General features: G+C 38.9%; 4 protein-coding genes and 1 long non-coding RNA gene across 5 annotated transcripts; 3 read left to right on the top strand and 2 right to left on the bottom strand.

Moving 5' to 3' along the window:
- Positions 1 to 14,966: 14,966 nt before the first annotated feature.
- Positions 14,967 to 22,237, bottom strand: LOC124382243 (phosphatidylcholine transfer protein). Its single transcript, XM_046844434.1, has 6 exons — positions 22,091 to 22,237; positions 20,042 to 20,159; positions 17,775 to 17,854; positions 17,501 to 17,672; positions 16,864 to 16,931; positions 14,967 to 16,791 (listed from the first exon to the last, which is right to left on the bottom strand). The coding sequence occupies exons 1-6, from the start codon at positions 22,217 to 22,219 to the stop codon at positions 16,714 to 16,716; spliced, it is 645 nt and encodes a 214-aa protein (XP_046700390.1). The 5' UTR covers positions 22,220 to 22,237; the 3' UTR covers positions 14,967 to 16,713.
- Positions 22,238 to 24,534: 2,297 nt separating this feature from the next.
- tmem100a (transmembrane protein 100a) lies at positions 24,535 to 29,398 on the top strand. Its single transcript, XM_046844454.1, has 2 exons — positions 24,535 to 24,761; positions 26,386 to 29,398. The coding sequence occupies exon 2, from the start codon at positions 26,420 to 26,422 to the stop codon at positions 26,819 to 26,821; it is 402 nt and encodes a 133-aa protein (XP_046700410.1). The 5' UTR covers positions 24,535 to 24,761; positions 26,386 to 26,419; the 3' UTR covers positions 26,822 to 29,398.
- An 11,618-nt stretch (positions 29,399 to 41,016) lies between these two features.
- On the top strand, positions 41,017 to 46,413 carry LOC124381854. Its single transcript, XR_006924931.1, has 2 exons — positions 41,017 to 42,290; positions 42,952 to 46,413. It is a non-coding gene; the product is annotated as an uncharacterized LOC124381854 (long non-coding RNA).
- A 3,633-nt stretch (positions 46,414 to 50,046) lies between these two features.
- mmd (monocyte to macrophage differentiation-associated) lies at positions 50,047 to 58,158 on the top strand. Its single transcript, XM_046844330.1, has 7 exons — positions 50,047 to 50,561; positions 51,955 to 52,036; positions 52,383 to 52,543; positions 52,866 to 52,940; positions 53,072 to 53,173; positions 53,252 to 53,321; positions 54,419 to 58,158. Exons 1-7 carry the CDS (start codon positions 50,536 to 50,538, stop codon positions 54,629 to 54,631), a joined length of 729 nt encoding a protein of 242 aa, XP_046700286.1. The 5' UTR covers positions 50,047 to 50,535; the 3' UTR covers positions 54,632 to 58,158.
- A 3,242-nt stretch (positions 58,159 to 61,400) lies between these two features.
- Positions 61,401 to 70,174, bottom strand: hlfa (HLF transcription factor, PAR bZIP family member a). The gene is made up of 4 exons (XM_046844134.1): positions 69,757 to 70,174; positions 67,730 to 68,071; positions 62,412 to 62,626; positions 61,401 to 62,326 (listed from the first exon to the last, which is right to left on the bottom strand). Exons 1-4 carry the CDS (start codon positions 69,863 to 69,865, stop codon positions 62,111 to 62,113), a joined length of 882 nt encoding a protein of 293 aa, XP_046700090.1. The 5' UTR covers positions 69,866 to 70,174; the 3' UTR covers positions 61,401 to 62,110.
- Positions 70,175 to 72,089: the final 1,915 nt, after the last annotated feature.

Genomic DNA, 72,089 nt, shown 5'->3' with positions numbered 1-72,089 from the left:
TAAAGAGATGATGAGGCTCGTGACTTTTCCTCTGGTTGATGAGATCTCTATACATTGTACAATGTTTCTCATGCAGTAGATATAGAGGTTATAAATGTAGTCAGACATTGTGTCACACATTTCCTTCATTCTGGTGGATTCAAAGCTTTAGAATGTTTTGGTCTGTGCAGTAGAAAATCCCATTTTTTGTTGCTATAGAACTGTGTGTTAAACACCCTGTGAAGTGAGCTGGCTGCTGGTGTGGTGTGGCACACACACACACACACACACACACACACACACACACACACACACACACACACTCTCTGGGTTACAGACACAGTACCTGGCTTTTCCATAAACCCGCACAGACAGACTGCATAAACCCACATGCACAAGTATGCCCATACTATAAACTTTAACTTTCGCTCTCTCACTTACACTCTCACTTACACTCTCTCTCTCTCTCTCTCTCTCTCTCTCTCTCTCTCTCACACACACATACACACATACACACTGAGCATTTGCTGCTTCGGCAAGGAGAAAACGCATGATCAGAGACAGACAACCACAAAGACACAAACTCTGACTTTTCCATAAACCTGCACACAAATCCCACACACACACACGTACAAATGTCAGAAACCAGAGCATAATCACACACTTGCAAACACACACCCACCGTAAAGACACTAGCTCAGACGCTACCATAAAATCTGCACAAAATACCCCCCCCCTCAACACACACACACACACACACACACATACACACACATACACAGCCATAAAGATACAAGCTTTGACTGTTCCATAAACCTGCACGCAGCCAGAGACATGGTTTGCCTCTCACACAGACGCATAATCTTCCTGAACTATAAACACAGACTCTCCAACACACACACACACACACACACACAGAATGCCTGCTAATTCTGTACCTGATAAGACTTGAGCCTTTCTGATTCCTTAACAATATTAACCACGATCTGTATCAGCTGGCTGTCGATGAAAAAATACAATTAAAACAAATCTAATGGTTCCCACTACAAATACCATTAAAAACCATCTACTGTTCACCAATTAAACCATTACCAAATGGTTTCCATTGCATAGTGTGTTTGTTGACATCATTAAATCATTCTCATCATACCAGAGGAGCCAGTGTAGAATTTGAATGGAATCTGGATGTTTATTGACATCTAATAGTTTCTAATGTTTTCCAGTCTACAGGTTGATCTACAGGTAACCAAAAGTCTATTGGTTTCCACCAAACATAGAATAGACATAATAGAAGGCACAAAATTATCAGTAAAAATCCACAGCATTACATCATTACAGTTTCTATCTAAGCCAATACAATACTTATTACAACCATTAATCCTGTGAGAATGTCTGTTGTTTTTATCAGCAGGGAAATGATATATTCTGCATTATCTTGTTTGTTATAATGATTGTTTTTTGAGAGCTTGTTTACAATAACACTAGTTTCTGTATTAGCTTGTTCACTTTAACGCTAGTTTCTGCATTAGCTAGTTTACTGTAATGCTAGTTTCTCTATTTGTTTATTTACTAACTTCTCTATTTGTTTGTTTACTACATTTGCTCATTTTTTTGTTAGCTTGGTTACTATAATGTTCATTTTTGCATTAGATAATTACTATAATGCTAGATTCTCTGTTATGTAGCTTACTTTAATGCTAGTTAAGCAGTGTCCTGTAATCCTAGTTCCTGAAGTATCCTGTTTTTGCCTCATAAGTGGCAATTTTAATGTCTTAATGACTCCATGTTTTAATTCACATGTCAAATGTGCCAAGATGGGAAATGACGTGAGTTTATAACGTTGTCTGCTCAGTAATTAAATCTCCTGCATTAGCTTGTGCTAAATATTGTCAGTTCCTGTTTTAGCCTTGACTTTTTTGTTTTTCTGCAGTCATTGTATGGAGTGTGTATGAGAATAACACGGGGGGGCAGTGGAAGTGAGTCGTAAGGATCATTAACCTGTGCTGAATCATATTAATGAAAGTGCTCTGGACCAATGAATGGCAAAAGAGATAAAAGAGGGATAGAGTTAAATATGTAGGCTAAAAATCAAAACCTTGAAGAGAACATGGTAAACATACAATTTTATTTTGTGTTTTTTGTGTCTTGTTGTTGATATTCGAACGTCTGTATCCAATCAGAAGCCGGTGCTCAACCACTCCCTTGCCTCCACGAATACTAATAAAAAAATAATAACCGTGATCAAATATCGCAAAGTAGAAATTAACAGTGGCATGTGGACCTTCAGTTTGCTCTGCTTTCTCTCTGCATCTGTAGCTCGTTGCATGAGGACAGTGTGCAGTGTGTTAGCCATGGAGACGGCGCATCATGCCGACTCACACTCGATACACACACTCCACTAATGCTCCCAGCAGAAGCACAACATTCTGAAGTGACTCTGTGCCACACATCAGATCTGCTTAAAAGCAAAGCTGCTCAGGAGGGCTTGAGCTGCCAGAAAGCTTCAGCGCACATTAGCTGATGAAAGCCAGAGCTTTTAAAAATAGTTTTTGGCATTAATGTGATGTGAATTTAAAAATCATTTATACCAGTTATTTGTGTATAAACCAGAATTAAATAATTTACTTTTCCAAAAATAAACACATAGACAAAGCTGACTGTGAAGAAACTGTAATTGTATAAAGACACTGAGTGATGAGCATACACTTAGCATACACTTAGAATCAATATTTCAGTATCTTTTTTGAATGAAACATGTATAAACATGCATGCGATCGTGTCCCTTTCTTCATTTCGGACCTGCATGATTCACCCTGATGCCATACCTCTGGATGAAGATCTTTTCAATTGGAGACCACTCAGTGTAGCTGAGGGTGGTTCCACATAATCAGTCTAAAGATATACGATGTTACTTTGGAAAGTTAAACTCAAGAACCATGAAGTTGGATTTGTACTCTAATTAATATAAACAGTTCACTACATTGGCTTTGGACTACAATCACCAGTTTTATGGTTCTTGAGTCTCCTTTAGCGGACCTCGACAATGATGGAACTGTAATGAATGGACATTCAGTGTCACAGAGATGTGTTCCTCTCAAGGTTTCTTCCTCATGCCATCCCATAGAGTTTTTCCTTGCCACTGTTGCCAGTGGGTTGTTCATTAGAGATAACCCTATAGGAACTGATTCATATATTTTAAATGTATATTTTTTTGTAATCTATTTATTTCTGGAAAGCTGCTGTGGGACAATGTTCATTGTTAAAAGAGCTGTACAAATAACATTTTATTGAATTGATTTGAATTGAATTCAAACTTCCAGGGCACTAACATGCTAATATTCCTTACAACAGCTATCAACTGTTATTATTATTATTATTATTGTTATTATTATAATTATTATTATTACTATTATTATTATTCACCTGTAGAAAGTAGATAAAGATGCGTTGAGTCTTAAAGAGTGATCAGTATTGGGTAGTATACTGTAAATTGTTAATATTTTGCAAATTAGTGTACATAATTTAGCGAAACAAAACAATTTACACTATTGTAATGTATAAACTTTACAGTATACAGCATGTGTATGTGGCAATGGGCACATGCATGAACGTTAGTTTGCGAGTGGAGGGCGGAGCTGGAGGCACCGGCTTGTCTGGCAACACCAATAAAAAGAAGAGGAAAATTGGGCTTTGAAACAATAAATAAACAGAAAAATGTAAATATTTTTACAATCGTCATCGTAAGTCGAGCCATCGTAACATAGGGACTATGAGAAATGTATAATTAATCAGACTGAACCTGGTTTATGTTCCTCATTTGAAAGCCCAGTGTATTCCATCGCATTTTGCTTGACATAAACTCCTGGCTAGACACAGCCGATCCGACACCAAGTTTAATACCTGCAGCGTTTTTTTTTTTTATTTAGCACTCCATCATGGTCTGGCTCTGGTTATGTCATACCGAGCAAGTCTCGCTCCCCCACTGACATGACGAACAATACGGGAATTGTCCCCAGTCTCTCAGCAACCAGAGCCATTTTCTCTTTACACCTACTGTATTCCAAACAAATTGGAGAACCACATGTTCAAATATACACCCCATTCCAGTTAAATATTGATTGAATTCACTCCATGATTCATGCTTTTGTATGTGATTGTGTGTGTGTGTGTGTCTGTGTGTGTGTGTATAAAATCCAGAATGTGTGAAGCAGGGTCATTTGGAGCCACTACCAGATGAAGGATGGAGAGTGCCACTTTGATCGATGTGGGCGTCATATTTTCATGGCCGAGTGACTTGCATTAATAGCTCATTGATGCGTTCCCGTTTGGATTTGAGCTAATTAGAACTGGACCCAGCACTGGTCTGTTCGCTTTATTTTTTGTGTAAACGACATTGAAAAATTTGCCTTGTAATTCCTCAACACCGCAATCCATAATAAACGATCCTCGGATGCCAAGAAACCGTCTCCGTCCCATATGATTGATACGGTGCTCTAAATGATCCCTGACCATAAAAAAAAAAGATCTGCATCAGAAAAAAAGCCCAGAGAGTTTAAATGAGTTGGACAGTAGTAACTTCTCTTTTTTACAGGATTGTCGTGAATGTGTTCGCATCGGTGGTATGCCAGGAAGCAATTCTGGGCTCTCAAAATATTTGGCCCGCTTAGCCCCTGAAAGTATGTGTGTACCCAGCGAATGCAAAGATCACTTTGCCAGACATCCTTGGGGCACTGCGTTTGTGCTTAGTTCTTAATGCAGCATCCAAAGAAGGAAAAAAAAAAAGAACAATGTTCTTTTCTCAAAGAACAGAAGTAATAAGAGCATCTTACTCTGAAACCTGAAGAACACAAAGAAACAAACAGGAGACAGACCAACTGGATTGAACAAGCCAAGTTTTCAGCTCAGGAAAAATTCCACTAATTCACGTGTGTAAATAAAAGGAAAGAAAAAAATGGTTTTCTTTAGCAGGACTGACAGACAATCAAATCTCTTCGACGATTAGTAAGGAATAGCACACAATGGGCCATGCAGTTCTAAACAAATAATCCACATCAGGATGGTGTGATTTGTCCTGACATCAAGTGGAACCACACACACACACACACAATCCGGAGTTGATTAGTTTCCTGAAACAACACAGCGCAAAGCATTATCCAGCCTATACAACAGCAAATTTGCCGGGAATTACGATTTGGAAATTAGAACTAGAAATATTTGTTGTTAAAAGTAGCAGATTTACTTAGAACAAAAACACGTCTTTACAGAAAACGTATCTTATCAAACGTATTATTTGATTCCATGTTCTTTATTGAAACTCATCTAAGAGACTGAACTGAATGTGAACAAATGTTGACGTAGTGTGTCCCATGATTGAAATTGTACATTTATATTGAAGGGACTTGCTCAAGGGTCCAGCAGTGGCTCCCTGGTGGTGCTGGGATTTGAACTCACAACCTTCTATCCAACTTGTCAGTTCTAATACAATAGAATGATTACTGTTGAAGCTGGGGGTATGTGGATGAGGAGGGCGGAGCTAGAGGAAGTAAGTGGTAAGGATTACACACCTGTGCAAAATCGTACTAACGTGTATTCCCCGGTTAGTGAGTAGCAGAAGGAATAAAAGTGGGATAGAGTTAAACATGTCAGCTGGAAATCGAAACCTTAGAGGGAACATGGCAGAGCTTCTGTTCAGAAGTCCAAAATCTTAACTAATGAGCTATCACCTACACTTTGATTTCTCTTTCTTGGGAGCTTCAGATGCTGCATGGATGGATGGATGGATGGATGGATGGATGGATGGATGGATGGATGGATGGATGGATGGATGGATAGATAGATAGATAGATAGATAGATAGATAGATAGATAGATAGATAGATAGATAGATAGATAGATAGATAGATAGATAGATAGATAAATCCTATTTGATTCTGATAACCTTGACAATGATAGAACTATAATTGATGGACAGTTGAGGTCACCTGGATGAGGATGGGTTCTACAACATACAAGATGTATCACGAGATGCTACACCACAGCTTTGCTCACAACCTGCTTGTAGTGCAGTGGTTTTGCATAAAAAACCTGCCTGTTACATGTTTCTTTCTTTTCCCTTCACAACCAGTTATGAAGAAAAAGTTCTCTATTTCCAGCTCTGCTCTAGCAAACAAATCAACAGTAGAAATTTCTTTTGGATTCAGACTCCACAAACATACTAATAAAAAGGACAGACATTTGTAAGTGTTTAAAAAAAAAAACCTGCACGGAGGTCTCATTGTCTCGTTTCATCAGAAGAGAAGTTGGAAAAGTGCACGCATTATGTTCGTAGCCGTACAGCTGGAAAGTTTCTGATAATATCTCATGACAGTTATGTTGATAAATAGCCAAAATGGCTTTTCTACCAAACTTTGCTGGTTATTACTAGAAAAAAAAACTCAACAAGGGGTCCAGACTACTTTTATACAACAATCACAATGTATTTTCTGACAATTACCCAAAACTGAGCAGCAGTTTTATTCGGAACCCTGATCTCTTAAAACACAGACGTTGTTCTTAGGTGCTGCATTTCGCATCCTAAAACTCCTCTGAGCCATTTTATGGAAAAACAAAACAATTAAACAAGCCAGCTAACTTTCACCAGCTACGCAACACACAATAAACAAGAGCTGCTGAGTGGAATAACAGCCTAAGTGTTTTTGCTCTATTGTCAGAAGATTCCATGATGAAATTATTACCGGTTCTTTTGTCTGACTTGCAAGGAAGTCGTCTCGCTATATCCCCTGTCAATCAAACACGACCAATCCAATCATAGCAGTCCATTAACGCACATGTACAGGAAAATGTAATTAGTGCTCTATGATGTTACACGAGTTCACAAGCTCAGATGACATGTCTGGTAAGAAACTGTGGCCTTCGTGACCTTGGGAAACAAAGAACTCCTGGAGGCTTCACCTTAGGGGTTTAACAGCTGCTTATCACTACAAGAAAGCAAATAAAATGGAAACAGTAGCTCACTAGTGAAGATATTGGATGACTGATTGGAGTTCGAATCCCAGATAAAGATTCTGGGATTCGCCGCCAAGATGCCACTGATGGGGCCCATGAGCCAAAGCCTTAACCTTCAATAGTAATGAGATAATTGTTGCTCTGGATAAGGAAGTCTGCTGAATGAGTTTTGTGCTTGATGGTGGTTCTCTACTCAAATTCAAGAAAGTATATGCTGTTTTTATGATGGACTTTTTTGTGAGATAAAGCATTTAAAGCTGTGGAAATGTCCTTTATTTTTAGAAGTGCCTGGTCTCCTTCTTTCTCAGGGTAAAATCCCATTGTCTTTTTTGAAGTCAACAGCTGATTAGCACATATGAAAGATTTGTTGTTCACGTAACACATCCCCAAGTGTATTATTTCTTCATAATAAAGGTAATCTGCCATTTGCAAGAATTTAGATTCATTTAAGAACTTTATCAATTTACAGTTACATTTAATGTAAAGTAAGCAATTCTCCTATACGTCTTCCTATTTTCCTTTTTTCATCTTGTTATGTTACAGAGAAAGAGAAAAGCGTCAACACTGGAGGCTCCTTTCCTACATGTTTATGTTATTGTGTGTCACACATACACACATTTAAAAATTTTATATTAAGGCCTGTGAACGTGCAATAACTATAGAAACGATAACGTATCCGAACGAGTGAATAAATATGTACCTGCGACCTGCAGCTGTGCTACTGTCAGAGCTGCTGTTCTAGAAACCTAATAGATACCTTCTGACCAATCCCAATCTAAAATAACAGCATAGTGGTATAAAATGCTTCTGCTTTTTATCACACGCTCCAGTTATTAGTACCAAATAAACCGATATGCATCCTTCATGCTAATTACAATTCATCGTTCCTGTGCTAATGGCTCCGCTGAGTCTCACAGTACTTTCCAGACGAGACGGACTGAATTCACTTTCGGCGCTTGCCAGCTGAAGTATAAACACGCACGTTTCATCTCAGAAGAATTATTGGAGGTATCAGGTCTTCCGCAGTGTTCCTGAGCCAAGAGAAAGCGATCTAGCGGCTCCACGGTAATCACTCTCAAACGGCCCCAATCAGTGGCTTCCTCACGGCTTCTGTTTCGCAAGTTTAAATATTTAGACAGGAGACACCGAGGCAGATGACTTGACATTTTCATTGAACTCAAGGAATAGAGGTTTCAAATGGCCTAGTTAAAAAAAAAGAAAAAGAAAAAGAAAGAGAAGAAGAAGGCATCTTTATGACAGGAACAGATACTGTGAGAGAATCACAATCGCCCTCTAGTGGATGTGCCTGGAAAAATCCCAAGTTAATAATAAAGTTAATAATATTGTGTTTTTTACTGTAAAGTTAATGATACTGTATGTTTCATTGTAAAGTTTATGATAGTGTGTGTTTCATTGTAAAGTCAATAACATTGCATAAAGTTGTAAAGTTAGTGATAATGAGTGTTTTACTGTAAAGTTACTGATATTGTGTGTTTCATTGTAAAGTTAATAACATTGTGTAATGTTGTAAAGTTTGTGATGCTGAGTGTTTTGCTGTAAAGTTAATGCAGTTTTTCTGTTTTATTATAAAACAAAGTGTATCCATACAAAATACTCTAATCAGCAATTACTGTACTTTTTTCCAGAATTCCAGCCACTAAATTACAAAATAGGTTGAAAATAGCATTTTGTGTTACTTACAGAACAAAAGTATCAAAAACAACCTTAACATAACAGTTCAACATGAAACACAACTATAGCATTTAAAAAAATCACACCTTTAGCACAAATACCACAGTACAGCAGGCAGCACAACTTCCTCACATTTCAAATAATCAAATAACTTCCAAAAACCCTTGCAGGGTTCCCACAAAATACTCCCATAATCATAATCACCTATTTAATAAAAAAACTGTCTCTTGTTGTCTCAATTTTTAGACAATTCAATCAGTTTTACAGGTCCATTTGTGTCCTTTTTAATGTCACACTCTGAGTGAGTGCTTGGGTAAAATGCCTAGCAATTTATTCTAGCAGATTTGTGTCAAATAAAATGTATGTAAGATTGTAGCCAATAATAATAATAAGTAATAATTTCTTTAGGTTTAGGTACATTTACAGAATTTGTCAGAGACCCGTATCCGGAGCAATTTACAATTTATCGCATTCATACAACTGAGCAGCTTTGGGGTTAAAGTCCTTCTAAATCTAAAGACCAAAATCGAATGATTTAACCAATTAGCTAACACGATATAACAGATACAACAGATATTGTGTTTCAAAATCTAAAAATATGTGGAATGTGTATCAGTTTTAGACACATCGTTTTTACATAATCATGAAATATTAATAAGTACATAAAGTGAGGTACTTACTAATCACTTTTAGGCCACGCCCCCTATAAAAACAGTTAAAAAACAGGACCAATGTGCATTAAATACCAAGTTTGTATAGTGGACTATCTTGAATGTTTACATGTCTAGTGAGTGTAGAGGCTTCATTGTGAGTTTGGAGAGACTGGCACTGATACTCACTCACACAGGAATCTCTCTCGGCTTGCCAGGAGCCTGGAGAAAACACTGATCTCGCTAAACACACAGGCTTCCTCCAAGGAATACATCCTGTACCACACACAGACACACACACACATTTACACACGCAAAGGGTGCATATTATTAGAAATTGATGCAAAGACATTTAAATGTTGTGTTGTTTTTTTAATGCTGCCTGGTGGATAAGGATCTGGAATTGCTGTTAGTACTATGGGATATTCATTTATTGTGTTTCCTACATATGAGCTATAAGTGAGATCATTGTAAGTCTCTCTGAATCATGTTCATTCCAGCATTCTCAAGCTGAAATTACCCCCTCAGCTTGGAATTCCTACCTGGAAACTCAGCAGGTGTCATTAATCCTGAGTGCAACAAGGTGTCACATCAACATCACGCCATCTACTGTAAATAAAACTACTTTTTATACTTTGAAATGAGTTATTCATGTAAATATTTGGATATTCGTCTTTGCTTTGGGATCGATGAACATTTAAAATAATTTCAAATCGACATTTTGATGTTTAGTAAAAGTAAATAAATAAATAGTTTCGTGCATAATCAGGTTCTCGCTAATGTGACATGGCTAGCTTGAAGCTAGTTAAGAGAATTCATGCAGCCCATCCTCCACCTTTACCTCTACCCCTCTGAATACTTGATGTGTTTCCCAGCTCCAACTTTCTCAGACTTTCAGTTGGAGTGAAGCTGAATGCAGCAGATCACCAGGAAGTAGTATTTTTTCCCTTCAGGTTTACAAATGACAAAGATCGATATGTTAATTGTTTAAAAAAATGAAATCTATGAATCAAGATGAGGGTATTTTCTTAAATACAGTATAAATTAACTGGTTGTTTGTAGATACTTTTTACATCATGTGGTAGTGGTACCTCAATGTTTAAAACATTGGACTTCTGATTGAAAGGTCAAGCTGCCATTTCTAGATTCTTGAGCAAGGACCTTAACCCTCACCTGCTCAGGTATTTAAATAAGATCATTTAAGTTGGTCTGGATAAGGGTGTTTACAATATTCCCCAGTGGTCCCCAACCTTTTTTTGTGACATGGACCGGATAAATGTCGGACAATATTTTCACGGACCGGCCTTCAAGGTGTGGCGGATAAATACAACTAGATAAAATGATACGACCGGCATAAAAACTGGTATTTTCCAAATATAATAATAAACGTGAATCCACTGTTTTGTTTTTTGTTGATTTTGCTCGCTTGGGGGTTTGAATTTAGCGGTAATGTATTATGTGTTAGTGGCCGGAGCCCCTTTAAGGAGGTAGAGGATGGAGGTAAGACATGTGACCGAGCCATCATGACATGCATCAAGAGTGAGTCATAGACAGATGTGGTGGAGAGAATCCGGTCATTTTCCAAAATAAAACATCATTCAGAATCAGATAATAAATAAAACGGAAATAATGTAAGTTATGTATTCTTACTGTGCGGCCCGGTACCAATTGACCCACGGACTGGAGATTGGGGACCACTGCTCTAACACACCCATGCCAAGTGGCATTCTTATGTAGGCAAGTAACTGTTTCAGATGAGCAAGAGCACAGAATCAGGTCACTCTAGCAGGGATGGGAACCCATGGTATAGCAACCATTTCATAGCAGGACCGGATAATATAAGAAGTGTTTAGGCATTTGTAGATGAACACTGGTCTTAAGGCCAAGGATAGATTGGCATGTGAAAACTTATTTTATTTTTAAACCTTCTCTCCTCATGTTTTCCTTTGAGAGAAATGTGTGCACACGTTTGTCAGGAAAGTGCTAATTTCCGCTGCCCTTCACACTCACCAACCGTCACTCTGGGCGAAAAAAACAAAAGATAAAGCATAAACATTAGCTTAAGCAGTCGTTACTATTCCCAAAAGTGTTAAACACACAGACACTGGCTGAAGTCGGAATTTCTGGGCTTCAGTGGAGGTAAAGTCCTGAAGTGGTCACCCATCTTCATGTGTTTGTCAAGGCGCATTTCTTAAAACAAACTGTCAGATACGTTACATTAAATGTTACTCAACTTGCTTTAGGATCCAGGATCTTTCCCAGCACAGCCTGGATCGAAGTCAGAGATGGTTGAGAAGTGTACTGGAGTGCTGGAGGAAGATCGGATTAAATAGAAACTGCAAACATTGTAAATGTAGTTAATCTAAAACAATGTAAATCTGCACTATTTTACAAATAACTTGGACAAACAGGGAGTGACTGCTACCCGTAGTGACTGCCATGCCTAAAATGGATGAAGGGCATCAACATAATGATCCAGCTCTCAGATTGACAGTTCCCTCACTATTAACCTCATGACTTTGTACTTATTTATCATCAAGACTGTTGGGGTCAACCACCAACCTTTCACAGTGATGTCCAGCCAATCCCAGTTTACTTTACATTTAGACATATTGGTTTAGATGTTTAAATCCAGAGGTCTCACAGGTCCAACCAACTGTGCCCAAGACGTTCTTCAAACACAACTGAGTACAAAACTGGATAAAGATCTGTAGATCTTCTATAGATCATCTATACATGAAAATACAAGGTCTCCTCCATTAAAGATCCTATAGGTATAATATAATGGATAAAAGTGTGAAGATGTCCAGCAAGCACTTTTCAAATTCTACTAGTTTCTGTAGAACAAATCAAGACTGGGTCTACTTTCTGTATGCCTGTATGTGATGGACAAAAAAAGGCTTTATTATTCTAGATCTTGATGCACTTTTTGAAAATTTCACCCAGAAAAGGAATTCTCTGTAGTAGTTCTTCTCCTATTAGTGAATATGCTGTGAGGAAAATGATGGTGGTCTCATCATGAACATTGTTATTCTAAGGTTAAGTAACAAAGATCTGATCCGCCCAAGCCAAATGGTATATGCCTTAAACCACATGGACATTTCAGCCATTGAGGCCACACAGCCAAGATGTCTTCATACATTATATGGACAAAATAATTAGTACACCTGACTTTTCCAGTCATATGTGGTTCTTTTTGGAGGTACACAATTTAATAGGATGTCTTTAAATGCAGTAGCATGAAATTTTTCTCTTCACTTGAACTAAGAGTCTCAAACCTGTTCCAGTATGACAATCCCCCTGTGCCTCAAGACAGAAGATATGGCTTTCATGGAGTGGAAGTTCTTAAAAGGCCTGCTACAGAGCTCTGACCTCAACCCTAGTGAACACCTAGTAAACATTTTAGGCCTCCTCAGCCTACATCAATACATGAATGAGCACATATCTCCACAAGTACACTCCAAAATCTGGTGGAATATTTACTCAGAAGGGTTATTATTACAGCAAATGGAGACTAAATGTGGAATGAGATGTCCATAATCATCAAATTCTTGTCATCAGCTGTTGACAAACATTTGTCCATATAATGTTTCGTATCTCCTTTCCACTGGCACAGACGGTTTTGCAAGGATGAATCAGAATGGTTACGATTACTGCAAAACATAGTGTGTACTGGGAGAATAATTGTGTAATGCTTGGGGTCTTTATAGACGACGATGTAGAGAGGGAGCCTAAGCCAGGATGAGGCGAGCGTGATTCTGCGTGTATATTTGGATTTAATGCCCTCTATCAAGCCAATCTCCAAGCACACATCATTGTGCTGCTAAACCCCTGTATAATAGCCTATTCAGTCTGGAGGCTCATATCTGTAATTGTAATCTATGAAGAATCACAAAGCACACAGGCATTTTTCCAGGCAGAGGGTCTATTCTGTTCCCACTGGCAGACAGAGCGGCACCTGGGAAATCCGAGCAGGCAGTTTAGACTCGGCTAGATCACTTTCTTACGCTAATTGGCCTTGTGTATTACCAATCAGGGGGAGCTTCCTCGGCCAAGAAATATATTTGTCTTGCGTTGATGGAGGTCTGGAGTTTAGTGGAGCTGGAGCCTCACAAAGGATCAAATTAGGTGCAAAAATAGAGCTGATATTCATCATCAGGCACACACACACACACACACACACACACACACACACACACACACACAGAACTTCCTCCAAGCTGGCAATATTATTAAGTCTTGTTCTATATTATTATTATTATTATTATTATTATTATTATTATTATTATTATTATATATTTCCTTTTGAATTTAAATGTTACTATTGTTAAATGTCTTGGTCCTGCCACATCAACACCCTGGTGAAGAAGCCCGCCAGCGTCTGTACCATCTGAGACGCTTAAGGGACTTTAAACTACCCTCTCAGGTGCTAAGGACCTTTTACACTTGCACCATTGAGAGCGTCCTGACGGGTAGCATCACTTCCTGGTTTACATAAACAGCACCATGCAGGACAGGCAATCTCTCCAGAGGGTGATGCGTTCAGCTGAACGTACCATCCGCATCGAGCTCCCTAACCTGCAGGACATCTACAGCACACGGTGCCGGACCAGAGCCAGGAAGATTGTGAAGGACCTCAGCCATCCCAACAATGGATTATTTTCTTTGCTGTGTTCAGGGAAACACTTCTGCTCCTTGAAATTAAACAGAGAGAGAATGAGGGGGAGCTTCTTCATGCAGGCCATTCGGAGTTTTAACCAGGGAACACCCAGGATCTAGAACTGGACCTCTTTTTCCATCGTCAACAGCACAGTACCACTTGATATCACACCAAACTGCACATGTTCATTCATGTATAGAAATATATTATCATATATTTTATATAGTTTATACTTTTTATTTATCTACCTTTTTTATCCCTAATTCTATTTGTTTTTTATGCTTAAATTCTGGACAGTCGTACAAAGCATTTAAAGCAAAGCATCATGTTTTTCATGTCAGTCCAGGTGTGGCTTTTTTTTTTTTATTGGTCCCATTGAGAGACTCTGTACCGGTCAGTCCCAGTGAAAAGGTGTGGCTTCTGTACCTGTGAAGGTGTGGCCTATTTACCTGCCAGTCCTAGTTAAGGAGCTGTGGCCTCTGTTCCTGTCAGTCCCAGTGAAGTGGGTGTGGCCCCTTTACCTGTGAAGTAGGTGTTTCCTCTGTACCTGTCAGTCTTAATGAAGTAGGTGTGGCCGATGTACCTGTGAAGGGGGTGTGGCCTCTGTACTTGTCAGTCCCAGTGAAGGAGGTGTGGCCTTTGTATTCAGCTTTTTTTTGTTTATTTTTTCTTTTGCTGGGGCATCACAGAGTCCACTAATTACAGAGAAAACCCAAGAAAATCACCCACCTGTCTTTAAGGTTTGACAAAAGTGCTATTTAAAAAACTCTGAAACTTGATTAACGTTATATTGATTATTCTACATTGAATACACACACACACACACACACACACACACACAAAATCAATCTCTCCCTCTCTCACACATCCTCTTCCTCCAGCAGTTGGACGTTTTTACCACTAGATGGCTCTCACTGCCACACGTTTACTGTATAGCTTATGTATACAGTAATACGACATTAAACACTATAAACACGCATATAAGTATCTGTTGTCAATCTCTATTTTATTTAATCATCAATTTATTGCAATCAGTGACAAACAGCCGAAAGAAATACACACACCACAGCCGAATAAAATGTACACACATTCTAAGAGGTAGTCATGCACAAAGGGGAAAAATGCAGAAAAATCACACCAAATAAAAGCCACACATTTCAGAATATATATTTAAAATGTATGAAATAATTAATATATAAATTGGGAAAAAAAAGACAAAGAAAAACTAACCCAACATTAAAAACACCAAACATAACTGATCAAGTACATCTGCAGTAAACATTAAATTGTGCATATTGGATTTTCCCCCCCAAAAAGTGCTCCTTTAACTCATTTACAGTAAAATATTTTGTATAACGGTTTTAAATATTTTCCAGTGCACCGAATATAAACCTCTCTCATAGATATACATATTATATATATGTGGAATATCACTTTCTACAGTTTATTTCTGTCTCCTATATAAAGTGCACACAATCTTCCTGTCGGTCCACAGTGTCATGGAGCAAGTCCAAAAATATTATGGTTAGAGTTGGAAGTGTCTTTTTTTATATATAAAAAGGAAGGAAGAAAAAAGTGTTTTTAAATTAATTTTGCATTAATTTTTTTATGTGACAGAATATTCAGCAATATACCATTCAGCCAGCAGGGGGAGCTCTACATGCATTCTCCATTGTACACGTGAGAAAGCTGCATGGATCACAGCGAGCGTGTAAATGAAAACGTGTGTGCATGATGGAATGCATAAGATTTGCAGCTATATACTGATGAAATTATTGTGTATGATTTTTAGGAGAAATAAAGGACATTATTTTAGAAGACTAAAAAAAAAAAGGCACTGGTGCTGGTGGTTATTATTCAGGCAAAAATCTAGCAGTGTGAAATCCTGCCTCATAGTTTATAAGTAATGTTTGTTTATCACCATGATATCGCTTATAAATGTAATTCAGTGTTTTGTTGGGGAACCAAAATGCAATGCTGGTATTAGCTGATATTCTATTGTAACAATATGAATCTACGCCCAAACGGCGTTTATTTGCTGTAGAAGTGCAAAGAGACGAGTTTTGTAGCTTATTTCGGACTCGTGTGACGGAGTGTCAGTAATAAAGGCTTTTAACGGCCAATGGAAACTAAGGATCCAACCAAATTCCTCGGTGACCAATCAGATGTGTGTATTAGGATTGCAGTGCCTTTACATCTCCATAGAAAACATTGCCACAACCTTTCTTCTCCAATCCATACTGCAACTTCTTCTGCAAATTATTTATAAATGAGCACTGGTTTTTATTGCACATTTGAGCAGGAACACGTCAATGAATGTTTTTTTGCATCACAAAACCCTCCTGGAGAGCTGCGATTATGAGAGCCGACTACTTGGATTTTTGATATTGTGATTGTTCACGATGCGACGTCCTGACAGTCAAGTGGTCAAAGGCTGGAGAAGGAAGCAGAAGGGGATATTTACACCAAGTGTAATCCGGCTGAAAATGGTTGGGAAACAGTTGATTAAATGCAAGTGTGTTTGATGCTCTGAATTCTTTGATTGGATATTTTACTACCTACTATTTTTTTGCCATTTCTGATTTTCCTCCAGGAGCAACATTATAGCCCATATTAACGTACCCCAATGTAGCCTTCTTGAGCACGAGAAAATCAGCTGTATGAGTGATTAGAAGGTTCAGAAAAGACAAGTAGACAGAGAGAGGAGTAGCAAAGGGGAAAGTGCACTTCACTTCCTGTTCTTGCAGTAGTTGGAGTATTTAATGCACGCATCCTGCATGTCCTTCAGAAACCCTGGAACTCCACTCTGTGTGTGAAAACATGAAGAACATCAATCTCAAACTAAGCTCTATTTTTTTTTTCTCTTAAATCTACTCACCTTGGCCGCCCAGTTGATGACCCACGTTGGGATGTTACCTCCAGGATTATCAAAGTAGTTCATGAAGACTAAAACAAAAGTAAATATTGAATATTAATTGAATATTAATTTTTATTTGTATAGTGCTTTTAACACTGAACATTGTCTCAAAGCAGCTTTACACAGATAATGCGATGATAAAGAATGAATAAGATCTTAAGTTCTTTATGTGTAAGTTTGTCCCTAAAAGCCATTTGTGGTTCCACAATTCCACAAAAGGCCCACAACTGTATAGGATTTCTTTGGAGGCTGTAGCATGAAACTTTCCCTTCACTTGAACTAGGAGACCCAAACCTGTTCCAGTATGACAATGCTCCTGTGCACAAAGCCAGCTCCATGAAGAAATGCTTTACAAGGGCTGGAGTGGAAGATCTCCTGCTATAGATCTCTGACCTCAACATCTTTTTGGGATGACAAACTTGTTGTGAACTTGTTATGACTGCTGATGGTTCTTGTGCCAGAAGGCTTAGAGATACTGTCACTATGGTTACCACAATGGCAAAGGATAAAGCACAGGATTACGACCTACATCAGTAAAAATTGTCTGTTTTGGTATGGTCACATGACCATCATATATTTCAACTAGACGTGTGTGTACCTTTTGTGCCCTGGGCTCCATCATCCTCCATGGCGACGCTCTGCTTGTAATCCTTTACTCTGATCACTCCAGACTTCTCAGGGCACTGAGACACAGTCGAGCTCCTCGCCAGCACCACCCAGATCTTCCTCCCGTTTACCTGCAGGTCCCTGCGCTCCCGAACATACACATACTGTGGGGGAAACACGGTTAAGGAAGAATACAGCTACACTCACACTCACACACTCATTTTGGAGTCAGCAAAGTAACTATTGAAGGAGTGTGTTGAGGATACATCTCTGTTGGCCAGGGGAAAGGGATATTTCACCTCCCAGTAAATGAACTTCTGTCCATCACAGTCTTTCTCATGGAGCTCTGCACACACACACACACACACACACACTTAATAAGCTGCATTTTACAACAAAGTTAAATAATAGTGAATTGCACACAAAGTCAGCTTCATTAAGACTCAATTTACATGGGTTGGATGGAAGATCTTGAGTGGTCTCCTACAGAGCTCTGACCTCAACCCTACTAAACACCTTTGGGATGAATGTGAACGCTAACTGCAATCCAGACCACCTCACCGCACCTCCATCAGGTCCCTGACTTTACTAATGCATCTGTAGCTTATTTCCACAAGCACACTCCAAAATCTAGTGGAACATCTTCCCAGAAGAGTGGAGCAGTCAATGTTACAACTCGCATGTGTACAGTTTTATACACACACCACATTCTGCTGTTTAGTGTGTAATAAACAACACACTGAAATACATTCTCGCACACACACACACACACACACACACACACACGAGCACATTTGCGCTCTTGCACATGTACACTCGCACTCTCGCACACATACACTCACTCTTGCACACGTACACTCTCACTCACTCGTACACATTCACTCTCGCACACATATTTGCACTCACTCGTACACGTACACTTTCACACTCGCACACATACAGTTGCACTCTCATACATGTACAATCTCACTCTCTCACGCGTACATTTGCACTCTCGCACACATACACTTTCATCCTCGCGCACGTACACTCTTAGAACCTCAAGCACGTACACTCTCACCGTCGCACACGTACAGCCTCACCTCTTGCACACGTACACTCTCACACACAGGCTTACTCTCTTGCACTCTCCCTTACTCACTCTCGCACAAACATTTGTAATCATTCACTCTTGCACACGCTTGGTGACTCACTCACTTGTACACGTACTCGCTCACCCTTTCGCACACACTTCCTCGGACGGACATGGACTCGCACACGCACTCACTGAGCAAGTCAGCTTTTTTGCATTAACAGGAAATCTGCGTCCTCTTCTTTGTCACGACTTGCAAACTAAGAGAGAGAAAATGCTGCCACTGAAATTTACATTAAAGAGACGACACACACGCACAAACGCACACACACACACGTAAGCTTAAACAAAAATACACAAAAAATACACAACAAGCATCCATTAATTTATTCTGATCATCGATTACAGTTTGTACTGTAGATTACAGTTACTAATCAACCCCAGAACTATTGGCACCCTGGCTGTGTATCTGTTTTCCAATCAAAGTAATAAAAATACAGTATTACATTTTACATTAAATACAACAATAAACTTAAATAAACTTGGTACTGAAAAACTGGACAGAAATTTTAAAATGAGATACCTTCATCACATTAAGCAATTAATTACACACAGCTACACACCGACACACACGTCGCTAGCACACCAACACGAGCACGGTGTGAGGAACTCTACTGCACACTGATGCCAAACCTTTACCTTTTTAACGGTTGAGAATTTTCCAGAAAGAAACTACAAAACAAAAAGATAACAAAACTACATGGCACTGAACACTTTTTCACACCACTGTACACACACACACACACACACACACGCATAAATGTACATATACACATATAGGGCACTGTAGTTATGTTGTGTCTCTGGTTTGGGGAGTGTGTGAGCCTTTGAGGTGAGGTGAGGTGAGGTGAGGTATGGAGTGTGTGGTGTGTGTGTGTGTGTGTGTGTGTGTGTGTGTGTGTGTGTGTGTGTGTGTGTGTGTGTGTTGGGTGCATGTGATGCTGGAGAAAAACAAAAGTGTGAGCCAGGAGTTCATTCCAAAATAAGGAATGATAATTATTGAATTAATCACTTTCAGTCCATGAGACCTACAAACAGACTAATAATAAAAAAACTGCAGTTTAGCAAAGGTTCAGAATGTTCTGGATTATTGTTTACAGCGGATCACAGTTAATCTGAAGAACACGGTACAGGATATTATTAAAGATTTCCTCTTTTTGAACCTCAACCCTGCTAATCTCTCTGCAGAACGTCCTCAGGGAATTTGCTGTGTTTAAAATTGGGTCAATGATTTTCACAAAAAATAAAGGAATAAAAAAATGTATTAAAATAGATTCCGATGAATGGATGAGTGATCACATTTAAATAAGTCAAGAAATTCTTTGCAAACCATTTTTACATGTTGTGTAAAGATCACCAAATCCTTTACTATTTAATGGACATTACATGACCCGAAGTTACCTTTGACATACGTGTCCCACTGCTTCCTGTAGGCTAGATCCATGTAAACATCTGCATATTGCTCCGGAGAACAGCTGGACAGTGTGGCCATCACTTTATATTCATAAAGGCCTGTTTCCTGTTAACACAAAGGGCAAAGTAAAAATATAATACATACTTAACCTACTGTACTACAACTGCACTACAAGTCCAATTCTTTCACCCCACAAAGGTGCACTCTTTAGGGCACTTTTTTTGCACTACATTGCTCTGTTCTGTTTATACTTTCTCCTGGGTATAGTTTTTACATTCACCTCACACAGTACTGTATATGTAAGTATACAGTAGGTCTACTAGTCGGCGCTTATACTTGTTTTTGTCTTTGTCTTGTCTTGTGTTGTCTGTCTGTACTGTTCTTTTGTTTGCACTGTTTGCACCAGGCTGCACTCGATGCACTTTATGTTGTTTTGTTGTTTAGTGTAGCACCAGGGTTCCGGAGGAACGTTGTTTCGTTTTTACTGTGTACTGTGTACCACTGTGTATAGTAAAAATGACAATAAAAGCCACTTGACTTGACTTGACTTGACTAAGCCTATAACCCTGTGTTTAATATTGAATAAAGCGACATGAATGGCAAACATCATGTACTGAACTGTACTGTGCTGTACTGAACTGAACTGTACTGTACTGTGCTGAACTGTGTTGAACTGAACTGTACTGTACTGTGCTGAACTGAACTGTGCTGAACTGAACTATACTGAGCTGAACTGTACTGTGCTGAACTGTACTGAACTGTACTGTGCTGAACTGAACTGTACTGTACTGAACTGTGCTGAACTGAACTGTACTGTACTGAACTGTACTGTACTGTGCTGAACTGTACTGTGCTGAACTGAACTATACTGAGCTGAACTGTACTGTGCTGAACTGAACTGTACTGAACTAAACTGTACTGAACTGAACTGTACTGAACTAAACTGTACTGAACTAAACTGTACTGAACTGAACTGTACTGTGCTGAACTGTACTGTGCTGAACTGTACTGTGCTGTGCTGAACTGAACTGTACTGTGCTGTGCTGTGCTGAACTAAACTGTACTGAACTAAACTGTACTGAACTAAACTGTACTGTACTGTACTGAACTGTACTGTACTGTGCTGAACTGTACTGTGCTGAACTGAACTATACTGAGCTGAACTGTACTGCTGAACTGAACTGTACTGAACTAAACTGTACTGAACTGTACTGAACTAAACTGTACTGAACTAAACTGTACTGAACTGAACTGTACTGTGCTGAACTGTACTGTGCTGAACTGTACTGTGCTGAACTGTACTGTGCTGTGCTGAACTGTACTGTGCTGTGCTGAACTGTACTGTGCTGAACTGAACTGTGCTGAGCTGTACTGTGCTGAGCTGTACTGTGCTGAGCTGTACTGTGCTGAGCTGTACTGTGCTGTGCTGAACTGAACTGTACTGTGCTGAACTGAACTGTGCTGAACTGTACTGTGCTGAACTGTACTGTGCTGAACTGTACTGTACTGTGCTGAACTGTACTGTGCTGAACTGTACTGTGCTGTGCTGAACTGTACTGTGCTGTGCTGAACTAAACTGTACTGAACTAAACTGTACTGAACTAAACTGAACTATACTGTACTGAACTGAACTGTACTGAACTAAACTGTACTGAACTAAACTGAACTATACTGTACTGAACTGAACCGTACTGAACTAAACTGTACTGTGCTGAACTGTACTGAACTGTGCTGAACTGAACTATACTGTGCCGAACTGAACCTACTGTACTGTACTATCAATTTGGTCTGTTCATATGTAAATATTGTGAAAAATCCCATGGTTTAAAGGGCTGCAGTTCTTCACTTTCAGGCAGATAAATGAGTATAGAAGTAGATGATGTATGTGGGTGTTGAAAAGTGACTAAACCCAAAGAATCCTGTTCTCAGGCTGTAATTCCAGTTCAGCTGGTTATAATGAACTCGGTTCTCTCTGCATTGTGTCTCATTTGAAGCGAATATGAACTTAAACCCTGCCATAAACTGCCCGGTTTTACCTTTCTGTAAAGTCGGTAGATTTTCACGCCAGTGGTCTCTGTAAAAATCTCCCATTCTCCTTCCAACTGAGGCTCGTCCAGCTCCCTCCATGCCTCCTGAAAATCCGCGTCGGTGAACTGCAGAGCCATGTTTTCAAATGACCAAAACTACCGGGTCACGTGACAAGCGATGGGCGCGACGTCATTGCGTCATGCCGTAAGGGGCGGTTCCATTCGTATGGTTTCATTTTTATTGCATTATAAGTTTTTTTATATACATTAAAATTTAAAATGATATAAGAAACTGACAATTATACTGTATTTTATTTGCATATGAAAATGTATATATTATCTTAGATTTACAATATAGGACTTCCAAATAATTAAGTAAATAAGTATATACGAATATAAAAAACAAACAAATAAATAAATCAACCCCAAAATATTACTAATTTATTTATTTAATATATTTTTATTTAATTTTAATATATTTATTTAAAATATCTATTTATCTTGTAAAACAACATTTCAGATAACTACAGTCCATAAAAATAAAAAATACAACCTACAGTTTTGTCATGTAAATTATATGGTGCAAAACTATCATTTTAAAGATTATCACATTTTTGAGAAAAATTTGGTAAAAATCATTTCTGGAATAATTATATTTGTATATATTTGCATATTGAAAACCATCATAGTCGTTAAATCATTTTCATCTGCCAATATAGCGAATTTCCATTTTACAAAAACGGTTGTGTAAAACTTTATATAACGTTAACATAAAACTTTACAAAAAAAAAAAAGATGATACTGTAGTGAATTGTCTTTTGTAAAGAAGAATTTTACACCACTGCTCATACCAACACCTTCACCTGCTGGTTAGCAAAGGGTTGCCACATGCTTAGATTTGAGTCCAGGGTATGAACAAGGATATGAATTATAATAAATGGACATTCAGTGCCACTCAGATAATAATAGTGTGGTCTTTTTCAAAAAGCCCAGAGTTTTATTACATGTCCACCTTAAATAATAGGCTCTATTCAAATCCATAGTGCACTCTATCTTCTTGAGGTGCTGAGATGCACTAAACTAAAATTATTGCTTATAGACAGCCACAGATGGTCTGCAGTGCATTATGGGTAGTGTGGCCCCATGCTGCATGCCTGGAGAAGCCGGTGTTCCCTCCACATGCTGGAAAGCATGGCCACATCTCATTTTGGTAAACAGGATCTCCGACAGGAAGGAAGGGTGCAGACAACACACACACACACACACACACACACACACACACACACACACACACACACACAGCATCAGGTTACGTCAAGAGAGAAGGGCAATAAAACAGCATGGCCTACTTGCATTTCACTAATAAAGCACACACACACACACACACACACACACACACACACACACACACACACACACACACAGTAGGTATGTTTTGCTAATTGTTGGCATATTTTATAAAACATTCACACTGAGTGAATAATGAAGGAATGATAAGAGAAAAGTAAATGTAAATTCAGAGCTAATTAGCATAGTTAAATTAGTAAGAGAAAAGATAAACTAACATAACCAGCACACAAAAGCTAACTAGTAGTAAAAAAGGAGTTTTAAAAAAGCAAAGCTGGTGAGAAAAGAAGAATTGGTTCTTGAAAGCTAACTAGCAAAAAACAACACAAAAAAAATATAACCTGTCAAAAATGAGTTAACTGTAGAAATAAACCGAACTTCCAGGAAAAACAGAGTGATTAAAAGAAAAGGTCTTAACATTGAGACTTGTTAAAAGCTCTGGACAAATAACATTGAATTGAATTGAATTGAATTGAATTGAATTGAATTGAATCAAACCGAATTGAATCAAATTAAACTGAATTGTATCGAATTAAATTGAGTTAAGTTTAAATTAATTGAATTGAAGTATGTGAATGTTACATGGACATTTTTATCATTATTAATATGAATTACAAACACGGAGTGAACGCCAGCTAGCAAGAGAAAAGAAATGAGAATGACGAGAACCTCATGAAGCGTCGCTACTGTGCTCATCTGCTTGTCATTCATTAGTGCGCATTAGAATAATAAGCCACGCCCATTCGTACGACTAACATAGCGGGGCGTGGTCTATTCTAATAAGAGACACTTTATTTTAAATATTCTCTCTATCGTTCTCTTTCCCTCTCTAACACGTTTTATTCTCTCTTACAACCCCTCTCTCTCTCTCTCTCTCTCTCTCTCTCTCTCTTCTCTAACACTCTCACTCTTTACCACTCTTTCCCTTTCTCTATCAATCTCTCTCCTCTCTAACACTCTCTCTCTCTCTCTCTCTCTATCTCTCTCTCTCTCTCTCTCTCTCTCTCTCTCTCTCTCTCTTCTCTAACACTCTCACTCTTTACCACTCTTTCCCTTTCTCTAGAAATCTCTCCCCCTCTCTAACACTCTCTCCATCTCTCTCTCTCTCTCTCTCTCTCTCTCTCTCTCTCTCTCTCTCTCTGTATGTGTGTACGTGAGCAGGAGGGTCACTCACTCTCTCACTCACTCAGCGCGCGCGGTCCGGACGACTGTCTTTATCCGGATTATTCCTAAAACCATCATCATCCTCATTTTCTTTTTCTTTCTCAGCATCATCAATCCCATTAGTAACAATACAAAACCTTTGCGAGGCGGCATGGAAAAAGAGCGCAAGGTAAGAATATCGCATTTATTTCTGAGTTTGTTTACTGTATCTGATCAAACTTCTTCAATAAACATTTTAACAAACATATAATTATAAATAAAGCCAAAGGCAAAAATAAAAATAACAAAATCAGCCAATGAAATGCGGTTCAGAATCTTTTCTTTGTGTGATTTCAAGCTTGGTGCGGGGTGAGGAACAACAGAATGGACCAACTCGTCCATATCAACATATTATCAGGAAATAATCTAAACCTCAGTCGACTTAATATAAAATCGTTCTTCAAAAATAGATAGTAATATTCAATTAAATATCACATACGCAACTATTAATAGGCACTGCACTCGGAATTTGTTTTGGTGAAAGAAGAATTTAATTGCAATATTAAAATAAAAATAAATAAGTGGTATTGCACATGTTTTTCTCATTGCACAATAGGGAGAGCATTTAACGGTGCATGAGGTTGCCTGGGTGAAGAAACTTTTCTTGTGCCAGATTGCCCTGGTGTTTGGGACAACAAAAGTTTAAAAAGTATATGACTTGGATGTGAGGCATCTAGACATATACTCTGAGCCCCTTTTCTCAATCTGGATGTATAAAGTTCTTGAAGGGTGAACAGGGGAGCACTAATGATTCTTTTATCCATCCAAACCGTCCCATGAACAAACCGTCCTATGTAGTCTTCTGATATCTGAAATTCAACCAGTGAAAGGAACAAGCAACATGTTCTACATTGTAAACTGTTTCACACTGTAAAAGCATTTTCAGCTGGATGTGAAAAACTTTACTCCACTTTATGCCACCTGAGATATAACTGCACACTGTGCAAATCCAACAACAATAAGAATCCATTACTAAACAGTAACGTGGTGTAATAAAAAGTTGTTGGGATTTATTGATAATGAACCGACGTCACACAAAAATACCCATGATGCACTGCATATTCTAGGTTATAATTACAGTATGACTATATTACACTAATTTACTAAATATTTCTACAGATACATTTATACACTGAACACTATAGTAGGGGGTAACACCAAGAGACCAGTGTATATTCTTTTTTATATAATCATCCCCATCATAATCATCATCATCCTCATTAGAATTATTAATATTTATATTCATAGCATTTTATTTCTTAGTGCGTTTCAGGATACAGATTCATCACAGAGCAAAAATTTCAATCCTGCACAATCCAATTGAAATATAAATCACAGTCTGGTCAATTTCTTTTTCTTTGTAACTCGAGAAATGACATTATATAATAATTTATCATGAAAAAAACTGCCTTGAAAATATTCAAGTTTACAGTAATTTGTCTGGGAAGCACGGTGTTACAGGGTGAAACACTAAACTCATTTAGGAATTACTTGGATTTGTGTTTAAGTGATTAATTTAGCAGCAATTAATTGTATGTTTGACTAGTGGATTTGTAAAGTTTTTTTACATACGTTATGTGTAAAATATTATACTAAAAAAGACAACGTTTTAGTATTACACAAGTCAGTTTTCATGTGCTTTGGCTACTAAATACTTCTTCACAGGGACTGAGATGCAGACACATGCATCAAGCTTATGAAAGTTTGTATTGGGTTTCAATCAGTTTATTGAATATGAACCTTTTTTTTTGCAGCTGAAGGTGTAGCCTATTGAAAGTGAAAACTGCGATGCCCGGAAATAATCTGAAAGACACCATGACGGTCCCAGAGTGCTCTCCTCTTAAAGCCAACAACAATAACAAAAATGAACCACCACTATCAATACCTATCCCTCTGGTGAACGACGGTCCTCTGACAGCAGCGACAGGGGGTACGGAGCTCTCGTGCTTCCGCTGTACCCTTCCCTTTGGAGTGGTGGTGCTGATTGCCGGCATCGTGGTCACTGCTGTCGCCTATAGTCTTAACTCTCATGGATCCACTATCTCGCACTTAGGCCTGGCGCTGCTGTCAGCCGGCGTGGCTCTGCTCGGTCTAAGCGCTGCCTGCTGGAAACTCCGCAGTGAGAAGAAGAAGGAGGAGCGGAGACGGGAGAGCCAGGCTGCACTAGTCACCAACCAGAGGATCGTCTAATGATTGGTGGATGTTTTTCAAAATTCTTGGAATATTAATACAAAAGACTGCTGGTCAGAAAAAAAATTACTCTGCAGAAGCACTCTTCACCTCTTCAGAAACTTTTTGCTTGACATTTTCATGAAGACTCTGACTAAAACCAAAAAACTCTGGATTTTAAACTTCTTTTCACTAGTGGTCTTTCCACATGCCTTTAGATTATTCCATGTAACAGGAATGTATGGATAATCTGACCAAAATAAATGAATTATTCAAATTACCAGAAACATCCTATGATGTCTACAAACCCAGACTCAAAATCTTCAGGAGCATCTTTACCTCAGTGATGTCTTAAGATTCATACTCCAAATTCAGATTCTAGATACTCAATAAATTCATTGTTCTTGCTAAACAGTATTTTTCTAGACACAAGCCACAAGTCAAATTTAATCCTGTGGATTTCAAATCTTTGAACAATCCACTAGTAGCCTCAGTATCTACTATCTGAATAATGGTTCCTATTCAGGAATGGTTTCCTTTCACAAAGTCAGACATATCCAGAATAATTATCCCCATATGATTTTCTCAGTGTCTAGAATATCTTTCTCCAATAATTATATACTTAAAGCATCAGGAAAAATACACTTGATTCTTATTGCAAGTGCAATTATTCCACAAAGAACGCTCAGAAAACTTGGAACTCCTCAGACAAACATGTTGGTTATGGACTCCTCCATAGTGGACTTTTCACTAATTGTCTTTTGCTTCATGGCTACAAAATACTTGGGAATTTGTTTATTTAATGTGGTTACATTTTTCACAGCAACAGCAGCATGTTTCTTTGAAGACTTCAAGCCAGAAAGTCAGACCCAAAAATCACTGAAGAATTGACTTAGCATTTACGGTCTCCAGGCTTTCCACAGCTGCTTATTGATTTTCAAATGAACTTCCAGAAACCACTATACAGTTGGAGTTCAAACTCATTAGACATAAATATTTTGGATTTGGTCTCTTAGGTTTTATGTTCTTGCTTGAGATTATTTGGCAGAAATCTTTTATTGGGGGTCAGACTCTCCAGGGTTCCAGGAACATCTTTTCCTGCTAACTGAAGTCTCTCCTGTGTGAAAATCCTTTTTTTTAGTGACTCTAAACCTTCACGGCATCAGGAATGTCTTCTGATTATGATCGCGTTGGATGCTCTGATGTTTTCTCTGATTCAATGCCTATAGAAATGCCTGTGAAATCACTGGACTTCAGACATGTTCTGGTTCAGATCAAAAGAGAAACGCGAGCACAAATGGTTTGCATTTATTTTTCATTTCCTGTACCAACTTTGCCTGGAATTTCTACACCACGGGTGAAAAAGCTGCCTTAGCAAGGGGAAACTGTGACTGCTTGAGGTGGAACCATGATCTCTGGACATTGCTGGATAATGGGATTTCACTTGGAACTCAACATCTTCATACTGGAACTTTTTGTATTTGGACTTTTGTTAACAGAATTAGTGGAGATTAATAGGCTCATTGTTAAAACTGTGGCCTGCATAGTGATCTACAACCAGACACAAAAGGCTCTCTTACTCATGACTGGAAAGTCCCACCTCACTTCACTTCGATTCTGAGCAACAGAACTGCGTTTTATTTCTGTTTCCATGACGAGCATTAAAACATTTAAACAATAAGAAGAACAAAAACCAGCCGTGAAGGGTTTAAATCTACAGCTTGAGGCTACTAGTCTTTGTAGTGTGATTAGTGTGTGAAGGGTCACAGACGTGAACAAGGCATTTCTGGATATGCACAGCTGTTTCCAGATGTGCAGGAGTTGCAGGACGCTGACCTCAAAGGTCCCCCGTCGCAGACTTTTATTAAAGCGATTAACTGCGGTTCCTTTTGTGCTTTGAAGTGGACCTGCAGGATTTTTGGAAATTTTATTTCTTCCTTCCCGCTACTCTTCTCTCTCTTCTCAATTTCTCTCTCTCTCTCTCTCTCTCTCTCTCTCTTATATTCCAGATTGTTTGCATCTTTTTAGCTGGGCAGTGAGCCAAACTACAGGCGTCAGGATTAAGACAAATAGCTGCACTACAATCCGAAAGAGAGGGAGAAACACATTCATTCAACTCCCCTTCATCCTCTCATTGTTTTTTTATCTACGTTTATCCTCACCTTCACTTTCTCTCTCCTTTAGACTGGATTGCCTCTCGCACTTTTTCCTCAGCAAAATGACATGGTACTTATAAACATTATATTTTGATGGTATGTAAACTTCGGTCCGAGCGACTGAAGGACTTTATTTGCTGCATTCATTATTAAGACTCTATAACCGTGTCACATGAGGCACAAACTTGGTGCCCGTCAGAGCCGTAGTGACTTATAAGACGTGACAATAACTAATGAGAATGGATGTAACTATAGATAACTATAGATAACTCTATATGATGCTCTATGATATCAGTATTGGATTTGTAACTGTCTAACTGCACTTTGCTGTATGGATATAAACAGTGTTTGATAGACGTGAGGTTCTTCTCAACCTCCAAACAGTGTTTATCAAGAATTTTTGAATCAATAAATAAATAAATAAAATTAATCAGTTGAACAACTCGATCACTCTGTTAATAATATATAACTAAAATAACTTGAATCAAGAAAATATATAACTATTTGCAGGAATTCTAGGAAAGATTCTAGGAAAATACAACTACACTTTAGATTGTGCTTGTGGAGATTTGTGCTCAAACACAAGGGCGTTACTAAAGTCATGTACTGATGTAAATGAAGTGAGGAGGTCTGGGGTGCAGACCCAAAGGTGTTCAATAGATTTAGAGCTCTAAAGCAGTCTACTGAAGATCTTCCACTCCAACTCAATGTGTCTTCTAGTTCTAGTTCTTCTCGTTCTAGAAAATTTCATGCCACTGCATCCAAAGACATCCTATACAATTGGTTTCCCCTATTGTTGTAGTAAAAGTCTGAGTAGGAACCAAAATGGATGGAAAAATTCAAGTGTCCCAAGTGTCCTAATACTCTTTCTTTCAAATGAAGTTCAATCCTGACACTTTTTTGTATAAAGTTAGAAACGTAAAAGAAAAATAGATACATTGATAATGATGCACAATGCTTCTGATTATGATCTGTATAACATTAGCTCCAGCTCTGGTAAGTTATTCGAGGTAAAAAAAAAAAAAAGCAGTCATTTAGACAGGGGTTTTCGCATTGGACAGTGAACAGTTTAAATAACTCCGAAGTTCAGCTGTATTTTTAGCTCCCATGTGCGTCTCCCGGTGTCACCAGACACGACAACGCAACACGCTGCTTGCGTCAGAGAGACTTCGGATAGCTAACACCAGCCAATCCTCTCACCCCTCCACCCTACAGCCTTCCCTACCCCAGTCTGACCCCAGAGGATTGTAGGATGTGCATATTAGAGCCCGTTCATACAGTTACACATAATACACTATATGGACTAAAGTTTGTGGTATATGCTTCTTGAGCAGATTATTCCACATTAAGTCTCCATTTGCTTTTAGAAGAAACTCCACTCTTCTCGAAAGATGTTCCTCTAGATTTTGGAGTGTGGTTTTAGTGTTTATTCAGCTACAAGGGTGTTAGTAAAGTCAGTTACTGATGTATGGTCAGGTGAGGAGGCCTGTGGTGCCTTCAGAGTTTACATTCATCCCAACGGTGTTCAATAGGGTTAGAGCTCTATTGCAGGCCAGTAAGGATCTTTCACTCCAACCCATGTTGCACAGATCTTCATGGAGCTGGATTTGTGCACAGGGTATTTTTTTTATGTTGGCGCAAGTTTGGGTTTCTTAGTTCAAAACATGTTCTGCTTCCACAACCAAATAAATCCTATACAGTTGTTTGACTTTGAATATAGGAGAATAGTTTGGGGACGAACCACATTTGGCTGGAAAAGAATCAACTTCAAGTATTTTCCAATAACAGCACCACAAGTATTTTATAAAAAAAAAAGCTAATTTCTAGTCTTGACTTGTTCTTAAGTTGTTGTTTGTGAGGGACCTGAAACTTGATACTGGTTTCTATAAAACATAAATTGAATGCAGATCCATCGTGTCAATTTGAATAAACAGGGTTTTGTGCAGTGATTTGGCCTTCAGCTGATTCCTCTAAAAGCTGATTGCACCCTGCTGTCATCACTTTTTTACAGCGATGCAGTCCCACACCCACTGCTGCAAAGGGACGAGATGAACTTTCCTCCAAAATTACTAAAAGTACTAAAAATCGAGGCCAAGAGGGAAAAGGATGAAGAAACAACAAAGTCTCCTGAAACCTCTGTCTCACTTTTTGAGAAATCTGATCGAATGTATCCAAATGTCATAAAAACCACACTGCATTGCACCACTGAGGAGCAGCAGGGGGTCGATGGTTCTGTTCTCTGTTTATGTGTATGTGTGAGGGTGGGGGTGGGGGTGCACATCTGGTTTGTGGATACATGTGTTGTAATGCTGTAATGTAACACAGGGTCAGAACAGCAAAAGGGAGATTTGGGGCCAAGATTTCAAAGGAAGCAAGAAACTGTAGTTAGAGTAAGATGGTTGTGAAGGAATTAGACAGTTTCTGAGACAAATCTGGAGGAGAGAAAAACAGCTCAGGAGGTATAATGCAGAGAAAAAGACGGCAGAATCAGTGCGAGAGGATTTAAGCAATAGGGGACCAACTAACAATCTTTAGACAGCATTTTTAAAAGACAAAACTCAGTAAACACATTAATAATAAAGCAAACTATGTCAATCCAAAAGTCCAGATTACGAACGTAAAGCGTATAATTATGCGTTAAACATTTTTCTCTCATAGACCATTAAGGAAAAAGCTTAACATGCCTTAAAGTGAAAAGTGTTTTTAAAAGATCAAACTGAAGAAACACATTAAAAATAAAGCATACTATGTAGAGACAAGCACATGAGTCCAGAATATGAACGCTTAACACGTTTAACTATGCCACATTAAGCCGCCATTAAGTCTTGTTCCTTAATGGTCTATGGGAGAAAATGCTTAACGCGTCATTAAACGTGTTACGTTCATATTCTGGATTCATCTGCTTGTCTGTACATACTATGTCTACTATACTTTATTAGGGTCTTTTAAAAACACTGTCGCATTTTTTAGTTTAAGCATTTTAGAATGTCCTAGCAATAGGGAGTTTAACGCAATGTTCTGTAGTATATGAGGATAAGTATGAAGCAGTAAAACAGGACTAGTCTGAAGCAGGATCAAAGCAATAAACCAGGTCAGTGAGACAGGTTGACATTCCATTGGCATATTAAAGCGTCCTCTGGTTTGTTAACTAACACAGGGTTTCCTGTACTTTTTGAGAAGGTCCTCTTTAAAAACAATAAAAAAGAACCATTGAAGGACCCTTTTTCCACACTCAGTGTCCATAAAATGAACACACTGTTCCAGGATCAGGACCAGCCACTGGTTTTTGCTGTGAATAAAGAAGAGACTGCAGAGTGAGTATGTGGAGACGCCCTGTAAAGGCATGTTATCTGGAGAGATTAGACAGAGGAACCTGATGCGTTGTGGGTGGACAACAGAGGAACCTGATCCAAGATTAGCTATCAGACTCAGAGAATAATGAACAGAGTAATGAATAATTCATAAAAAAAAAGCACAAGTTCTGTGTCATGACTGAATTCTGACACCAGACAGCCTGAATGTAGTCCATCAAAATATCTTCATAACTTGAGACACATGAGACATAACATTGAATGGTTTTAATCAGTGATAACAACAGCTTAAAGTGGTTCTCACTGTTTAATATCTATTTTAAATCTATCTAAATCCTTCTCCTCTGCCTCACTGCTTTAATCCTGTCTTACTGCTATAGATCTGTCTTATTTCTCTAGACAGGTTTCCCTGTTTCTGTCCTTTCTCACTGTATCATGTCTGTCAAAAAACTTCAGTCCTGTCTCATTGCATCTGAGCTGTGTCCATATTTCTGTCCTTTCTCACTGCTTCCGATCTGTCAAAAATGTACAGACATGTCTCACTGCTTCAGACCTGTCTTACTGCTCTGGGTTTCAATGTTTCTGCCTTTTCTCACTGCTTCACATCTGTCAATATTTTTCAAATCTGTCTAATTGCTTCAGATCATCTCAATTCTTCTGACCTGCCTAAACTCTTCTGACGTGTCTCACTGCTTTGAATCTGCCTTCCTGCTTCAGACCTGATAATATGAAGATATCAGTGAGATAAAGAGTAAAAGGAAGATGTAGCAGGAGTTTAAAAGCTTTATCAGTTGTTGAACACGTCTTAAATCTTCAACAGCTGGAGCTTCACAAGCTGCAGTCACACATCTACAGAGAATCCCAGACCTCCTACATTTATTCCTGTTTCTTTGCCTTTCTCTCTTTCTCTCTGGGTGTGTGAAAGTCATCTCTCGAGTATTATATTAAATTTCTCTGCTTGCCTTTCCTTTCCTTTTCTGGTCCATGTGTATGTGTGCATATGGGGTCAGGGAGAGGTCAGCAGGGTCACCATGAGGTGCACAGGGAGGTTTTTTTCCTTCCTGAGAGCCGCTGTGTGTTTGTGTTTGGCCTGTCGCTCTTCTTCTGGGTGTGGGAACGAGACTCCTCCCTGAGCTCCATACTTCCTTTAGTCAAGGACCCACACACACACACACACACATCCATACAGAACAGCAGGCAAAAAGGACCACCCAAACACACCACTAAATCAATCACATGAAACATGTCAGACGATCATGTGTCCACCTTATCCCACAGCACTATTGAGTTCTGGTTTGGGATTGGTCAGAAGGTGAAACTTTGGAACGGTAACAGTAACTCTGCTTCATCACACCATATTGCATGTTCCATTATGTTCTGTGTGGCCAAGAACCATAAGGCAAAACAACGTTCTGTTTAAATATAGGCACTTTCCCCCCAAAACCCATTTCATACAATTGTGTCCATAGTTCTTACTGCATTACTGCTAATTAAAATCGGTATATATTACAGACACACAACCAAACCTGTGTTAGTATACGTGCACGATTCCACGAAGGCAGAAATAAGTTATTTTCCCTAAATATTAAATATAATTGGTACGTTCCAACCTTACAAAAGGAAATGGTGTCAAGGAAGAACAATTTCTTCTTTTTGTGAAAATTCTATATTTGTTACATGCAGTTTTTTTTAATGCAAAGCTTCCAAAATCTATAAAGTACTTTAGTGCAAAACCTTGCACCAAGACATTTTTATGCACGGCTAAGTTTTTAGCATAGATGAAAGAAAAGCCGCCATGAAGTAGTGACTTCCTTTTACATCATCGCTCTGAGCTCTAGGACTTCCCTTTTCCTGTCCAAAAGCCTCTCTAATTATTTCGATTATCTGTCCTTAGAGAATCGAGCAAACAGCTGAGCACAAGCAAAGAGGGCGATATAGAAATAAATGGAGATAACTCGTTAATGAAATGAGGGCAGGAGATAAAACTGGGTAAAAATAAAGAACACAGGAATTAAATAATCCATCATAAATGGAAGACTTTCTGTTAAACCACAAGAAACAACCGTGAGCGCTGTGGAAAGCCGAGAGAACCCGAACCATCAATGCACACCAAGGTATTGTTGGCTGGAGGCTGGTGTGAAGTCCTTAATTACAGCCCAAAGTGGGCTTTTAAACAGTTTCCACCATTGCAAAGCTGGCATTGAGCTGCAGCTATTGTACACGTGGCTCACATAATTATTTAATAAAAAAGCAGGCAAAAAAAAAAAGAAAAGCCGATGTTTTACGTCATCAATCCCTGACACATCCAGACCCGCCTTCTCTCGCTAATGGAAGCTAGCAGCAGACAAAACCAATCTGTTCATTTGGTTCATGACATGCCTTCACAAGAAGTTTACATATTCTTCGATTTACAGATTAAAAAATGATATGTTCCATGAAAAGCACAGGTCCCAGAAGCTGAGCCATCACCTGGTTGGAAGTGATGGACTAAATGATGCACTGAAGCATGGTGGACAAGAAGAAGGTCTCAGAAAATAGTGTTTAGTGGCTGGTATTCAAACAGCCCAACCTCATGCTCAAGGGTTCAACAAGGGTCATTGTGTGAACCTAAAATGTGAACCTACTGGCAATCTGCACTCTAATCAGCTATGGCCCACTGTGTAGTTGTTGTATGGTATAGTATATAATAATACCACTACAATGCCACTCTCGCCTTGCAGTTTTATCGTTTCCTTCCTGGAATTTGTCATTGTTCGAATATGAAACGCACTGTCACTCAGGCTCGCTGAACACGTCTGCATCAGATTAGAGCGGAAATCACAGAATCCTTCTGGTGTGTGTGTTTTGTGTGTGTTTTCAATTAGATTAGACTGAAGTTTTTTTGGGTTTTTTTCCTGCAAATGCCGTACATATGATGTCAAGCTCTTCCTGTGACAGTTTCCTCTCACTCCATGTGATCCGTCTTCTGAGGGGAAGAAAATAAAATTATAAATAAATAAATGAATAAATCGAAGTCATCGAATGCACCGGCCAAAGATTACTTTTCACTGGACGACATTCAAGGTTGTGTCCCTGTTGCGTTCTGGGTTTTCTTCAGATGAAACCACATATTTTACGACATGTGCCTGTTTTTGTTCGCTCAAAGTTGAGGGATACAAACTCAAGATGTGACTGTACTGCTCTGTTTTTATGTCCAGTGTGTGTTTGTGTGTTTTGTTTGAGTGGGTGTGTGTATGCGCTCTTTTACATTTGGTTTTGGTAAAGTATAAAGGGCCTGATGAGGAAAATATAACAAACCCCTAGGACCCAGCCAGTTCTGGGTTTAATTAGGAACATGTGTGTGTGTGTGTGTGTGTGTGTGTGTGTGTGTGTGTGTGTGTGTGTGCTCTAAAGTAATGGGTGAGGAAGAATGTGAGTGGGAAAACAAACAGCTCTGTAGAGTGGCAGAGGTAAGAGTTGTGAGAAATCTCAAATTGCTTACTCTGTCAGTCAATGGCTGATTTGTTGAAATTGTTTGATGGAAAAAAAACCCCACAAAAATCCATTGTTCCTAGCAGAGACGTTTTTTTGCCAACACCCAGTATGCTTGGTAGGTTACACAATGGAATAGGCAGGAGAAATTACAGGCAATTTCACAAACACACACACACACACACACACACACACACACACACACACACACACACACACACACACAATAGCTCAAGATGATCAAAAGTCTAGCTCAATATAAACCAAAACCGCACTGACGCACAAACTGCACAAACACGCACATGCTCACACACAGGCGTGTATAATGTGTTTTTATAAGACACCCATGATTTTCTAAACATCGTAATTGTTTATACAGTTCATCTTGAATAACACCATGTTTTGATACATTTACAATCAATACCATGATGGTTATATCCCTGAAACGGACATTTTTTTTCTAATTTCTAGCATTTTCTCCAATACCCTGCAAAAACTCCTCTGTCCTGAAGAAGTTACAGCTTAACATCTGACTGGTCCAAAGCACCAACATCATGTACACATATTCACACCTTGAGGTAATTTATATTAGCTATTTCACCTACTGCTGTGCTTGTAGCAGAGTAAAAGGAAGTAAAGAACCTGAAATAAGCCTAAACAGATATTGGGAGAACATGCAAAGTTCACAGTAACCCAAGCACAGGATCCACCCGAGTACCCTGGAGCTGTGAGGTTCCTCAAAAGGAAAAGGAAACCAGTATTCATTTGTCCTGATTTAGGATAGTATAGCTTGTGTGTCTTTGTTCAGGAAGGGCAGTGCCTTCAGACTGTGTGTGGGAATCCAGAACTACATCAATGGGCTACATAGACTGTGAGTTGGCAGAACATGAGACAGGCAGTAATATATATATATGGGAAATGTCAGGGGACACACACACACACACACAAAGAGAAAGAGAAAAGGCAACCAGGCAGCTCTTTTTTCGAACTAACAGGATTGATGATGTGGCAGCTGCACAATAAAAATGCTCCAGTTTACACCCTGTTAGGTCCGAGCTCAACACATCCCCCACACTGAAGCAATAACTCAGGGTTATGAAAGGAGTGTTCTGCTACAGAAGATTTATGTGCTGTGTTTGATTCAAGCTCCATCAGGTACATGTGATTTATAGTTAACTGTTATTGGGTAAATTATGTGCGAATTATGAAGTATTGAATCTATTAATAAGAGACTGCTCTCAAGATTTTGGCTCCCAAATGGCTCACTTTTGACTCACAGAGTCCAGCAAAAGGGCTATAAGGTTTCAAAGAGCTGACTCAAATAGAGAATTCAAAGAGACAAATAAAAGCCCACTTTAAAATAACCAACTCAAAGAGATTCGCCCAGCTTTAGATTTAGAGAGTTAACTTAAATAGCTGACTCCAAAATCAGACTCAAATGGACTCAAACAGCAGACTCAGACACCAAACAAAAATAGTTTCAAACAGCTCTCAGAGACTCAAAAAGCCTACTCAGATACCAGACTTAAATAACAGGCTCAAAGGCCAGACTTAGAGAATCAGACAGCTGACTCAGAGAGTAGACTCAAAGAGACTCAAACAGCTGACTCAAACTGACCTAAAAAAAAAATGAATCAGAGACCACACTCAAATTGACTTAAACATCTGCCTCAGATACCGGACTCAAAGCTCGGACTCAAACACCTCAAACAACTTAATAGCAGACTCAAAGAGCTGACTCAGAATCCAAATTCAAAGAGACAAACAGCTGACTCAGAGACCAGACTCAAATAGACAAACAGCTGACGCATTTGTGGATGAAAATATCCAGCCTACACCCGGTGATAGTCTTATCCAGAGGATTTGTATTTTTGTATGGAGTTAAGGGCCTTGCCCAGGGGCCCAGCTGTGGCAAATTTGTGTAGCTGGGATTTAAACTCAGATCCAAAGTCCAATGGCTTAACCATTAAACTACCAACTCCTATCTCAAAGAATTACATTGGTAACAAAACAAATATACCATTTTCTGTTTGTCTGTGCTGCATCATCGGGTAGTAAAACTAACTCTAACTCTAAATATGTTAGAAGAATTCAATCGAACAGGGTCTGACACTGGCTCTCAGCAGATGTTGTTTTTGTTTCAAGCACTCATGAACCGGAGCTGAGGGCAGAGAAGAAGAGCTGATGCCCCTTGGCGTCTTACAGAAACCAAATACAGTGTGAAAGAGATGAACCCCAGTGTGTTTATGTTTCAGGAGGAGGTCTGGGGTTCAACACACACACACACACACACACACACACACACACACACACACACACACATCCATCTATCCATCCACTAGAAATATCATGCCACCAATACAAGGCAAATAATATCCAGTAGAAACCGATTGGCTTTTCCATTATAACCATTAATAACTCTAGGAGTATTTGGTATATAGTACTTCTGAAAAAGCAGATACAAATGAGTGTGAATGCTATATCTGCATTAGTCTGAGTTTTTGAAGGAATTGCTTAGGGACTAAAAAAATCTAATTTACCTGGTACATTTATATATATATATATATATATATATATATATATATATATATATATATATATATATATTTGTTTGTTTGTTAGTTTATGACTTAATTACACTTACGACAGAAACATATATAAGATATGTAATGGGTTTAATAAATATATTGGTAATTATATTGCTTTGAATGGTTGAATTGTTTTTATGAATAAAAATATGGTATTTGCAGTGCTAATTACATTTTATATATGCAGTGTTAATTTCATTTCTGTGATGATTTTTATTATTTTGTTTATTTTTTTGTTTGTTTCAGGGACCTATTTAGAGAGTCAGACAAAACAAGAGAAAAAAAATGGGAACTGAAATTAAATCGAAGTGAAATGAATACTGTGGGTATTAATATAAGCAAGTATTAAAATATTAACTTAATTTAGTTTCTTTGTAGAAAGCATCACTGCCCCCTTTTGTCAAACAATGTTACCACAGTTATTATCATTAACGAAAAACTATTTTTAAAATTAAAATTAAAATGTAAAATATCTGCTAATAGTAAGTTCATGGCAATAAGTAATTTTTGTAAAAAAAATAAATAAATAAACACATGAATAAATAATAAAACATTTATAGTGCTTTAACAAAGGGAACAATGTTTTATTGGTCCTTAATTGTGTCCACTTATGAGGATCCACATAATATACACAACTTGCTGACATTCAAACAGTTCCTTCTGAACCTATATTCTGTTTGGCAAAATATATGTATATAAATGAACTGTTTAATATCTTAAAATGAAAGAAAAGAATCTTTCTATTACAACATACATTTAAATTGCATTTCCAATATTTTTTTTGCAGTTAATAAACACTAAAATATAGTTTATAGATGATATCACAAGTTGTGTTACATAGTATTAACTTTAAATACCAGCCTTGATCCTATGTGTAAATGCATATAGTTATTAAAGCTTAATCCTGGTGTCTACCCTTCAAATCCGCCATGAAATGTTCTGGAAATGTCTTCATGATAAAACACAAACTTGAAACTTAATTTTGATTGTTTGAATGAATAAACGTCTTTAAACAATCAAATCACTAAAGCCAGTCGTTACTCTATATACACCACATGATGGCGCTATGTACATTGTATTTATTTATGATTCTTAGATAGATAGATAGATAGATAGATAGATAGATAGATAGATAGATAGATAGATAGATAGATAGATAGATAGATAGATAGATAGATAGATGTCTATGTCAAATGTCTTTGGATGCAGTAGCAAAAAACTTTTCCCTTCGCTTGATCTAGGAGACCAAAACATCATGAAGATCTGGTTTACACGGGTTGGAGTGGTGGATCATGATTGGCCTGCTATAGATCTCTGACCTCAACTGAACACCTTTTGGATGAATGTGAATGCTGACTGCATCCCAGGGCTCATCACCTCACACCTATATCAGGGCCTGACTTTACTAACACCCTTGTGGCTGAATGAGCACAAATCTCCCCAAACCCTCTCCAAAATCTAATGGAACCTCTTCCCAGAAGAGTGGAAGTTATTATAATAGCAAAAAGGAACTAAATGTGGAATGGGATGCTCGAAAGCCCGGTGGTCAGGTGTCCTCAAACTTTTGTCCATGTAGTGTAAATAGATACTGTAGATGTCTAGACAAATTAAATGCATAATGGATGAAATCACATTTAGTCATGATGATGATTAGGATGGAGGAAATGAAGAATGTCATAGCCAGCAATAACAAAAGCAGCACAGATGATAAAGCCATTGTTTTAAGGCCAGGGGTTATACTTGTCATTGTGACAATGCACTTTTGGAAGCGACATAGCTCACATACACACCTATACACCTTCTGTGCATATGAAAAGATTAAAAGCTCTGTCCATCTGCCAGTCTGCCATTTTGCATGTATATATTTAGAGATTTCATGGCAACTATTCTGGGACACATGGTTGTCTTTGTGCAAGCAGCAAGACAAGCTGTTATTTTACTGATCCTGTCCCCTTCTACTGCATCTGGATTTAGTGCTCCTTAATAGAAAAGCACTTTGTGCATCTAAGGATGGTTTCACATGAACAGTCTAAAGAACCATGAAGTTACTCCAGAGGGTTTAGCTCAAGAACCATTAAGGTGGATTTGGGCTGCAATTTATATAACCAGTTGACTAGAATGGCTTAAGGCTACAGTTGCCATGAAACAGTTTGCCATCCAATTGTCCATTAATGAACAGCTAATAACCTCAACAGCGAAGGAACTATAATAAATAGACATTCAGTGTAACAAACAAATTGAGGATGGGTTCCCTTTTAAACCTGGTTCCTCTCAAGGTTTTTTCCTCATATTATCTCAGGAAGATTTTCCCTGCCACTGTCACCACTGGTCTAGTAAAGCATCTTCCCAGAAGAGTGGAGGTAACAGCAAATGCGGTCAAAATGTAGAAAAGGATATTAAAAAATTATTAACCAATCTTATGACCAGGTGTCCAAAAACTTTTGTCCATATAATGTATAATCTCTCATCTAACACCGTTTAGTAATCAGTTGTTTGTGATTCTGTCAGTTTCTGGTCAACAGAAAATACAGACTCATTGTTAAAACTGGTCCTGGAATGTTCAAAGTAAGTTTAATCATTAAATGATTAAAATAATGAGTTCCTGGTTTGCTTCATGAAAAGGTTCGTACAATTGATGCATACACTATAATGGCCCAGTGTTAATGTCTGAACGCTTCCCAAGAATTTTTAGACGAAGTGTATCTTCTGGGGGAGGACAGTAATTGGCTTATCTGTTGATAACCTCATTGTTTTATATCATTTGAACACACAAGGCTGCATCCATGTGAGTGTTCTGGATTCTACACATGGAACAATGATATGATTTGCATTTAGTTGTGTTACAGTTGTGTGAAACGTGTGTATATATGTGTGTATTTCTTTGTGTGTTCAGGCAAAAATGAAAGAGGTGGCTTAGGGACTGCTTGATGATTGGCTGAACAAAGCCAGGGTCAGTGGATTAAAGGATTAAGGGGGAGCATAAGAGAGAGGGGGGAGTGTGAGAGAGAGAGAGAGAGAGAGAGAGAGAGAGAGAGAGAAATGAATAAACAAGAGAGAACTGCATTCTGAGAACATGTGAGAAAGCATTGGAATTAAAAAAAGAGGGATAAACAAAGGGACCAAAGGACAGAGCAAGAGACTGTAAAACAAAGGAATATGTGATCCAGAGACATTTAGATCCTAAGAATGATTGATAGAAGTGAAAGGGACAGATAGAAAACAACCAGTTCAACAGATGAATGGACGAAGTGGAGATCGACCCTGTAACACTCAACCTCATCATCCTTGTTGCCAGCTACGTCATCCTGCTCCTCGTCTTCCTCATCTCCTGCATGATGTACGACTGCCAAGGCAGAGACCCGAGCAAAGAGTACGCTCCCGATCCGGTACCTGGCACCAACCACACTCCCATCCGCCTCGTCGTCATGCAGAGCTCGCCCATCTGCTGGGACAATTCCAGAACCATCACAGAACAAAGGGAGAAGAAGTCCACCCTGGTCTAGAGGTCTTATATTTCAGGATCATGGAAATCAACTTATATGTCAACTGATGGAAAATAGAGACAACTTAGAATAGTTTCGAACCCAAGCCAAAAACAAAGCTTACAAACTGCAATTAACATGTAGTATACTGTTTTAGTTTTAGTATTTTAAGTATTAAGTATTTTACATTGTTTCATCAACTATAATGGCACAGTCATTGGTGAATTGTCTGCTGAACAACTCCAAAAGGGAATTTTGGGAACTTCCTGGTTGCTTTAGGACATCTCTCCACACAGTACATTTACAAAATAAGGACTTTTCAAATCATGAACTCGGGAAACTTGACTTGACACAGATTTTCAAGATGAGGTCACAGTGTTGAGCTTCAGTGTGTGTGTGTAACCAGGCAGCAATGAAGAAGGCTTCCTCTCCAACCTCTATATTACTAGGTCCTGTTGGTGGCATCTTCATCTAGCTGGAAAGTAGGTAACAGACTTGTGACCAGTCATTAAGCATCTTGTTCTGGGTTAGCTTTAACCACAAGATTTTTTTAAAGTGTACAAATATGGTTAGGTTATCGATAAACATCTATATAATCGGACAACTGAGATTGGTAGTGTTTTTGATTAGCGCTAGTAATATGCTATTATATCTTTCTGACTATTACAAGAAATGTCCACTCAACTTCCTCTTTCCTATAATTGAATTCATGCCTTTGAATGTTTGGAAGATGTTAGCGATATGGCTCGGTTTAGAGAAGTTTTTAGCTCAAACAACATACTAATTATTTTTAAAACATGAGCTGGCTTACTGATTGCTAGGTTCGCTTGTTTCTAGTTAGCTTGCTGCATATATCTAACATCAGCTGGCTATCTTGTTTGTAATTCAGGCAATTTTATTTATCCAAATTAATTCAAATGCAATATGGTTTGTGTGCAGATGCTAGCCCTGCTTATGACTTTTTATTATCATGAATAGATAGCACATTTTATCTATCCAGAAGATAGTTTACCTTTAAAAAGCAGGGTTACATCAAGCTCAGATGAAGAAACTCAGATTGGTGCAACCATATGAAATCTGATTTTGACCGTTGATTTCATAACCCCCTTGTTGATTTTTTTTGTTGTGTCCCAACATTTCCAGCAGCGTCAACAGCAAGAGCAATCAAGGATAAATTACTTTTGCTTCCAAGTGGATGTGAACTCTGGACTACATTGGCCATGTGTCATCTTCAAAACCCCCAGTGCATTCTGTGTGAGCTGTAACTGCTAGAGAACAATATGTGGACATTATCCTTTGTGGTGCTTTGTAGGATTTCAGCAACCCTGCCTTTTCAATCACAATTGTAGTCACCAGCTGGATTTTTTTTCACATTAGATCATTACCATGAGACTATTACTATGAGAGAATAACAAGATGAATGACTACAGACACTGTACACACTAACATACACAACTGTTTTTGAAGATGAGGTTTTTTATTTTTGTAAGCCGGGGACTGGATCTGCGGATGGCATCGCTGAAAAGGACAGTGTCTCTTTGTTTCCTTTTTTCTTGTTCAACCATGATGATTTTGCACTTTTGTCAAGTTGACAAAAACAAGAACCCAACACACACACATTATAATGTTTGCTTAGTTTACACCAAATCCAAAAGATTAGGGAGCTAAATCAAATTTCTGTAAAGCCACATTAAAAGCTGACTTAAACTGAAAGCTGACTAATCTATCAAGGATGCTAACAGCCACCAGGAAATGCCTAAATAACCACATGGTCACCTGACATAATTTGCCTAATAAATAGTATGTGTTCCCCAAAATACATACAACTCCATCTTTTTTCCTCTTGGGACACGCCCACTACCTGAGTCTAATACTGTTTTGCAGTGACTCACTTCATTGTCTTGGACTCCATGATGCACTTTTAAGCAAAATAAATCCTTATACACTAAATATGTACTAGAGATGATATTTGGGATAAAAACTATTCCATGAACAAACGAGACCTTATCATAGTCCATCAAATATATCAAAAGTTTATCACACGTGTGCAAATTTCCTTTTAGCTGTTTTCAAAGCTGCTAGCTGTAGCATGTAATGCTATTTGAGAACGCACTCTTTGACTCCTAGGTGTCTGAACATCATAAGGAGATAAGACATCTTCGCTAAGTCGCATCGTCAGATAGCTTATCATTAGAAGAAGTGACGTTTCCCGGAAACCGTCAAAGAGAAGCCAAAGACGCTTGATACTTTAGCATCTTATGAGTCAATCAGCCATGAAGTTAATCCTCTTCATTTGGAGAAGTAGATTACTGTCCTTATAGACAAAGGGATAGAAAATATAGTTGGATTAAATGATAGAAAGGATGTTCTTCTTCACTGTGTTCTTCTTCCATTTCTTAATGATCTTTAACATAAGACAAACTTCATCCTCAGATGTTTTTTTTTTATTATTATAACCTAGAGAGAACACAATATAATGTGTTTACTTAATTTCTTAATATTAGAAGAAGTTCCTGAGAGGTTTCAACTACCCTATCCATTCTACGCACACAATGCAAACAATATTTAAAGACTACAAACTACTACATACACCTTTTTTTAAACACGATTAACAACACAGACCCAATTTACCTCTGTAGGGTCTTGCACATGCATGTTTTTCATGTTTTCATTGTAAATTTGTCATTTATGCCTTCCATTCTTTTTCTTATGTCCTTATAATTTGTCATAGACTGCTGTGTGGAGTAGGAATTTTATTTTATTATGTAACAGAATGTTTCCTGTAGAGATGTCATATAAACTCTTGAATCCAGATTCTTGAATCTTCTCCCAGCTAGCTTGCTAACAGCAATTGGTCCTGTCTCTGTGTGTTTCGAGATACTCAAACATACGTCTCATATCATATCTCAGTATCATTTTCTAAGATAAGCATTATCAAAATCAGCTGCTGATACAGTTATATCAAATAGGTTTCAAAGGTTGAATGACAGTAAGAGCTCGGTCAATATTTAGTATACTACTGATAAGAGCTACATGACGTGGAGGTGTAGCGTAGTGTGTCATGCGCTTTATTTCTCTTTTACACACACGAACACACACAAACGAAATGTTAGCCATTGGTATAAGTTGGCTTGAATTGTTTCGAGCATTAGGTTTGGAATTTAAAAATAGTGAAACATGCTTGAACACGCTAACTCTGGAGCTTCACTCTATGTTAGTCTTTTTTTTTTTGACAGTTGGCATATGCTAGCTACCGATTGCTAAGTCTAACATTTCCTTGCTAAAATATAGCTGTTAATTTTTCGATGTGAGGACGTGGTGGCTAAAAATTTAACAAAACTATAGAAAATATCAGAATGAATTGACAAATGTATGATTTAAGCATCAAGTACTGATACAGACAATATATAAACAACAGATGTTACAAATGAGATAGAACTATCAAGAATATCTACACGAAAATGATGATGTAGCAAGGAATATTTACCTCACACATGTTGCTAAATTGCTAAAAAAAATTTTACATTTTATTAGCTAGCACTAGCTGTCTAGACCTTGATGCAGACAAAACACAGTTACCCTGGAAAATGAGAAATATCACATTATACCATTAAAAATATCTAAATTTTCCCACACGTGTTGGATAATTTCCAGAAAAAAGGACCCTGTATGAGCAAAATAATTTTTTTCAAAAGCTAGTACTTGTTGTATACAGTAAATATACAGTTGTATACAGTAAATATAGTTAATCTAATAACAGAAGTAAGACAAAATGTCAACATTTTCCTCAACGAAATACTAGGAAAAGATTCTGTATGACTGATGTTGCAATGTAATTACTATTCATATCAGCAGCAAACAAAAGGTTTAATATGTCATACTATATTGAGAGTGCTGAGAGTATAGCACTGAGTAACTGCTCGTCAGCTCGTAGCTTGCTAAGAGTCAATAAATGTTAAAAATAACAGTAGTGGAATGCAGCACGAGCTCTCAGGCATGTGTGTGTGAGTGTGTTTAGGTTTCGCTATCATCATATATTAAAAATAATTGGCATAGCATCCAGTACAAGCTGGTGCTAACCAGTCGTGCCACAAAAGGTGAAACCAGAAGTGAAGAATGTACACATTGTACCTCTCTGACGAATTAAACAATGCTAAAGAACTGGAAGATAGGTAAAATAACTGTAAATCCAGTTGTGTGATTGTTGTGCCTGCCCACTAGTTACTACTGCCACTCTAAAATTAGCAGCTGAAACATGTTAATTATTTTATACAGATGATATAAACACTTCTTTTTCGAGTTATTATATATTACATTGCCTTCACTGCCACAATTTGTATGCACTTCCCACTTGCGCTAAAGCGGATCATTCGTCTCCATACCCCCTGTCCTCTACATCTGCCTTTTTCAAACCAACTACCTGCATGTCTTCCCTCACCACATCCAGAAACCTCCTCCTTGGCCGTCCTTTTTTCCTACTTCCTGGCGGCTCCATCCTCAGCATTCTCCTACCGATATACCCCATGTCCTTTCTCTGCACATGTAAAAACCGTTACCAAAATGTCCTACATGCGCTGTCCCTCTAATAAACTTGTTTCTAATCTTGTCCAGACTCATCACTCCCAATGAAAATCTCAACATCTTCAGCTCTGCTACCTCCAGCTCCACCTCCTGACTTTTTACTTAACTTTTCATACATATACATGTGTGTATATATATATATATATATATATATATATATATATATATATATATATATATATATATATATATATATATATATATAATTTTTTTTTATTATTGTACCATTACATGCAACCCAATTCAACACCAGAACGAAACCAAGACAGTCAAGCTTTTCAAAGGCCCTCACAAGACATTAAATCTTATTAGTTAAGTCACTTAGAATGCAAGCTTACACACACACACAAAAGCTGCAGTGTAACAGGATTAGCCCTGTTGACTCAGTGATGAAAATGGTGCCACTGGGCTTTTCTGATGAAAATGAGAATAATAATAATTAAATAAAATATTAATTAATTAATTAATTAATTAATTAATTAATATATATATATATATATATATATATATATATATATATATATATATATATATATATATATATATATATATATATATATATATATATATATATATATATATATATATATATATATACACATATATATTTCCGGTGTTGAATTATCACAACATTTCCCAGGTAGAATAACTTTAATGGTGTAACTATTTTAAATGATCTTAATACACCCATATGCCTTTATAATCAAGGTTCTGGAGTGTATTGTCATATAGAGTATTAGGTAACTACACCATACAGTGAACTCTTTCTCTACGAAACCTCCCAGCAAACCCTGAGAAGATTTATACAGGACAGGATGAAAACTAAAGACAGAAGTGACACAACTACAGTGCAAAAATGTAAGAAGGTCAAAAAGAAAATAAAGGAACATGTATAGAATCTAGTGTACATGTACAGTGGAAACATAGAAGTCCTTCAGAGGTAGACTCTGTGTTAGTAGTCCATAATGTTATTCACATTTGTAGAGGTGTGTGTGTGTGTGTGTGTGTGTGTGTGTGTGTGTGTGTGTGTGTGTGTGTGTGTGTTTTACAAAGGTAGACTCTATAGTCTTTGATGTTATTCACATTTGTGAATGTGTGTATGTGTTCCATTCTATTCTATTTTTATTTTTATTCTACTGTATAATATAATATTATGGATACACCCACAGTTGTTTGTGTGATTATCTGTGACCAGGGAGTTTCCAGTCGCACAGTACCCTGAATCATTAGCTGTCAATTTAAAGTTAATTTTAGGGCTGGAGAGACACTTGTTCCCTCAGGGTGTATGTGTGTGTGTGTGTGTGTGTGTGTGTGTGTGTGTGTGTGTGTGTGTGTGTGTGTGTGTGTGTGTGTCACTGCAAAATCTCACTGCAATGAGATTTTACTTAAGAAAATTACTGAGTTACTGAAAGTATGCACTTTTTTCGTCAAAAAGAAAATCTCCTGTTATAATGTAATTTATGATAATGAGAGAAATGCAGATTCAGAATTTTGACAGTGAGCACACACAAAGAGCAACTCCGGCATTTTCCACATTTCCTGCACTTTTACTCTAAAATATAACACTTTTTATTCAAGTTATATGGCACTTAAATCACGACAGTGGTAATAGAGCTACCTCCTAAATCCCAGGTTAATTTCTAACTTTGGTGCCAACCAACATTAGCATTGTCATGCACTACTGCAACGCAACAGTACAACAACTAAAGATACAGTAATACCCTAAAAAATACAGTAAAAAAAAGTTAAATCACAGATTATAAAAACTACTTTAAAAAGTAGAAGTACACAATCAGTACACAATTACAGTAACATGAGTAAATGTATTGTGTCCTTTTTTCAGGTGAGACTAGATAGTGGGATTATAAACAATTGGAGAATAGTGTAAGAATAAAGATATCCAGTACAAAGCGTGTTTACAGGATGTTCAGGATGTACAGAATAAGAGTGAATAACAGTCCTGGCACAAGCAACAGGACAGTAATGAGGTCAAGGTGATCCATTTCTCCAGTGAACCCCCATCTGATGTGGTTGATAAGCTCATCAAGACAAAACAAGGCAATGATGTATTTCAGAGCGTTTTATTTCCCAGACTGGTCTGATTTACCCATTGATCTTCAGTGACCTCTTTATTCTTGCCACACCTGGTCACACCTGAGGCATTTATTGCTCACCTGACCTAAATGGGTCACCATTTCACAACCTTCCCAAGTGCATAACCTTATAACTAGTCTTTTAGCAAACAAAGTAGAACTAAAAGTACAAAGATTTTATCTGGAATAATCATTTTAAAAAATCCACCAGAGTAACCTGTTGATCCTCTGCCTCAATAAACCGAAAGCTTGGATCAATCAACAGACTTTTAATATCTGACTTGAGGTTCATTGTATGAGGATCATTGTATGAGGATCACAATTAGCTGATTTGCTTGTCATGAACAAACCATAGATGAATGGAAACCATGATGGCATCCAAGGTCTTTTCTAAAACTTAGCATGTTCAATAAGCTGAGGTGTAAAATGACATCGATTTCGGCCAACGTTGGACCAGTCTACACTGGATTTCTCATTGACATGATGTTGAAGGTCTATAGTAGGTGGTGCATGAGAAAGAAAGCTCTTGCTCATTTGTTTATAGGAGCTGATTGAAAAATCTGATCATCATTTAACTTCTCACAGGAAGGATACACAATTGCTAATCGAACCTAAATCTTTCTATCTAAGCGTTTTTAATGATTTTCTGGTGGATTTCAATAAAAATGAATGAATAATTAATTTAGTCATTTAGTTTATTTTATTTCTTTGATCAGAAATAATGTACAGTGTTACATCTTCAATACCAGATCCCCCAAGACGATTCACCAACTTTGGCTTTAGTTTCACTAATGAAAATATGACAATGAAGCTAAGGACAAAATATGATAAACAGGAGCTTCACCTCTCATATCTTTTGGTACATGTCGTTAGTTCTTTTGTCACGTGACTACAATAATGTCAATATTCGTGCAAAAAAACATGATCTATTGCACTGCATAGGGTATATGGGAGTCACGTGTTAAAAGAACGAATGACTCAGACTAGAGGACTTGTTAGATGAACTACTCAATTCTGTTTCCTGTACATAACCTCATACATGCTCATACGCGTCCAGTAGAGAATTAACGAATCACTCTTTGAGACTCGTTTTTCTGAGTCAAATTAAAACGTGTTCAATATGAACAAATTGTTCATGACTGACCATCTCTACTTCTCAGGACAAGTTCCTTACTACAATTCATGATGCTGAAAATACAAAGCACGATTTCTTTACGTCCTGCTTGATCATAATATCACAAAATGTCTTCTGGAGGACAATGAATGCATTATAGAGAGATTACACACACAGGTAAGAGGGTTTCATAACCTTCCTACAGGAGTGATGTGACCTCTGAGGACAAGAAAGGTCAACAGAAAGACATCAATTGTTCCTGTTTGTAAGGTAATTACAGTAAACAGAGCTCTGGGTTGTTGACTGACAAAACAGGTACATCAGCTAAAGCCATCACCCCCCACTTGCTCCTCCCCACCACCACTATCCCGCCTACTCCAACTACGTCATCACGGAAAACGCAGCCTCAGTGACGTCAAACTCGGTCGCTGATTGGTCCGCCACATTGCCGTCCGATTTTCAAGCTGCTGAGCGATTGGCTAAGCTGCCTGTCGCTCAGGGCGCCAACAATGGACTAACGTGCAGGATTTCAAACCAAACCCGGAGAGGAACGTCTAGCGCACCTGGTGCTGTTGTTTGACACGACCAGGAGGGAACCTAGGTAGGGAGAGAGCGTTGATTAGGGACACGGAGGCAGCAATTCACCAACTCGGCGTCTCTAAGGAGGGCATTGCGATGAGTGGTGCTCTGTGTTCTCGGCACGAGTTTGATTTGAATGATCATGGCGTGACTGAATATATATGTATGTATTTATGTAGATGTTTTAGTCTTTATTTAGATGAGTTATGTTCGGCAGGACGCGTTTAAAAGTGTGTTTTTGGAGAGATTGAGGCGACCAGGGTTTGGATTCAGTGCTGATTTGCATGAACAGTTAGATCTTCTTTTTTCCTTCCTTACTGTGAATTGTGCCGAGTTTCCGGTTTGAACATCAGTCACACCATGAAGAGAGTGAACAGCTTCCAGAGGTGAGTTTATACAAAGACTCCACACTGCAGCAGGCTTTCTGATCCACCACAACTCTTCATCCGGGCTGCAGGACATGCTGAATCGAATTCCACCACCACGACCAGTACCATCATCATCATCACCACCAACATCATCATCTCCACCACCACCACCATCATCATGACCACCAACACCATTATCATCATCATCTCCACCACCACCATCATCACGACCAACACCATTATTATCATCATCTCCACCACCACCATCACCAACAACATTATTATCATAATCATCTCCACCACCACCATCATCACCACCAACACCATTATCATAATCATCTCCACCACCACCACCACCACCACCATCATCATCATCACCACCAACACCATTATCATCATCATCATCTCCACCACCACCACCATCATCATCATCATTATTTTATATTATGATGAATAATTCATATCACACACACTCTTCATCTCTCTCTCTCTCTCTCTCTCACACACACACACACACACACGTTTTCCATTTGACTTCCAGTTTTCCCAAAAATTCCACATTTGGAGACATATTCCAGTTTTTAATATTTATTATCTATATCAATAACCATAATAATTATAGCTTCAAATTAAATATTACATTATATTTCAATTATTATTCATTTTTCATAATTTTTATCCCGTATTCATGCATGCATTTTTATGCATTTTTAATATATTATTATTTATCATTTTGATGACATCTTCTCAATCACGATGCCAATTCATTTTTTACGTCTCAGATATTTCACTATTTTCGGTTTCGATCGAGAAAAGAACAGCTCGGTGAGAACTCAAATGGACACGGTGTCCCTGTGTATTTAAATCAGCCAGGACACGGAGCTCTGAGACTCGGGACGTCAGAGAGATTCTGTACTGTTTATATAAATATACAAGATCGTCCGTGTTAGACATGCACCTATGCAATTATTATATATTTTATAGTTAATTAATTTTTTTTTGGATTCTGGAGGTTGTGCTGCTGAAGTTCGGCGTTAGTCGGTTCCGATGCTGATGCTCGCTCTCGTATTAAGGCGACTTCATTTCAGACTTTATTATATCATTGTCATATTTTTATTAAAAAACAGCAATATAATTGGATTTTTTTCTAATAAGTGTATGTGTGCGAGTTGATCATTAGCTAAAGATGAGTTACTACTTGGTGAAGACTCGAGTGTGGGAACCGAAGGAGACTGAAAAGGATATGATCAGATATAAAATATTGTGTTCTAATGTATATTTCTATTCAAATTATTGTTCTATATTCTATGCTAACATATTATTATTCTTCCTATTATTATTTCACCTCGAGTGCAACTGATTACGTCATTGTGCTTGGATATGACAAGCTGTGTGTATGTGTGTTTTACAGATTCATGAACAGCAGAGCTGCTGCTAACTGCCGATACCAACCCACAAGCTATGAGCATGCAGCAAACTGCTACACACATGCGGTGAGAGAGACACACACACACACACACACACACACTTTCTAGGATCTATGACTGGACAGCACACATCAGCACATTGTATTGCAGGATAAGCAGAATGTTATAATTTTTACAGCCAGCAAATACAAGCGTTTTCCTCTGTAGTATATAGGTGTGTGTGTGTGTGTGTGAGAGAGAGAGAGAGAGAGAGTGTAGCAGTTTAAGTCCTGATCAGGCATGGACATCTCTGTATTTCTGAGCAGTGCTCTGGTATCTGTGCTTGCATATGAAAACATATAGAATTTTTTAATATATATATTTATACAGTATGTGTGTGTGTGTGTGTGTGTGTGTGTGTGTGTGTGTGTAGCTGGTGATTGTGCCTGCATTTGTGGGCATGACTCTGCTACACCGTCTCTCAGATGATCGGTGGGAGAGGATCACGGCGTGGGTGTACGGCTTTGGCCTGTGTGGTCTCTTCCTCATCTCCACCATCTTCCACATTATCACCTGGAAGAAGAGCCACATGAGGTCAGAGAGATGGAGGGATGCAGGGAAAGGGAGGAATGTAGTGAAGGACAGGAGGAGTGAGCATGGGGAGGTGGAGGGATGAACACAGGAAGATCAAGTGGTGGAACATATAATGCAGGGAGATTGACAGGGGCACATGGGGAGTTGAAGGGATGAGCATGGGTTGATGGAGGTGAACATGGGAAAACTGAGTGGTGAACATGGGGAGATGAGGAGAAGGAGGAATGCAAATGGAGTGATAAAGGACAAAAAAATTTACAGTATGTGTAATTAATCAAGTCAGGTGTTAAATTGTGTATGTGTGTGTGTGTGTGTGATGCAGGACAGTGGAGCACTGCTTTCACATGTGTGACCGAGTTGTCATCTATTTCTTCATTGCTGCCTCATACACACCATGGTAAGAGAAGTATACTGTGGAGTATAAAGTGAGTCTGTGACAGAAAGTGTATGGGGTCTAAACGTGTGTGTGTGTGTCTGTGTCTGTCTGTGTGTCTGTCTGTGTGTGTGTGTGTGTGTGTGTGTGTGTAGGTTAAACCTGAGGGAGCTGGGTCCTCTGGCATGTCATATGCGCTGGTTTGTTTGGCTAATGGCGGCTGCAGGAACTATCTACGTCTTCAACTACCATGAGAGGTGCGTCCTTTGATCTTTCACTTCTTGTGCAGTGGAGGCATGTGACCAGCATGCTGATGGTGTGTGTGTGTGTTGTAGGTATAAACTGGTGGAGCTGGCCTTCTATTTGACGATGGGGTTCTCCCCTGCGCTGGTGGTGACCTCAATGGTAAGATTGTACTGTAAACACTGTACACCACACAAATCACTTCCTCCACATGCAAACGCATATTAATAGAAGGGCTGCCAGACAGAGAGATGGTCATCTAGACAGATTAATTTTCTTCTAGGTGGATATATGCTTTATTGATAGATAGATGGATTACCAGATGGATAGTTTGATGTTTATAGAGATAGATGTTCTTCTTGATGGATAGATGGTTTATTGATGGATAGATGGTTTATTGATGGATAGATGGAATGGCAGAATAATAGATGAACTTTTACATGAATATAAATGGACTGGCAGATAGATGGATGGTCTTAAAAAAGAATAAATGATCTTCCAGACGGATAGATGGACAGCCAGATGGATAGGTGGATGTCTAGATGGATAAACCTTCTAGGTGGATGCATGGTTTATAGATAGATGGACTGTCTGATGGATAGATGGATGTCTAGACATATAGATGAGCTTCTATGTGGATAAATGGTTTATAGATGGGCTGTCAGATGAATAGATAACATGTATATATAGGTTTCCCAGAAAGATGCATGGACTGTCAAATGGATATGTAAACTGGTAGATAGATGGTTAGATGGTTTTATAAATGGTAGATGATCTGCCGGATGGATAGATATCCTGCCAGACAGAGAAATAGACGGTTAGATGGATAGATGGACTTTTACATGGATAGAAATGGACTGCCAGATGAATAGATGGACCTCTAGGTGGATAGATGGTCTTCTGGATGGATGTGGTTTATAGACAGATTAATGGACTGCCAGACAGATAGATAGTCTTTCAGAGAGATAGATGGACTGCCAGATGGATGAATGTACTTCTAAATGGATAAATGTTCCTGGGTTTGATCTGGAGGTCAGGTGTCTATGTGGAGTTTTCCATATGTTTTACCCAGAATTCTCCTTCAAAATCAACAATGTAAATGATATAGGAATAATATGGAATTGTCATAATAATACTGCATGATTTGTGAGAGGTGTCTTGAGAAAAGTCTGAGTAATACTGCAGTTTGAGGCGCCACCTGGTGGCCAGCTGTCCATTTCCACTATCAACACACACAAACACACTGCGTATCTCTGCAGACGAACACAGACGGTGTGTACGAGCTGGCGTTCGGCGGTGTGATCTACTGCCTCGGCGTGGTCTTCTTCAAATCGGACGGAGTCATCCCGTTTGCTCATGCCATCTGGCACGTGTTCGTGACCCTCGCTGCCGCCGTACACTACTACGCCATCTATAAATACCTCTACCGAACCTCACCTGGTGACGAGGTCAGGCTTGTGGCTGACCTATGACCTGTCTCGTGTAAACAACACGCACACATTCACGCACTCGCAGAGGGTCATCTCGCTTGACATCTACAACATTTTCCACCACAAGGTGCTCATCAGCTACTCGAGTTTACCAACACGACCTCCGATTGTTTACTAGCCGCCAGGAGAACAGTGTGTGTGTGTGTGTGTGTGTGTGTGTGTGTGTGTGTGTGTGTGTGTGTGTGTGTGTGTGTGTGTGTGTGAGAGCGAAAATGAACAGAAATCCATTTTCTCCGGTATTTTTGCACAGATTGCACGATTGTTTCAGCCAGGGAGAGAAAAACGTGCACATTTTTCCTCAGATGTAGTCGATCATAAGACACACATTTGGTGTCTACAGTTTTGTACCATTTCGTGACCGTGCCATTACATCTACAGAGTAAAGGAAGCGTACAGATGCTAGTTTGGCATGTCCCAAGCGAGTGTGCGCGAGTGTCAGGGGATTAGCCACGCTGTTTAAACGATATTTAACGTTCGACTGCATTTGCGCGTTGTGTACATTTCAGACGATTTTGGTTGATCCGGTCTTTCCAATGCCAGTTGATTCAGGTATTGCGTGTCAGGTGAATGGTTTCGTTTAAAAACGGATCTTTCGGACCAATTTTGCACACGCTCATTCCACAAAGAAAAACCATCATGACGTTACTTTCTGAACCGAGACTGAGATCGGAATCCACCGAAGCCTTGCGTTATTGTTCGAAATACACTGTATGGATAAAAGTATTTGGACACCTGACTTTCCCAGCTGTATGTAAAATAAAAAAAAAAAACACCCAAACTGTCCAAAAAAGTTGTAGGAACACTATTGTATAGGATGCAGTCATGAGAAATTTTCCCTGAACGAGATGTTCAGAGTGAAAGATCTTGAATGTCCTGCTATAGAGCTCTAGCCCTGTGGAACACCTTTGGGATGAATGTGAACGCTGGATGCACTTCAGGCCTCTTCACCCACCATCAGTACCTGCCTTTACTAACACCCTTCTGGCTGAATAAGCACAAATCTCCATAAGCACACTCCAAAATCTAGTGGAACATCTTCCCAGATGAGTGGAGGTTTATTATACCAGCAAATGGGGACTTAATGTTGAATGTGGGGTTTATTAGGCAAATTTTTATAATTTATAAGGCTGGTACTCAGGTGTCTACAAATTTTTGTCCAAATAGTGGACTGAGATGATCGTCATGTTGATAAGGAACGTCAGCTAATTTGGAAAGTCAATACAGTAAAGCATACTTTCCTGGCGAACCAACGGGCATCTTACCAGCACCAAATCGAAACCATAAGTTTTTTTTTTTAATCGAGCACTGTGCGTGATGGCTTCATGGAGGTTACTGACTGCTAACGACCAAACTGTTCATCAGGCAGCTTTTTTTTTTTCGTTTTTTTTTTTTTCTTGGATTAACAGTTATTTACAGGTAGCAAAAGTGACCTCAATCATGAATGTAACTTTTAACATGATTAATCGCTTGTGGTTTAGCTAGCTAGCTTCAGCGATGTGTGTGTTTTTGTTTTTTCCCAAAAAACTTACACACCAGTTCCTTCTAGCCAGTTCATGAAAGTAACGTGCTAATTCTTCTGGTGAGCTTCGCAATGCGTTTAAAGCGGATAGCACTCAAAACTTTTAAAAACCTTACATTTGTTTGGACGTATATGGGCAATGCATGGTCTCTCCAGACTCCTGTACACACCTTTTCCCTATTTTCCCGTGATGGACCCATGTTTTTTATTATTAATATTCTTATTTCTGATAGAGTATGTGAAATATTTTAAGGCGTATGTGCAGTATTAAAAGGGAAGCATACTTTTTTTCTTTTTTCTTTTTTAAAACAGTCAAAAGCGTGGAAGCGTTTCTTTTTGTGAACTATGAAAGACCACTTTGTCATTTTCTTTTTGTATCTCTTTTTATTCTCTACTCCATTTCCCACCTCAATGTGCAGTTCCTTAATAACCTCAGGTTGATGATAACGAGCTGCTGGATATTACTCAAGAACGCAGATTCACAATCGTGAGCCAGCGAGAGTGATGGAACCTGTCACTTGAGCACTGTGTGGGCCTTTTGTTGGTGACCATATTTGGCGTAAAGCTGCTAAACCAAAAGAAAACTCGCGACTACTGAGAAATGGAGGCCTAAATCTTATTAGGGATCTTATTTTATATACTGTATAACATCTCCGAGATAAAACCATCCCTTCTGAGTGAGACAGGCAACAAAATAGGTCATGAAACGATATTTACTTTGACCAAACAAATCTATCAATGTCCAAATGCTTTACTTTATTTTTCAATTGAAAAAAACCCTCCTTAGCATTAGGAACAGCTTTACACACTCTCTGCATCCCATTGTACAAATACTTTGCTCTGCCTCTTGAACCAAAAGTGTTCTTCACTAGTTGGAGATTTCTTTCTGGCCTCGTGATCCAGTTCATCCCAGAGTAGTTTAGTAGGATTTAGTAGGACTGGGCAGGTCATTCGACGATAGATAACAATCCAGACAACAGGTTTGTTCTCTAAGTAATGCTATGTAAGAATCATTATCCAAGTATGGAATGGTTGCCATGTTGGATGCTTTCACCCAGAATGTCTCCAACCTTCCCTGATCCAAAATGAACCCCAAACCATGCATCTCAATGTTTGACTGTAGTGGTGAGGCAGTGCTCTAGCATCATCTCTCCTGTTCTCCGTCTTACAAAAGTTCCTCTGTTAGAGCCAAAAATGTAATCTGTCCACAGAACTTTCTTGTCCTTCACTGTCCATTCTTGTGCGTATTTGCTTTGTACCTGGTTTGTTGCATAGAAACAACGTGTCTCAGAAACCAAGACTTTTGACAGTCACCGTAGCAGAAATTGTTGTGCATCGAATGCAGATCTTTTACCTGGCTAACGAAATATCATGTCAAACAAACAACTTGACTTTCACCCCATAAGGTGCATCATTAATTTACTCGTTAGATTTATACCGATTACTGTTTCTAATAAAAAAAAGCCACGCCCACAAACATCAGTAAATATCACTATGAAGCCTACATGAGATTCATTTCCATGTCAGTCGCTTCTTAATTTCTTGCATACGCTGTACCATTCGGAGTTAAAATCAATGATGGGGGAAATGGAGTACTTTTGAGATGAGCTGCTTTTTTTTTTTTTTTTTTTTTGGTCAGTATTTTCATTCCAAAGATTTTCTGTGTACATATTTTTCTTTCTCTGTGCCACTGTGCTTAATGAACATGAGCTGAATGTTGTGCTTTTTGATAAAAGAAAAAAAAAATGACTTCATCCTCTTTTCGTAATATTTCTACTGTCTTTTTTCATCCTGGCACATATTTATACATTTGCCGGCTTTTTCAATACGAGGAGAAAAAAATAAATAAAGGAATTAAAAGTAGGAGCGACTCTCCTGTACAGCTGGCTAGTTCTACTTCTGGTCCATTCAAAGTTTGGTGCTGCACATGATAACTTTGTGTCCAATTCTTTCTAAAGTGTTCAAATAAAACAACTGCTTTATCTTCCTGCTTCTGGTCTTATGTTCTCCATCTCTTAATACCATCATTATGACACCACTGCTATAGAAACCATCAATATTATAGAGGAACGCAGTGTAAGAGAGCACATCATTGTATACAGGTATCTCACAATGAACGCAATTCAACAAGTCTCCTTTCACTGTAGCCACAGCTGAACCACCCGAATACATCATCTCTTGGGACCCTGGGTTTTCTGTGCATTTGCCTGCATTAGTTTTAGCGCAAATTGTGCAGAAAAGAAAACACAACAAAACTGTGGCTGACTTTTCCTCATGATGTGCAGCTTTTCTTGAAAGTCCTTCTTGAAAATAGCCTTGTAAGTTTATCTGGAACCAAATCCAAATCTTCTCATCTGTCAGCCATTGTGAATAAAAAACAGCTAATAAATACACAAAAATATATTTAAATAGCAGTTTGCTACAGATGCGGGTTGTGAGTAGAGGTTGACCGATTAATCGGTTTTGTCAATTAATCATCACCGATAGTTGACTGTCAGTACAACAGTGGCCTCTAGAGGCAAATCACTGATGCTACATGCTGTTTGATTTTACACGTAAAACTGCTGCACAGAGAAATATATTTATTATTTATATATATTTATTCTTTTATATATTGATACATATTTACTTTTACACATTTTCATGATTCAGTACTGCTTTTTTTTGTTTTGTAATAAAGTTCAGTACTTTTTTACATGGAGTGTTTGTTTTTTTATTAAGTATCCATATTAAAAACATTGACTAATCAGTTATCGGTAAAATACACCCAACCTCTAGTTGTGAGCTCTGACTAATGTGCTCTCAGGCCATCCAATCAAAGGATGTGAAAATAAAGATGGTATTGTACGCCTGATTGATGGCCCTGGTGCTGCTATCTCGAAATCTGTTTGGTTTTTATGGTGTGGTTTCTGAAGGCCTCGCTGCAGATTTTGACTCCGGCAACACGTAAACAAAACGGGTTAAAGTTAGTTTGCTCAACACCGCTATAAAACATCATGTTATTCATCCTGCAAGCGCCGATCTCAAATCATGACCAAGAGACATTTTTATAAAGCAGAAATCAGAGGTATAATCTTACACACTGGGGGGAAAAAACACAACCACAAGAGCAGCTTGTTCATAATAATTAAATGTTTTATTTATTTATATATATATATATATATATATATATATATATATATATATATATATATATATATATATATATATATTTTCACGTTTTTTTCTTCACATTTTACAATTATACAAAAAAAGGCAAGATCTGACTTTGCGCTTTGAGAAGTTTAATAACGACCCTGATTCGCTCACAAAACGCTAGCTTAACTCTGAGTAATAGATATATAGGTTTTATTTTATTTATATATATATATATATATATATATATATATATATATATATATATGTGTGTGTGTGTGTGTGTGTGTGTGTGTGTGTGTGTGTGTGTGTGTGTTATATATATGTAAATAGATTCTGTTTAAGCTCGAGGTTAAGTACTACTCTGAACCTGTTTGTGCCTTGTATAAGAAAAATACTGTACAAAAAACATAGACAAACATAGAACTCTAGAATATTCCGTATAAACATTAACATCTCTGTTTTAACCAATATAGCTCTGTTAGATTAGTGTTTGTGTGTGTGTTTGTATGTGCATGTCCGTGTGCCACATGTTTTGGTCTGTAGTAAACAAACAGATTGCGTTAGCCATGCTAATCACTGACAACATTGTCGTATCTTCATCATCAGTATCAACCAGGCATCTCTTTTAACATCAAAAAAAAGAAAAAAGAAAAGAAACCACAGCATACATTCAGTACGTTCAGCACGCAGCCGTCTGAGAGAGAGATCGAGAGGGCCGAGGTAAAGCTACGAGAGGAGACTATACACATCTGTACAGGAAACTGAGAGGAGAAAAAGTAAATAAAAAGAATAAAAACAGAGGATTGTGGAGGTTAGAATAATAAAACAACAACAAAAAAATAACGTATTTCCCAGACTATATCCACGTTTGTTGTTTTTTTGATAAGTACTGCCATGATCGTTGGGTATTAGCTCGCTAGTTCAGCAGTTTGTGTGAGAATCGTATGGCTAGCAGCTAGCTTTTTTGTTATATATATTTTCATACTTATAAAACATAATCTTCATGTTACCTCATCTAGAGTCATCTGTGTTTAATTAAGCTAGCATACATCACGTTGTTCACATGACTAGCGAAGTAACTAACTACACTGTCTGGAGAATCAAAATGGCTAGCTAGCAGAATAGTCTATTGTCCGCTGACTAGCAACAGATTAGCTGCAAGATTGATATGATGTCTAGATTAAGATTTGTATGCGATTAAAAATAAGATAGCCTTGCTTATCATAGTAACCGAACAGAGAAAGTGGAATTACATGGCTAGTTTTTTTATTAAATTAGCTGATGTCTGTACGAAGGTTTGTATGCTATCAAACACTAAACTTCACTCTATATTGAAGAGTAAGCTAGCTTAAAGCACTGGTTTGGTCGATTCATGACTTCTCATTCACCTGCTGCTCACACGTCCAATTTCAATTCCCATTTCTTTTCACAAACATATAAAGAAAAACAAACAAACTGGCATTTTATAGTCCAGAGATTATGGTATATAACTTTGAGGCTCATGCACCAAAATAAAAGCAGGTCAGGAATTATTACATGAAAGAGACCAATAATAATAGCTGTAATAACGAATAGCTGCAAAGTCGTTCTCAGGTTAAAAAAAAAAAAGAAAAGAAAAAAAAGATGAAATCTTTAAAAACAGTCCATAAATAGATCAGATCAGTGTTTCAGAAGGTAGACTCGCACCCGGATCGGATTGTGAAAGACGCTTTAGTGCAGGTTGTTAGCGGAAAGAGAAACAGAGAGATGAAAGAGGTATGTTATCATGAGTTCCTGTGTGTTTGTTAGCTAATTAGCCAAGTGCTCTGAGGGGATGCTTCTACATAAACATGTAGCACATGATTTACTTGTTTACTTAGCTAGCTCGCTTAGAATAGTAATCAGCTCTATAGAACACCGTTTTTAACTTTCATAATATCATCTGTAAGTATTTACTGATGCTAGCATACTCCACCAAGCACTGGCTAGTCTGATAAAAACAGTACTTTTATTAGGAAAATATATCTAGCTATCTAAAAGGAATAAGCTAGCCTTGCTAACGATCAGCTGAGCCGCTAAAAACGAGCGTCATCGCAACTCAACACAGACAGAAAGTGAAATTACATGGCTAACTTGTTTATTCAACAATTAAAAAGCGCATCTCGATTGATTTTATTGATTGTCGACGTAATCGCAACGCACAAAACTTCCACGGGAAATTTGCTTTGTTGCTAGATAGAGTGAATACATGGTGTATAAATCAATTTCTCTCTCACACACACACACACACACACACACACACACACACACACACACGTGCTGTGAACCAGATGAGAGAGAGAAAAAGAGCGAGTCAGCTAGCACTGCTTTCTTGCTTCTTTTCCCTAAATGTATGTTTGGAGTTATTGCTCTCTGAGTGACCGATGTGTGAATAAAAAACAAAAAGAAAAGGAAAGACGATGCTGTGTGTTAGCATGATGAGAAGCGAAAGAAGCAAGACGTAGAGACAGAAGTGTCAAAAAGAGAACGAGAGAAGAAAAGATAGAATACAGCACCACTTTCCAGTGAAAATCAGGAAGTGCAGAAAGGAAAGGAAAGGAAAAGAAAGGAAAGAAAAGAAAAGAATAAAACGTGACAGAGATCAGGCGCTAATCAACGCTAATGCCCGCCACACAGCGCTAATACATCGACACAGAGATGGACAGAGAAAGAGACGTGTGGAGGCGAGTGCTCTAATCGTGGCACACTGAAGTCCTTGGTGGAGGTGGTGGTGTTGGTGATTAGGGGAAGGGGGTTTTTACGGGGGTTAGAGGTCAGCGGTGGGTTTACAGGGCGCCGTGCCGTGCCTCGTATTTAGCCAGAACGTTCCGGCAGCGTCCCAGTTCCTTGCGCAGCTCGGCCACTTCTTGCCTGAGCGCCGCGTTCTCTTTCTCCAGGAAGGAGGCTCGGATGGCGATCTGGTTCTCTTTGAGGCGCCTCGCGTCCCTCGAACGTTTCGCTGCTACGTTGTTCTTCCGACGCCGCGCCCAGTATTTATCATCCTGAAGAAATTTTAGAATAAAACAGTTTATAGAGAGACAGAGACAGAAGGACGCAGTGAGAGAGGTGTCGACACTCAAGACATACCTTCATGTCTTCAGGGATAAAGACTTTGCGGGCTTTTTTGATCATGGGCTGTGGTTTGAGCTCCTCCACGGTGAACTTGCGCTTGCGTGGGTCGAACATCTCCTGACCCGGAACACTGGACAGAGCGAGGTCGGCCGGGTCGGGTTCGTAACTCACCGGCACCTGGATGGACTCGGGGTCGATCGGACTCGGGGTGTTGCGATTTGATGGCAGACCTGAGACACACAAACACACACTTTTTGTCATTGATGGTTGTGTTAATGTGTATCAGGGGTCCAAACTACGGCCCCCACATTTGGAACGGTCTTTTGAACAATGCCAGGGGCAAAAATCCTAAGAAACCCTGGAGTATACTGAGGAACATCTTGGACATTATCAACCATTTCTTTTGACCAATCAACACCAAATTTGGTAGACTTGATATTCAGACCAACCTGGAAGATTTTTGTATATTCCCAGAAGAAACCAAAAATTTCCCAGTAAAGCCACAAAACAGAAAGTGAGGCTATATACCAGCAACTTCGCACTGACACAAAACTATGTAGCCTTCAACAAAGCCATGACCTTAACCTCTTTAACACATTTATAACCAGTGTTGACTTCTATTCAAAGCTTACAGTAACTAAGCTTTACCGCTCCTCTAGAAATTGAGAAATTTCCTCTTACAGTCAGAGAATTGTCCACCACTGTCTTTGGGAAATATATACACATCATGTGTGAAACCAAAAATCACTCTCATTACTCTTTTTTTGCAACAGTTGTAGCTTGTACTTCAATGTGGAAATCTCTCTGCCAGCCCCCTGAAAATAGGAGCTTTATTTTTCAATATTTGAGTAATTTGTTGTAATGTTCTAATGCTTTTTAGTGTATGAACTGCGTATAGATGACAGTTCGAGCCATGTGTCTGGGCACCAACCAATACACACACTCTTACTGGCCCTAAATGGGATTACATGCGGTATCCACAAGGCGGCGCCAAAACCATATTATTATTATTATTATTATTATTATTATTATTATTATTATTATTATTATTATTGTCTTTAGTATTGTTAATCATCACGACACGTATATGATGCACTGCTGTATATATTGCACACCTAGTACAAACAAACACACAATCATTTATCCACCAATCAGTAGGGAAAAATCATGAGTGTGAACATGTGCTCAGACTGAGATGGAGAAGAAACATAGGGACACACCAACATCATTACACAGTCTGCCAGTAACTTTACATACCAAATGTGTGTGCATGTGTGTGTGTGTGTGTGTGTGTGCATTGTATATATTATTATTATTATTATATTTATTATTATTATCTGTAAAACCAAAAGAGTGAAAATGTCAGAGCAGCAAACGGCTCTGTAGTTTCCATAATGCGTGCATGCATTTGTGTGAGTGTGTGTGTGTGTGTGTGTGTGTGTGTGTGTGTGTGTGTGTCCCTCCTTCTGTTCTGTGTTTTAGTAGAACATTCCGATCCCTTCAGAAAGCAAAAGAGCCCTCCTCTCCATTCACTCACACACATGCGCGTGCATGAGTGCACTCACACACACACACACACACTGCAAAAGACAGAATGAGCATGTAAGAGAGGGAGAGAAAGAGGGAAACTATTCTTCTGAGGTTATCTAAAGTTAACAGTGCTGTTCTATCAGACTATAACCTTTGACCCCTCCCTCTCAACACACAAACACACACACGTGTACAGAGATACACACAAATACGTATGTTATATACAAACACACACGGTTAACAACAGTTTGCACTCATAAACAAAAGAGCATTATTGTGTGTGTGTGTGTGTGTGTGAGAGAGAGAGAGAGAGAGAGAGAGAGAGAGAAAGACGTCACACAGTTCACCACTGTGCTGTCTCACGTGAACTCCACTGTGGTCAAGCTTTGCACACAAACACACACACACACACACACACACACACACACACACACACACACACACACACAGAGTACTTGCCAATGTGTAGGAACTCAATGCCAACACTCATTATCACACCTCTAATTGAACCTAAACTCATTACCACACCTCTATTTAACCCTAAACTCGTTACCACACCTCTAATTAACCCCAAACTCGTTACCACACCTCTAATTAACCCTAAACTCGTTACCACACCTCTAATTAACCTAAACTCGTTACCACACCTCTAATTAACCTAAACTCGTTACCACACCTCTAATTAACCCTAAACTCGTTACCACACCTCTAATTAACCCTAAACTCGTTACCACACCTCTAATTAACCCTAAACTCATCACTACACCTCTAATTAACCCTAAACTCATTACCACACCTCTAATTAACCCTAAACTCATTACCACACCTCTAATTAACCCTAAACCCGTTACTACACCTCTAATTAACCCCAAACTCATTACCACACTTCTAATTTACCCGAAAACTCATTTTCACACCTTTAATTACCCCTAACACTCATTATCACACCTCTACTTTACCCAAACACTGATCAATGCACTGATTAATGCAATACACAAACAATGCAACAAGAGCAATACTTTATAAATCAAAAAACTATTAATGAAGAATTATGACTTGTGCTTTGCAGGCTAAACACATTCTCTCTCTCTCTCTCTCTCTCTCTCTCTCTCTCTCTCTCTCACACACACACACACACACACACACACAATTTGACTAACAAACCACCACAGTGGGTACAGCAGCTGGCAGGCTTCCCAACTAGGAAAGCAGACACACACACACACACACACACACACACACACACACACACTGAACCTTATTCACCTCTGTCCTACACACACATGCACACACACTATCTTGGCAGAAGGTAAGCGGTTATTGCAAACACTATCAGCGGCGATCAAAGGGTTGACTCTCATATCTGCTGTTTGTCAGGTTATTGCAGTGCAGGAAAAGAGTGTTTTCTTATCCCTATCTGAGTCTGTCTGTCATCATGGGAGTTCCTCACGCACAGTAACACCATCCTGAAAGCCACCAATATGCATCAGGGGTGTTCCCACACACACACACACACACACACACACACACACACACACACACACCACACCAACCTCCTTACACACACCGTTTGCACATTGTCAAGCATTTTGTACTTAAGCTAGCACTCAATTACAAATTTGAAAATATCCCTTAGCCGTATTAGCAAAGCTAGCCACGTTAGCAAAGCACAATTGCATTCCTGAGAGTGTGGAAATCAATGATAACCTTTATTAGCTATTTGATTTTATGAGCTATATTAATTTCTTTCCATTTATTTAAACTATATAGTTGGAAGAACTTTTGACATGGCTAATAACTATGATTGCTCAGATTCACTGATTAGCACAGAGAAAATGCACACATTAGCTTTGGTTTGCTTTTAGACAGTTACAAACTCTTCTGTTAATTTCGACTAAAACAAATTTAAAGCTAACAATGCCTTAAGGAGTATATTGAGTATACTGAGTACAGCAGAACGCTAGCAATACAATTAGCTTTATTTACTATTAGCTAAGTTGGGACTGTATTTAGGTGTCCAGCACTTAGCTAACTGGCACATATTCGTATAGATATAAATAATGTTAAATACTCCTGATACAAAAAACAGCCGAGTTTAGATTTTTAGATATTTGATAAAATACTGCTTTTAACGTCTATATTAGGAGGACAAACTTTTAATAAATATCTGACAGCTCGCTACAAATATAGCAAAGGGCACCTAGGGCTACGCAAATAAACCAGAGAAAGAGCTGAGTCATTGCTGGCGTTCGATTCAGCACACTTGGGTTGAGTATTAACCTGTGGGAAAGGTGAATGTCAGGTCACAATGAGCTATGTAGCAATGAAAGAGCTAGCATAGCAGGTTAAAGGTGTAAATTCTCCTCACAGCAGATGACAATCATTCACTCCTTTAGCTAACAAGGTGCAAGTTTGTGATAAGAGGGTCTTTCGAGGATTTAATAACAACTGGAAATCACTTTAGTCAACCTCCTCGGTTTTCAATAGGTCGGAGAAACAACAGGAATGGACTTTATGTAGCTAATCTGTTAGCTAGTCACCACGTTATAATTGATTATTTTCCTGTAACGGGGTGACAGAAGTATTACTCCACTGAAACTACAGCAATTTTCCAATGGATGTGATTTTTGGTTAAGGGGATCGATTTATAGTTAGATTTAATGCTTCACCGGACAAATTCCTGTTCTCACTTACGTTATAGCAGCTATAAACGTTCAACCCCTTCACTAGTCTCTCGTTCTTTTCTTTCTCATTAAGTTATTGAGACAAAAAGACCTAAAAAAGTTACAGCTTGACCTCACATTGTTATAGAACACAAAGACTGGAGAAACCTGTTCCAGCATGACGGTGAAGATCTGCTTTACATGGGTAGGAAGTGTGTGGAAGATCTCCTGCTATAGAGCAACTCTATTCTCCTCAAATCCGAGTTTTTTCCTTTCTTTGGCGTGTTTGTTGAGGCTGATGGAGGCTGAGTGTGTGGATCAGGGCTCGGTGCTCAGTGCTCACTGTAATGAGCTGTTTAATGTATCAGCATTTACCAGTCTCTCTTTCTTTTCCTTCTCATTAAGTTATTGAGACAAAAAGACCTAAAAAAGTAACAGCTTGACCTCACGCTGTTACAGAACACGGACACTGGAGACTCCTTCCAGAATTGTTACGTAAACATCAATTAACAGAAATCCTCTTTCTGCCGAGCATCAATCCAGCACACATCCTGAAAAACAAGCTGTTGCTGTAAAAACGATGACAGCTGCTGTTACAGAAATGAAACCGACGCCGTTATTAACGATATACGTATGGATTAAAATTCTAGCAACTACAATCAATTTGACAAGTGTAGCATTTCCCTACATCCGACCCCACACTCATTTTGGGGCTCGTTATCGGCTGGGGGTGGAGCTGATTTCAGAGCCGAGAAAAAGGTCAACGGAAGCTTTAAAAACGAAAGCCATTAGTTTTTCTCAGAAAAACTTTTTCTACTGAGGATATAAGCTATATTATTATGTGAATATTAGACATGTATATAAAATTTTATTTTCTATTTTTATGAAATAAAATAACGCTCATTTACAGGTGTTCAGGTGTTGATGGTGACGCCTGTAGCAGTGTGAATTCCTCAGAGAAAAGACCAGTCTGTGTGGGAATATGTGGAAAATCATAGGTACGTGCAAAACCTTCAAAAGGGCTGTATAATTGTGTGTGTGTGTGTGTGTGTTGATGCTTGTGTGAACTTGTATGTACATTAATTATTACTATAGGGAATGTGAGCACATGAACGTTAGGGTGTGTGTGGTTGTGTGCACCTGCTCGGCTGGGGCTGTGTAGGCAGCCCTGTGTCACCATGTCGGCTTGTACTGAGGTGCTGGCTCGGTTGCTCAGGTCCACCACAGAGGGCGGTGAAGGCAGGGTCGGGCTCTGCTGTAGGGGCTGCTGGGTAATCTGACTCTGCTCGTTCTGCGAGTTGGCGGGGATGCCGTTTTCAGACAGGAACTCCTCCAGGTCCATGTACTCCAACTGGAAGTTGTCTCCATCGTACGGCAGCGTTTTGTCCCAAAGCGTCGGGCCGAGAAAGGCCGACTGAGGCGCATTCGCTCCGCCGCCATCTTCCTCTAGCTTCTTCTCTTTCTCCTTCTCTTTACCAAAACCTGTGGAGATAAAACATTCAGATTGTGTTGGAAAACGAAAGGGCTTCACAGTTATTAAAATATGATGCATTGCCAGATGAGGAAGAACGCAACAAATTAAGAGCAATTTTAATTGATTCTAATTAATTCAGAGAGGCCACGCCTACTTCTTTGGGACTGTTAATTAGAGCCAATCCCCCGTTTACTGTGACAAACAAATACAGGCCACACCTCTTTCACTGAGACTTACTGAGATTAACAGACACAAAGGCCACACCTCCTATAGTGTGACTGACAGGTAAATAGGCCACACCCCCTTCACTGTGAAGAAGCAAACATCTCAATGAGATTTTGGTTTAACTTTTTACGTCAACATGCTGGGAAGAAGGTCACTCACATCCGCTTCCTTCAGCATTACTCTATTTGGCTCATTTGGCTGCGTTCAGTGATTTAAAGTGGAGTGAAACTGATGGGAAAACAACAAAACATCCACCAGTCTTCGTCTGAATGAAACCTCGGCGGGGTCCCCTGAAGCATACGTCGATAACATGATATGCATTTATATATGCATGAAGTTAAACTAGCTCCTGTCCTTGCTACGCCTCGTCACACTCTCCAGTGCAGAGGTCCCTCATCACACTTGTGTGCATGTTCGTGGTTTTTTATTTGTTTTTTTTCCCCTTTAAATGCCGATGGCGCAAATTACACACTCAAGCAACTCGGACTTTAAACACATCTGAAAAAGATTTCTCGATGAAATGATTTTCCAGTCAGGTCAGTTTGCAAATGCCAGTGTTTTACACACTCCAGCAATCAGGTGTTGCTGCTCACATGCGCCCCCTATGGGCAAGAGCATTTCAAACTCTGTAAATCCACACAACTTTCTGATGTTAGAACAAAATAGTACACAGCTGATCCTCCTTGGATGGATATGAAGCTCGTGCTGGACTGAAATTCAATGCATTTGGGTGCCAGAAAAGACATGAAATAATGTTTTGTGATTTGAATAATAGAATCAAAGAAAGGGAGAGAGAAAGAGAGAGAAGGATCGAGTGCGCACTTCTCTTATGCAGCAGGCCAGAGACACTTAAAGCTTCACCCTGCTGTCAAAAATGAAGAGCACAACCATCTCACAAACTTCACCCTTACTCATTACCCCTAAGATCCATACAACCGCAGAGATGTGCTCTGCTTATTTATAGGAATAAAATAACACTATTATCTGAACGACTGGTGCTTTAACACTACAGTGCACTCTAACTACAGTAATCAGACCTGTCCAATCAGGAGCACGTAATAATGCAGTAATTATGCAATAATAATGAAACAATAATGCAACGTCCACAGGATCATGACGTTTCCAGGATTTTGAAGGAAAGCAGAAAAAATGTGAAAGAGGCAAAAAAAACTTGCATGCAACAATCATGCACGAGGAAGAGGAACACGAAAGAATTAATAATAATAATAATAATAATAATAATAATAATAAATATTAATAATAATAATAATAATGCATGCAATAGAAATAATGGTGCAGTTATTGTTAAAAACGACAAAGCAATATCAAATAAAATAAAAAACCAATCAATAACCAGGTATCACGCAAATAAGACGTGAGCGAAAACAAATTAATGAACGCGCGTGCCGAAAGAAGGCACGCGCAGAAATCTTTCATGGCGCGTGAGTGCGCGCGTGCGTGTGTTTACCCTCGTCGTGGTGGAAGGGCAGCTTCATGGGGTTCTCCAGGAGGGATTTGAGCACTCCGTGGGTTGGAGGCAGGAAAGCGGAGTTGACGGGCCGCGACATTTTCTCCATCGCCGCGCGCGAGCAAGACGGGTTTAATCCTCCGGGCACGAGACGTCACACCGAGCAGGGGGGGTAATAATAATAATAATAATAATAATAATAATAATAATAATAATAATAAATACAATAAAAAAAGCGTGCAAAAAGAAAAGAATGTCGGCGCAGCTGCAACCAGCTGAGAGAAAAAAAACGCACTTATAAAAAACAAGATTAACGAAACAGCGAGCGGGTGCGTGTTCGAGCCGCGCGCGCGCGCACTGCACTGCCGCCGTTCCGTTTGCGTTTCCTGCTCGCTTCTGAGCGCCTCCGGGAGCGAGCGCAGGGTTTCGCCTCCCATGTGCGCGCACGCTCACCGCTGTCTCTGACGTCACGCTCATGAATTGCCCGGAGGGGACTATTCAGATGAGGGGAAAAAAAAGGAGGGGTGCGGGAACGCGCACAAGCGCGCGACACAGAAACGATTTCGTTTAGCGTTCGCGCTTGAGCCGTTCTTTTTCTTCTCTCCTACCTGCTCGCAAGTAAGGGGTCACGTGAGCAGTCAGATTCAGCTTACTGCACAGAAACAGGGTTATGATTCATGGGTTTGTGAGAAAGTCGTACGAGCCCGTGAACACTAGCGTTCGGGTTGGGTTGGTTTTCTGGACGAATGAAGATGGGTGTGTGATCACAATGTCCATGCACACCTTTCTCATTCAACATTACACTCATGATACACACACCTCAGTGTAACACACAGTCATTATTCTGACTTTTAGTATGAGTGGTTTGTGGATTAGAAATTAGTTTATTAGAGAGACGGCGCATGTAGGACGTTTTGGAGACAAGGTGAGGGAGGTGAGATTGAGATGGTTTGGACATGTTCAGAAGAGGGACATGCGTTATATTAGTAGGAGAATGCTGAGAATGGAGACACCAGGAAGGAGGAAAAGAGGAAGCCCAAGAAGGAGGTTCATTGATGTGGTGAAGGAGACATGCAGGTAGTTGGGTTGAAGGAGGGAGATGTAGAGGACAGGGCAGGGGCGTAGATTACGCGGGGGACGCGGGGGACATGTCCCCCGCACTTTTTATAAAAAGTTAATTCGTCCCCCTCACTTTTTTTACTGGAGGAAAAAAAAACAGGTAACACTACACACTTCGTCCCCCCCACTTTTGAAATGATGGCTACGCCCCTGGGACAGGGGGCATGGAGACGGATGATCCGCTGTGGAGACCCCTGATGGGAGAAGCCGAATAAAGAAGAAGAAGAAGTATGAGTGGTTTGTGTGAGGGGTGTGAACATGCTACTGACGTCGGAATCCCCCGGAAGCATCGTTTCTCCGACACGTCCCTCCGACACCGAACAAACATTACACACCAAACACACTGGACACAGCAAACACACTGCACACACCAAACACACTGGACAAAACAAACACACCAAACACACTGGACACAACAAACACACTGGACACAACACACACACTGGACACAACAAACACACCAAATGCACCAAACACACCAAACACACTGGACACAACACACACTGGACACAACAAACACACCAAATGCACCAAACACACCAAACACACTGGACACAACACACACTCTGGACACAACAAACACACCAAATGCACCAAGCACACTGGACACACAAACATACTGGATACAACAAACACACTGCACACACCAAACACACTGGACACAACACACTGGACACACCAAACATACTGGATACAACAAACACACTGCACACACCAAACACACTGGACACAACAAACACACCAAATGCACCAAATACACCAAACACACTGGACACAACACACACTCTGGACACAACAACACACCAAATGCACCAAGCACACTGCACACACTGGACACACCAAACATACTGGATACAACAAACACACCAAACACACTGGACAAAACAAACACACCAAATGCACCAAACACACTGGACACAACAAACACATCGAATGCGCCAAACACACTGGACACAACACACATACTGGACACAACAAACACACATAGTGTGCATATAATTACAGAGGAAAATCTATCTATCTATCTATCTATCTATCTATCTATCTATCTATCTATCTATCTATCTATCTATCTATCTATCTAATAATCACAAAAAAAAATAATAAAATAATAATAATAATAATAATAATAATAATCCCTCCCGCGTGATATGGTTAACACCATGAACCATAAGGTCAACCAGTCTGCGCGCTCTCGCGCACTTTCGCGCCCC

This window comes from Silurus meridionalis, chromosome 29 (assembly GCF_014805685.1).
Source record: "Silurus meridionalis isolate SWU-2019-XX chromosome 29, ASM1480568v1, whole genome shotgun sequence".
Lineage (NCBI taxonomy): Eukaryota > Metazoa > Chordata > Actinopteri > Siluriformes > Siluridae > Silurus > Silurus meridionalis.
Note: the sequence above shows the minus strand (reverse complement) of the source record. Positions and strands in the feature narration are given on the sequence as shown.

Excerpts from the sequence above, each read along its gene's own strand:
- hlfa (XM_046844134.1), bottom strand. The coding sequence starts at position 69,865 with ATGGAGAAAATGTCGCGGCCCGTCAACTCCGCTTTCCTGCCTCCAACC. Across the intron at positions 62,627-67,729 it reads ACACAGCCCCAGCCGAGCAG|GTCTGCCATCAAATCGCAAC; the intron begins GTGCACACAACC and ends TGTGTGTCTCAG. Across the intron at positions 62,327-62,411 it reads TTATCCCTGAAGACATGAAG|GATGATAAATACTGGGCGCG; the intron begins GTATGTCTTGAG and ends AAATTTCTTCAG.
- mmd (XM_046844330.1), top strand. The coding sequence starts at position 50,536 with ATGAAGAGAGTGAACAGCTTCCAGAG. Across the intron at positions 50,562-51,954 it reads AGAGTGAACAGCTTCCAGAG|ATTCATGAACAGCAGAGCTG; the intron begins GTGAGTTTATAC and ends TGTGTTTTACAG. Across the intron at positions 53,174-53,251 it reads GTCTTCAACTACCATGAGAG|GTATAAACTGGTGGAGCTGG; the intron begins GTGCGTCCTTTG and ends TGTGTGTTGTAG.
- LOC124382243 (XM_046844434.1), bottom strand. The coding sequence starts at position 22,219 with ATGGCTCTGCAGTTCACCGACGCGGATTTTCAGGAGGCATGGAGGGAG. Across the intron at positions 20,160-22,090 it reads TCTACCGACTTTACAGAAAG|GAAACAGGCCTTTATGAATA; the intron begins GTAAAACCGGGC and ends TTGTGTTAACAG. Across the intron at positions 16,932-17,500 it reads TGGAGCCCAGGGCACAAAAG|TCTTCATGAACTACTTTGAT; the intron begins GTACACACACGT and ends CTTTTGTTTTAG.
- tmem100a (XM_046844454.1), top strand. The coding sequence starts at position 26,420 with ATGCCCGGAAATAATCTGAAAGACACCATGACGGTCCCAGAGTGCTCT.